This window comes from Populus trichocarpa, chromosome 19 (assembly GCF_000002775.5).
Source record: "Populus trichocarpa isolate Nisqually-1 chromosome 19, P.trichocarpa_v4.1, whole genome shotgun sequence".
Classification (NCBI taxonomy): domain Eukaryota; kingdom Viridiplantae; phylum Streptophyta; class Magnoliopsida; order Malpighiales; family Salicaceae; genus Populus; species Populus trichocarpa.
In genome coordinates, this window is record NC_037303.2 from 10,663,333 (window position 1) to 10,735,421 (window position 72,089).

At 34.7% G+C, this 72,089-nt stretch overlaps 3 protein-coding genes across 5 annotated transcripts; all 3 read right to left on the reverse strand.

The window, feature by feature from the left end:
* Window positions 1-11,012: 11,012 nt before the first annotated feature.
* On the reverse strand, window positions 11,013-12,960 carry LOC18108396 (exopolygalacturonase). The gene is made up of 4 exons (XM_006371304.3): window positions 12,788-12,960; window positions 12,326-12,634; window positions 11,698-12,213; window positions 11,013-11,366 (listed from the first exon to the last, which is right to left on the reverse strand). The coding sequence occupies exons 1-4, from the start codon at window positions 12,917-12,919 to the stop codon at window positions 11,142-11,144; spliced, it is 1,182 nt and encodes a 393-aa protein (XP_006371366.3). The 5' UTR covers window positions 12,920-12,960; the 3' UTR covers window positions 11,013-11,141.
* Window positions 12,961-28,610: 15,650 nt separating this feature from the next.
* On the reverse strand, window positions 28,611-39,468 carry LOC127903907 (exopolygalacturonase-like). Of its 3 annotated transcripts, none has more exons than XM_052449601.1 (4): window positions 39,278-39,468; window positions 29,924-30,232; window positions 29,296-29,811; window positions 28,611-28,964 (listed from the first exon to the last, which is right to left on the reverse strand). In XM_052449601.1, exons 1-4 carry the CDS (start codon window positions 39,407-39,409, stop codon window positions 28,740-28,742), a joined length of 1,182 nt encoding a protein of 393 aa, XP_052305561.1. In that variant the 5' UTR covers window positions 39,410-39,468; the 3' UTR covers window positions 28,611-28,739. The 3 variants fall into 3 exon arrangements, with proteins under 3 accessions (XP_052305561.1, XP_052305560.1, XP_052305559.1); XM_052449600.1 differs by lacking the exon at window positions 39,278-39,468 and adding an exon at window positions 30,386-30,576; XM_052449599.1 differs by lacking the exons at window positions 28,611-28,964; window positions 29,296-29,811; window positions 29,924-30,232 and adding exons at window positions 37,503-37,856; window positions 38,188-38,703; window positions 38,816-39,124.
* Window positions 39,469-46,376: 6,908 nt separating this feature from the next.
* Window positions 46,377-48,364, reverse strand: LOC18108397 (exopolygalacturonase). The gene is made up of 4 exons (XM_006371305.3): window positions 48,174-48,364; window positions 47,712-48,020; window positions 47,084-47,599; window positions 46,377-46,752 (listed from the first exon to the last, which is right to left on the reverse strand). Exons 1-4 carry the CDS (start codon window positions 48,303-48,305, stop codon window positions 46,528-46,530), a joined length of 1,182 nt encoding a protein of 393 aa, XP_006371367.2. The 5' UTR covers window positions 48,306-48,364; the 3' UTR covers window positions 46,377-46,527.
* Window positions 48,365-72,089: the final 23,725 nt, after the last annotated feature.

Genomic DNA, 72,089 nt, shown 5'->3' on the forward strand with positions numbered 1-72,089 from the left:
TAGAACTCTTAGAGACCACATGAATCCCACAAGAACAAGTGCACCCTCATGCATAGTTTTTCCTCATGATGCATCTCATTTTAATTTTAAGTCAGGCATTATTCAACTTTTACCATCTTTTCATGGCTTAGATTTAGAAAATCCATACTTGCATTTAAGGGAATTTGAGGAGGTCTGTAACACCTATAATGACTCAAATTGTAGCATGAACACCATTAGGTTAAAGCTTTTTCCTTTTTCATTAAAAGATAAAGCTAAAACATGGTTACAAAATTTGAGACCAGGATCCATTCGTGCTTGGGATGATATGCAACAACAATTTTTAAAGAAGTTTTTTCCATCTCACAGAACGAACTCTTTCAAAAGACAAATCATTACTTTCTCTCAAAAACCAGGAGAAACATTTTATCAATGTTGGGATAGGTATCGAGACTTGCTTAATACTTGCCCCCATCATGGTTTTGAAACATGGAGATTAGTTTCACATTTTTATGAAGGGTTAACTCCTAGAGATAGGCAAATGGTTGAATTGATGTGCAATGGAACTTTTGAAGATAAAGACCCTAATGAAGCAATGGAATACCTAGACTTGCTAGCTGAAAATGCGCAAAATTGGGACACTACAGGAACTTATGAGGCACCAAGTAAAACTCAACCTCATACATCTAGTGGAGGTATGTACAACCTTAGGGAAGATCATGACCTCCAAGCCAAGTTTGCATCTTTAGCTAGAAAAGTTGAGGCACTAGAATTAAAAAAGAGTGGTCAACTAAAATCTGTTCAAGACATTGTGTGTCAAATCTGTGAAACCAATGAACATTCAACCAATGACTGTCCAACTTTGCCCTCTTTTAAAGAATGTCTCCATGAACAAGCCCATGCATTAAACAGTTTCCAAAGGCCCAACCATAACCCATATTCGCAAACATACAACTCTGGTTGGAGAAATCACCCAAATTTCAATTGGAAGAGTGATAACAATAATGCACAAACTTCACAGCCACCGTTTCAAGCACACCATAATTTCCAAAATTCTCATGGATATGCACCTCCTTATGCTCCACCTCCTAGAAGAAATCTTGAGGAAACATTGCATGCATTCATGGAAAAGCAAGAGACAATCAACACTCAACTTGCTCAAAGCATGACAGATTTTAAAGATACTCTTGCAAAATTGACATCTGCTCTCAGTTTCCAAGAGAAAGGTAAGTTTCCATCTCAACCACAACAAAATCCCAAGGGGCAATACAATGCGAATGCAAGTAGTTCGGGAAGCCAACACATGGATCACGTAAAATCAGTCATCACTCTTCGCAGTGGTAAGGTTATTGAAAAACCCATTCTTGAACCTTGTGAGAATGATGATGAGTCAATCTTTGAAGGTAAGGAAGGGGTTGAATCTGATCATTGCAAAGAAAAGACTGATTCTCCGCCAGCACTTCCATTTCCTCATGCCATGACCAAACAAAGGAAAGTTAATCACAACTCTGAAATCTTTGAAACTTTCAAACAGGTAAGGATCAATATACCTTTGTTGGATGCTATTAAACAAGTTCCTTCTTATGCTAAATTTTTGAAAGATCTGTGCACTGTGAAGAGAAAATTGAATGTGAAAAAGAAAGCCTTTTTAGCCGAACAAGTAAGTGCCATTCTTCAGAACAATAATGCATTGAAATATAAAGACCCTGGTTGTCCTACAATTTCTTGCTTTATTGGAGAACATAAAATTGAAAGAGCTTTACTTGATCTTGGAGCTAGTGTGAATTTACTTCCATATTCAGTTTTTCAAAGTCTCAATCTAGGTGAGTTAAAACCAACTTCTGTAACTCTTTTACTTGCCGATAGATCTGTAAAAGTGCCTAGAGGAATAGTTGAAGATGTGTTAGTACAAGTCGATAAGTTCATTTATCCTGTGGATTTTATTGTCTTGGACACACAACCTGTTGAAGCATGTAATTCATTTCCTGTTATTTTAGGACGTCCGTTTCTTGCAACTTCTAATGCATTGATTAATTGTAGGAATGGACTGATGAAGCTATCTTTTGGAAACATGACATTGGAGATGAATATTTTCAACATTTGCAAACAACCTGGAGATGATAATGATTTACAGGAAGTGGACTTTACTGAAAAATTAGTTCATGATCAATTTCAAACCACTTCTAGTGAAATTGAGATTGATGAATCTGATGATTTGCAAATGGTTTATTTTCAGGAAGAATCAAAGGCAAATAGTTGGAGACCGAAAATTGAGGAATTGCCACCACGATCAATTGAATCCATACCTTCAAGTGTTCAACCACCAAAACCGGATTTGAAGCCGTTACCATTCAATCTCAAATACTCATTTTTGGGAGAAAATGAAACTTTTCCGGTAATAATCTCTTCCAAACTTAATGCACATCAAGAAGGTAAGTTATTACAAACTCTGAAAATGCACAAAAATGCATTAGGATGGACCATAGCTGACATAAAAGGAATTAGTCCTTTGATTTGCACACACAGGATCTATTTGGAGGAAAATGCTAAACCCTCTAGAGAAATGCAACGAAGGCTTAATCCTAATATGAAAGAAGTAGTGAAAAATGAAGTCATTAAGCTTCTAGATAATGGAATCATTTATCCTATTTCTGATAGCAAATGGGTAAGTCCTACCCAAGTTGTACCCAAGAAGTCTGGAGTCACTGTGATAACAAACGAGAAAAATGAGTTAATTCCAACTAGGACTATTACTGGTTGGCGCATGTGCATTGACTATAGGAAACTTAATTCAATGACTAGAAAAGATCATTTTCCTTTACCTTTCATGGATCAAATCCTAGAAAGAGTTGCAGGTCATGAATTTTATTGTTTCCTAGATGGCTATTCAGGTTATAACCAAATTGAAATTGCATTGGAAGATCAAGAGAAAACTACTTTCACATGTCCATTTGGTACTTTTGCATATCGAAGGATGCCTTTTGGATTATGTAATGCACCAGCCACGTTTCAAAGATGCATGCTCAGTATATTTAGTGATATGGTTGAACGTTTTCTTGAAATTTTTATGGATGATTTTTCTGTTTTTGGCGATTCATTTGATGATTGTTTGACTAACTTAGAAAAGGTTTTGAGCAGGTGTGAAGAGAAGAATCTTGTACTGAATTGGGAAAAATGTCACTTTATGGTAACAAACGGCATTGTACTTGGTCACATTGTTTCATCAAAAGGAATTGAGGTTGACAAATCTAAAATCGAGTTAATTGCTAACTTGCCAACACCAAAATCTATTAAAGATGTTAGATCATTCTTAGGACATGTTGGTTTTTATAGAAGGTTCATCAAAGATTTTAGTGTAATATCTAAGCCCTTGAGTAACCTTCTAACAAAGGATAATATTTTTGAATGGACTGAACATTGTGAAGAAGCCTTTGTTAAACTTAAAAACCTGCTTACTTCTGCTCCTGTCATTCAACCTCCTGATTGGTCATTACCTTTTGAAATAATGTGTGATGCTAGTGATTATGCCGTGGGTGCTGTCTTGGGACAAAGAAAAGATAAGAAACCCTATGTGATTTACTATGCAAGTAAAACTTTGAATAGTGCTCAAATGAATTACACCACCACTGAAAAAGAATTACTTGCAGTAGTATTTGCATGTGAAAAATTCAGGTCCTATCTTGTTGGCTCACCTGTTGTTGTTTTTAGTGATCATGCAGCATTGAAATATCTTCTTTCTAAGAAAGATTCTAAGGCTAGATTGGTTCGGTGGATTTTGTTACTTCAAGAATTTGATATCACAATCAAAGACAAGAAAGGCACCGAAAATGTTGTTGCAGATCACTTGTCAAGATTGACAACAGAATCGAGATCTGACATCACACCAATCGATGACTACTTTCCTGACGAATCTTTATTTTCTATCTCTACAACGCCTTGGTATGCTAATATTGTTAATTTTCTTGTTTCAGGACAATTGCCGGCTCATTGGAGTACCCAAGACAAAAGAAAGTTCTTGAACGAAGTAAAGAACTTTTATTGGGATGACCCTTATTTATTCAAATATTGTCCTGATCAAATATTTCGAAGATGCATTCCTGACAATGAGGTAAGTAGTGTCATTAAATTTTTTCATTCTGAAGCATGTGGGGGTCATTTCTCATCAAGAAAGACCACTGCAAAAATCTTACAAAATGGATTTTACTGGCCCACCATGTTCAAGGATTCACATGCATTCTGCAAGACTTGTGAAAACTGTCAAAAGTTGGGATCTATTTCAAAACGTCACATGATGCCTTTAAATCCTATTCTTGTCATTGAGATCTTTGATTGTTGGGGTATAGATTTCATGGGTCCATTTCCTCCATCATTTGGTTTCTTGTACATATTAGTCGCAGTAGATTATGTTTCAAAATGGATAGAGGCAATTCCAAGTCGAAACAATGACCATAAAACAGTGATAAAGTTCTTGAAAGAAAATATTTTGAGTCGATTTGGAATCCCTCGAGCCATGATAAGTGATGGTGGAACACATTTCTGCAACAAGCCATTTGAGTCTTTAATGAAGAAATATGGAATCACACACAAAGTTGCCACCCCTTATCATCCTCAGACAAGTGGACAAGTAGAGCTTGCTAATAGGGAGATCAAACAGATCTTAGAGAAAACAGTGAACCCTAATAGGAAAGACTGGTCTTTAAGACTTAATGATGCACTTTGGGCTTATCGAACTGCTTATAAAACATCATTAGGTATGTCACCTTATAGACTAGTCTATGGAAAACCTTGTCACTTGCCTGTGGAACTGGAACATAAAGCTTATTGGGCTATCAAAGCTTTCAATTCAAACCTTGATGATGCTAGTCAGCTGCGTAAGTTACAAATAAATGAGCTTGAGGAAATAAGAAATGATGCTTATGAGAATTCAAAAATTCATAAAGCAAGAATCAAAGAATTTCATGACAGGAGAATCTTGAGAAAAACATTTGATGTTAGTCAAAAAGTTTTGCTTTATAATTCTCGACTCCATTTATTTCCTGGAAAGCTAAGATCAAGATGGAGCAGTCCTTTTATTGTGAAACATGTGTATCCATATGGGGCCTGTGATATCGAGAATCCAAAGAATGGCAATGTTTTCAAGGTAAATGGACATCGTTTGAAAGTTTACTTTGATAATTTTTCAGTTGAAAATGACTCTATTGATTTGAGTGATCCTGTATATAAAGATTGATTCATTTTCTCACATTGTTTTGTGTTTCGTTTTGCTAGTCTCTTTCACCCCGGTCAAATGGCGGATAACGGTACTCCGTGACTTCAGTCGGTTCTTTCAGTTTCCCATAATAACTGATATTTGTATATATTTGTGCAATACTTTGCTTTTTCTCCCTTCTTTGAATCTCTTCTCCAATTCTCATTTGAAAATGGACACCACTCTTGAAAAATTGAAAAAGTACTTTCCCGTTCTGCCTCAGAATGCGATTACAAAAATTTACCGTGCTAGGTGTGCAAGATTGAGGTTGTTAATGAATCATGGAATTCCTGAAGATATCCGTTGGTTGATTGAAGCAAAGGTCCGATTATCAGGTGAGTCCTCCAATTCTTTCATCTCACACATGCCTGGAACAGGTAAAAGCACTTTTGCAAAGAAACGTCGTGCAAAACGACTGAAAGTCTGTCACAGATGTGCCAGATGGACTTGTAATGCAACATGTCGTTCTTTAGGAATGGTATCTATAAACCGTGAAGATAAAATACAATTCATTAAGGATGGCCTGAGTAAGGGGTCTTTAGATAATCTTCTATTGACCCTTGAGACGCATCCTAGTGGAGATGTGCATCGTGCAATTCATGATTTATGGCCCTATTTTCATAAAGAACATGATCGACTTAGTCTTGGGAATCTGACTAAAAAAGACCCTGTTTGCCAGTTTTTAAGAAAACTGGATGGGAAGCCTATCCTCGACCCATAGAGGGCGTTTAAGCCGTTCTTGGACGTAAAACCAAGGGAAGATGTGAGCCACAATCACAACTACCTGTACATACACATGCTTTTTCAAAATAAATAAATAAATAGAGAGAGAGAGAGAGAGAGAGTGTGTGAGACTCCAGCTGGCCTACATCTAGGTGATATGATTGCATTTTCAAATCTCATCTATAAAATCTTCTCTTCCTTCCCATCATTTCTACTCAACCCTTACATTAGACAAATATAGAAGTGTGTAGAAATGGCAGGTCCCTCAAGTTATCACTTAAAAAATATTTGTGTTTTCGGTGGATCCAGCCCTGGGAAGGAAATAGCATTTTTAGAAGCAGCAAATCATCTTAGTCAGGTCCTAGCTGAGAGAAAGATTCATTTAGTGTATGGGGGAGGCAGCCTTGGGTTAATGGGGGGTGTGTCAATAGCTGCATTTTTAGGAGGTAGTCAAGTTTTGGGGGTCGTCCCCAAAGCTTTAGCAAAAGGGAACTTCATTGGGAAAACAATTGGAGAGGAATTACAGGTCTCCACAATGTTTGATCGAATGAATACAATGTTTAACCATGCTGATGCCTTCATTGCCTTACCAGGTGGTCTGGGCACATTGGAAGAGATCTTTCATATTTCCTCTTGGGCCCAACTGCACATTCACCATAAACCTATAGGTTTGCTCAATGTTAATGGTTTTTATGATAATTTGTTGTCTTTTCTTGATCAAGCTGTGGAACAGGAATTTCTAACATCTTCGGCACGACAAATCATAATCTCTGCTACTACTGCTGAACAATTGATCGACAAACTACAATCTTTCACCCCTGTAATTGATCCTTCCATGAGTCGCATAAATTGGTCAACTACAGAAAGCTGTAAAAAGCTTAGATTGGATTTGAGCCTTCGTTTGTGAATCCTTGTGTCTTTTGATTTTATTTCTAGCATAGTATTTTGTTATGTTATTTCTTATATTTGTTTAAGTGTGTTTCAGGTTTGTCAGTGTTCGTTGTTTCAGGTGATGTCTTCTATACTCTATCTTTCTACCTTATGACATTGAGGACAATGTCTCGTTTTGGTTGGGGGGAGAGGGTAGTAGTAGTTGACATTAAAAAAAAAAAAAAAAAAAAAAAAAAAAAACTAACCAACTAACTACTTTTGTTTGTAAAACCATTTGACAAAACTGTTATTACTAGGATGGCAGAGTAAGGAGGAATTTTAGTGACTCTTGAGACGCATCTTAGTAAACATTTTCCAATGGTTATTTGCAATATTCATAACAAGGCCTATTAGAATACTTCTTGAAATATTCAGGTTTACAAACTCTCGTATTGTTATCACTTGATTCTGCTCATATACTCATTTAACAAGTATTCTTAAACCTTCATTTTCACACACACACTTTAACATATGATTGTGGGTTGCACATTGGATTATTACATTATTAATGTTCTTTTGTTAAAGGTAACAACTAAGGGATAGGGATAGTCTATAATTTGCAAAAAAAAACAAAAAAAACAAAAAAAAAACAAAAAAAAAAGAAAAGAAAAAAAAAAGAAAAGAAAATGATGATAATAAAAACGTAGATAAGTTTGATTTCGTAGCCTCCCTAACCTAAGCAATTAAGCCCGAAGGGATGTTTTAACACCTAATACCCTAAAGTCAACTGACTTGGGAGCTATTGGCCCAAAGCTTGTTACATGGGTTAAGGAGAAAAGCTTAAGGGAATCAAACATTGCCCTATCTACATATCAGTATCTGCAACCCGAGTTACTAAGCTCGTAGGGGTGTCTCAACACCTAATGCCCTAAGACCAACTGGTCTGGGAGTCATTAGCCAAAAGCTCGTTACATGGGTTAAAGATGCATTGTGTTTTAAGTATATGTATATATATTGAAAAAAAAAAAAAAAGAAGATAATAATCCCAACCCAAGGAAGTTACCCTTAAACATTAGAACAAAATATTGTTTTCTTCCAATAAAAGCCCCATCATCTATGTTTCCATACATTGAGCACATAAAGAAGGTTTATTAATATTTTGTTAAAGAGGTATTGAGCAGATATATAAATTTAATGAGAGTTTGTTTATCTGGATAGATTAATGGAAGTTGAATGATGAATGCCTTGCTTTGTGGAATTTGCAAATAGTTTTTCTATTTTAACGCTTTGATTACTAGGGACTAGTAATAAGCTGGTTGGGGGGTGTGATTAGTACTTAAAAGTGCATTTTTATCAAGGTTTTATATCATCATTTTGCACTTGAAGTATCAATAAGTCCTTAACTAAAGCATGTTTTATAATAACATATCTAATAATATAAGATACCTTTAATTTATGGTAAATGTTCATCTTAAATGCAGGCCTATCACATAAATGAAAGAATTGATTGATGAGTTGAAGTACTGAAATTGAAAGGACAAAGAGATGGGCAAACTTAAAAAAAGAGATGATTGGTGCAGTCCAAACTTGAACACTGTTCGGTAATCGGGTGATATCTGGAGCTGTAGATCTTGGATTTAGGTCCATTTTATATGTATGGAAAGATAAGACATAGGCCTACAACTTTCATGTGGAGCCCAAGATTTAAAAAGGCCGTTTTCAAGTCCAAATTGCAGCAACAACAAAGACGTCTGAATCTGTCCTGCAGCCCAAACACTGTTTAGTGTTCAGCCCATATCTCGAGTTCTAGAAGTCCAAATGATCTCAAATTTTTACCCTGGAAAGATGAGACAATTCTCTAGAACTTTCATGATTTAAGTTGGTTCAAATTATGACGTCATCAATGACGTTTTTGGCAGACAAGAAGATAAGGATTGTCACCAAGTCAAGATGTGGCCACCCACTCATCAATTAGTCAACAAATCAATAGTTCCGAATTTTGGCCTATAAAAGGAGGCATTTGCCATGTATTTAGGCATCTTGGTGTTCAGATCAAGATCATGCTCTTGCTCTCTCTTTATATTTTGTAATACTTAAGTTTTGCTTATATTAATTTCTTGCTTATGCTTTTCATTTCCTTTCCTTGTTTATTTATGTTTCTTTCTTTCATTATGTGTTGCTAAGTTAATTATGTCAAGGTGAAAAGGGTACACTAATGGTGTAAGAATAAGTATAATATAAACTTAACATGGACCTTAATGTTGGATAATAACACGCTTTATATTTGTTATCTTGTTCACTTTTAATACTTTGCTTGTTAAATGGTTAATCTAGATTTATGTTGTATAACACTTGGTACAACAAATACTTGGCACTTTCATAGCCCATACTGTATGGTATAACCGACACCTGAGCTATGAAAGGAACTTGATTTGTTGTTAACATAAGTTATAATCATGAATGCCTGACAACATTTACAAGTCTTAGCATTATTCGAATAAGATAACTAATGTAATCATGTTAACAATTTATAATCTGATTGGAACCTCCTTTGTATGTGGTTTCCAATTGAATAATAAGAGTTTATACTATACTTGTTTGAAATACCATTAGTAGATCCTCTAACCTTGACATTTGTTGTTATCATTGTTTAATCCTTACGTTAATCTTGCATCTCAAAGTTCTCATCAACTTCTTCTTCTTCTTCATTATTATTATTATTATTATTATTACTATTATTGTTGTTGTTAACTATAATTTATACAATTAACCTCCCTGTGGTTCGACCCCGGTCTTGCCGGGTTATTTATTACTTCGACACTCCTGCACTTGGGAGAAGACATCAATCTTTTGGTCGTGTCAAAAACCTAAAATGAGTTAATATAAAAAATATTATTAGGGATAATAATTCTATATTATTCACTTTAATATAAGAATCTCTAAAAGACCAGATATGGTTCCTAGTAACCATAATTATAGGTTGCGACTCCCTAAACCAACCAAAGAGCATTCTAGAACACCACCCTAAAAGTGTCGCCGTGACATCATGCCCCCACGAGGGTGGAACGACAACAACTTTGACAGATCAATGCAAATACTAAGGAGATGAGAGAAAAAATAGGGAAAGAAGAATTTTTAATTTGAGAAAAGAAATATATGATTTGTTTTTTTACCCTTGTATAAAAATATCTTACTATGTCAAATGAAAAGGTAAATAAGAATATATTACTATGTCAAGGTTATTAGTGTCATACTAGATTGGTAGCCACTGCAACCAAGTCCCTAATGAGGCTTAATTTTTTTCAAATCTTAAAAGTTAGTCCTCAAACCTTTAATTATTGTAAATACATAAATTTAAATTTTTCTCTACATCCTTTTTTGAAAAAAGAAATTGAAGGACCAAAACATAAAATACTAAATGACAAAAAGAAGAAGAAGAAATCACGACAATTAATTCAAAGAAGAGATTTAAGGTTTTTTGTACTTATATGGTAATCATCTACATAAATATTTATTGGCAAAATAAAAAGATCATTAATTAATTTTTAGTATTTAACCTTATTTCAAAAACATTGTATGGATTTTTTGCAATATGATGTTTATATAATTTTTTAAAAATGATAACATTCTTAAAAGAATAAGTTTCATAACTTAATTCAGCAATGATCATTTATTTTTGGAGATATTATATATTTGGCTTGTAAAATTGTTAATTTTTGTTTTCTACTTTAAGTTTTCCCCTTTTGATAAGAGTTTATTTTTCTATTTTTTATAAAATACTTTTAAAATGCATACTATTGTAGTTTTAGTTCTATTTAAACATCTACAAGGATTTATTAATTGAGTGCCTTCAATTTTCAAAGTTCAGAAACGTGTGTAGAGTAACAAATTCAATTAAACAACAATCAATTATTCAAAGTTAAGAAATATTTGTTTCAGGTCATATTTGACAAAGTTAATTAATATTTTTTAAAAAAATCATTAAACAAAAATTTAATTATTCTAATTAAAAAAATAAGAGTACAAGGAAATTTGTACAAAAAAAAGGGCATGGACCATAAGTAATAAATAAAAAAATTAAAGGAAAAATCTTGTAGGGTTGCTATATGATTTATACTCTTTTTGCTTCTTCTTTTTTATACATAAGATTGAAGATTTATTGAAATTAAATTGTAAAAGAAACCAAGCGATCTTGTATTTAAAATTAAAATAATAAAATTTTATTCATCTGTTTAATCAAAATTACAAGATGGACTTCTCCGTCTAAAAACGAGCCTATGAATGACGAAACCAAAAGAATTCCAGATGGAAGTCCCTATCTTCAACATCCGGGTGCGCTCATTGTCCCAGAAATTATGGGCTTAACGTTAGAACACTGGGATTTTGCAGGGCCGTCTGGTCCGCTATATGCAACTTTAATGTCAGCAAGCTCCACCTTCTCACATGGGAAGCCGCTGCTGCAAGCAATCTGCACAACAACCGGAGTTGCGGAAGTTCCCCTTATATTCTTAAAACTAACACCACTGATCTTCACTTTTGATGGAGCCTGCAAAAGAAAAAAAGAAAGAACATTAAGACCCCAATAGACTTTTAGTAATCTCCATAGCACTAAGGAACATAAAAAAATTAATATGCTTGTGTAGGCGTTCTTCAGAATTGCATTATGGATCTAGCATGATGCAACCAATTATGGAATGCAGTGCACAACATGTTTGCTTCACAGTCAATACTATGAATTGCGTTGAAACATTTTTTTTCATAAGATGTAAAAAAGAATTTGATAAATTGTGGAGTGTTTGAGCCACGAATTGGATAAAATATTGTCAAAGTAATTTAGTACTGTGAAAATATCCTTATGGTAACAGAAAAAGCAATACCTTTAGACTGCATTGGTTCCATGGGCAATACACTTGATCTATGATGACAGGGTTTTGGACATTGTTCATGACAATATCCTCAAAATGCATGTTAGATGCGACACCACCGTATAAAGCTGGCCAAGATTTTATTCTAACGCCATTTGTAGTATCTGAGATGGTGCAATTCTTGACAAATATTCCAGAAACAGGTTTCTCATTGGGGTATTTCCCTAAACTTCCAACACTGATGCCATGGCCAGGTCCACATGTTACTCCTGTGATATGTAGTTCTTCGGTGCCATCTCCCACGGAGATACAATCATCGCCTGTGCCAATTTTTGAATCGATAATGTAGATCCCAGTAGATTGGCCGACATGGATTCCATCGGTGTTTACACTCTCACCAGGTGCACTCACGGTAAAATGCTGGAAGGTGAGGTTTTTGCACCCCAAGACGTTAACATGAAAGTTCTTGCTATCTAGAGTAGTTATATCTCGGACTAATGCATTGGTGATGAAATCGAACCTTAAATTCTGATACATGTTTGAAGCAAACAAAAAGCAAATGATTAAAGAAACTTTGGTAGTGCCATAACATATAATTAAAAAATAAGGAAATTAGGCTTCATAATGGTGATTAGATTACCATTGGGAGGCTGTCACAATCTTTATCTTTCTGACATGTACTTTTGCTCCACGCAGCCTTTCCCTGCCCATCAAAAGTGCCGCTTCCCGACAATGTAAATTTATCAACGTGTCCGAAATTAACCCAATGCCCTCCTGAGAACTGATTTGGGTCAACCGGTGCCTTCAACATGCCATCAACTTGGAGCTCAATCGCAGCCTTGCAAGGACCTGCTAGAGTCAATTTCCGTAACGAGTATGTCCCACTTGGAATAAGAACTTTGCTGGGGTTTGTTGAAGCACAAGCATCTTTCCAAGCATTGGTTAAAGCCTAAAAATGGAAAGAGAAGGGAAATATTTAGAGAGGATCAGTAGGTCTCAAATTCGGGTGTTATAAGGAAACGTAAATAAGTTCTGACTCGAATACTATATATTCAGCTATTTAAAAATCAAACGCATGCATGCGAGAAAATATACAAGATACCTCTGTGATATCTTTATCGGAACCATATTTAGTCACATCGAAGACACCTTTTGATTGGGCTTTAGCAGTTGATGCTAACAATAAAAACAGTGAGAATGATATTATTGCTGAGGAGACAACTTTCAGGCCCATCTTTTTGTCAGCTATGCTGCTTTCTTTCTTCAATACTCTAGGAAAACGAATGAATTTCTTAATCTTCCATGTCGATCCTTTATACGGCGAGAGGGGAATTCAACACCACTCGTAAATTTATCAAGCAGTTGATGAATTTTATCCATGTTTGTGCAAGGTTGTAGCTTTGCCATTCAATGTCATTACTATTATTAGCTTCTCTTGCAATATAGCATATCAAAATGTTCTAAGAAAAATCTATATATATCGAGCCTAATTTCATGCAAAGATTTGTTTAATTCAATAAAAATTCTTCAATTTTTGAATATTAGCTTTCCATTATTGGCATATATACAATTAGAGTAAGCAATACATACCTAATATGAGTCAAACCCTATTGAGATTTCTAGGATTTAGTTTCTCCAAAACCTTCTTGTTATTGTTTTTATTACAATCATTTTCCGGAGAGAAGTGATTGAGAATAATGGATATTCTGGAGATCCTATTGTATGGACATATATATATCAATCACCCTGTCCATAGAAGCCTGAATTTGATGGAAAGATTTGTTCAGTTTAATAAAAATTCCTTTATTTTTGAAGATTTTGTTATTGAAGATGCTGTTTCCATTTTATTTTATTTTTGCCCTTGATATAGTATATAATAAAACTTTAAATAACATCAGACTTTCTAAATTATCTCTCTAATCTATTAAAAAGACATTGACAAGATTCTAAATATGCACACAGAAAAACACTTGCTAAAAGAACAACAAAGTTCAATTATTTTTCAACTCAATGCGCAAAGATGAAATTGAAAAAAAAAACTAGAGTCAACTCTAGTTAGCATGTCAAACATACAACCACAATTATGAGACTGAGATAACTCAGTAAAAAACAAATCAAAAGAATATCATGAAGCCTGATTCCCAACAAATCCCATGCAAAATGGTAGAAAAAAGCAATTAAAAAATAACACAAAAAAAAAACATGCAGACCCAGTTAAGCTCAGCAAAACCCGCTACCTAGATCAAGCAAATGGAATAACCCAATTATAATATCAACTTAATCTTGAAAAATAAAATTAAAAAATGATTGAATTAAAAAAAAGACTTGAGGCAATCTCATGGCTTAGACAATGAAATTAGGTTAACCTGGTAGAAAGAAAATAGAAGAAAAAACAAAGCCTAACTTCTTTTTTTATAAAAAAATCAATTGTCGAATGATGAAATTGAAAAAAAAAAATCAATGAAAAAACATCAACCGTAAAAAAAAATCGATATCAACTCAAGTTAACTTTTCAAACCCTTGACCCGTCAAATCAAAATCACCGTATCGGGAAAAACACAAAACTCAATTCAAAACTAACCACTTGGTGAATAATGAAAATGAAAATAAAAATTAATTTAACAAAAGGATCCAAAACCAAAAAAAATAACAATCACAAGAATAATGTTTAAATTTGAAAAAATTAATGAGACAACAACTTAAAATTTTGGATTGAAGGGTGAAATAAAAAACAAATTACAAAACAACTCAGAAGAAAAAATAGCAAACAAAAGAATGAAAAACATATTTGAAATGACAATAAAATGAGAAGAAAATTGTTGCTACCCAATGTTTTGCCCCCTTTTTTAAAATTTAAAATAAAAAATCTACTTTCAACGCATAGTTTTTAACGCACTCTTTGAGTCGAAGTTGATGTTGCTTTTTTTTTCAAAAGTCAAAAACACAAAATAAATATAAAAAATAGAAAAAATGCATTTATATTTTAGTGATCTAATTGTAATTGTGGAAATGAGAGAATTGATTTTCAAATTGGAAACCCTCTCACCAAGCAACCTAAATTTTAATCAAATGGTCCACAATCGATTTTCTTAATCCAAGGGTCCATATTTCCTTGCTTTGCCTCTCATTTGATTTAAATCTCTACCACTGGATTTCAAGAATTAATATCTACTACTCATTTTATATCAATCTCACATCAAGGACAACTACAATTAAACAAGCAACTAGGCATATAAATTTCTTCCAATTAGACATACAAAATTCAGTTATTCCTTAACATGTTCTTCCAAACACATATAAAAAGTTCTAACAAAACTCAATAACAATGCTATCAACATCTATAGTTTTGCATTTTTATGATCATAGTCATACACGTATTATATCACATAAACATTATCGCATTTACATTAATTTTTCGATGTATACTTCCTTTGCATGAGAAGTCAAATACATTCACAGTAATATTCAACTTTAGGTTCAATAATTCTCCTTAAATTTCCCAAATTTCAACAACATAAATGCTTAAGTCAATATACGTAACATAATACATAATGAAACTCCTTTAAAATCATTTTCTTTATAAATATATACGTTAATCTATCACAATATCACTTAACTACATACAATTCTACTTCATGCAATGTAACCACTCATTGGTCGACCATTGCGCCTTTAAGGATCCCATGGTTTTCTTCAGCATTTCTTCCTAAATTAATACCCAACTCAACTTAATCTAACCCAATTGATCAACTTATAGTCAATTTACATTTCCCCAAAATTTCACTCTGAACCCAAGCATCAATCTCATGATATCAACCTCAATTGTTATCTTTTCACATGAAATTGCTAGGTCAGGTGTAGAAGTCTTAACCAAAGATACACTACCAGAAAACTAGAGAAAACCAACGGAATTACCGACGGAAAGATTTCGTCGGTAATAATTACCGACGGACATAATTCCGTCTCAAAATCTGTCGGTATATACCGACCATTTCGTCGACGGGGTATACAGTTTGTCTGGAAATATGCAACGGCTTGGTGAAGTCAAGCGATTTTACCGACGGAATTACCGAGGGATTCAAACTGAGATAGCCGTACAGTGACGTGGCACTTTCACCGACGAAAGCACCGATGGAATCACCGACGGAATGAATCCGTCGGTGATTCCATCGGAAAAAACCATTATATACCCACCCATCTGCCAACACTCTCTTCCTCTGTTTCTCCTTCTTCTTCTTTCCCATCCCACCTCTCCCCTCCCAAACTACAGCCAACCTCCCTCCCATCCCAACTCTCCACTATTCTCAACACGAGCACTCAAGTTAATTTCTTATATCTTGTACGTGGTCACAATATCCGTTTCTTGTAGATTTTATCATTTTTTTGTAAGTAAATCTATCATTTTTAGTTTTAATATTTAATTGTGAATTTTATTGTTGTAGTATATGTATTTTGTTAACGTTTGTACTTGTTTAATTGTTATTTTTCAAAGAAACTTGTAGTATGAATGTATAATTTTTTAGTTGTTATAGTTTGTTTTAGATTTTGTCAAATTATATTTGTTTGTAAATTGTTGAAATTTTGTTTGAATTACACCGAATTAAATGTATCATTGTGATGAAATAAATAATTAATAGTTTGTTTAACGAGTCTTGTTTAATTGTTATCAATTCTATTTCAAAGTTGTGATTTCTGTAAATTTATATATGTATAAATTTGTATGTATGAACGTTGATAGTTGATAATTGATAATGAATATTTAACATAAGTGTTGTTTTAGTTTGTTGGATAATGTCGGGGAAAACAAATATTTTTATTATGTTTTATAGAGGTTCAATAGAAGTCATGGATGATCGTTCATGGATGTATCGGGACTCACCCCAAGGATTGCGGAGGATGGATTATTGTAACGGTGTCCAGGGTTTTATTAATTTCGCAACATCTATTTCGAGGAATTTTACTGATGGCGGTATTAGGTGTCCATGCAGGAAGTGTAAAAATTTAAAGTTTCTACATCAAGATGTTGTAACGATGCATCTTCTAACCAAAGGGTTCATGGAAGATTACCTGTGTTGGTATGCTCACGGAGAACTATTTGTTCCTGATGAGAGCATGGAAGAACAGGTGGTTGGGTCAACTTCTAGTGCTAGCAACATGCATGAAGTTGGAAATGAGAACAATAATCCTTACAGGAATATGGTTATGGATGCAATGAGAATGAGTGAAGGTAATGTCAGGGAATGTCCAATCGTAGAAGAAGAACCTAATGCAGATGCAGCAAGGTTTTTTGATCTGTTGAGAGATTCTGACGAACCATTATGGGATGACTGCACGAACCACAGTAAATTATCAGTCGTAGCATAGGTGTTCACCATCAAGTCAGATCACGGGTTGAGTGAGGTTGATTATGCAAGATTATTAAATGGGCGAGAAGCATTTTACCTGAAGGGAACAGGCTGAAAAAGAACTTCTATGCTGCCAAGTCCATGATGAAACCCCTCAGTTTAGGATACCAGAAAATTGATATATGCCCTAACTTCTGCATGTTATACTACCTTGAAAATGCTGAGATGACCGAGTGCATGACATGCGGGCATTCCCGTTACAAACCCAGAACTGGTAGAGGGAAGACTCCCATGACATATAAAAAACTTAGATACTTCCCAATCACACCTAGACTGCAGAGGTTATTCATGTCACCAAGGACTGCTGAGCACATGACATGGCACCAATCACACCATGAGGTTGATTGAGTGATGGTTCATCCTTCTGATGGTGAAGCCTGGAAACACTTTAACAGTATGCATCCTCACTTTTCAGCTGAATCAAGGAACGTGCGTCTTGGGTTGTGTACAGACAGATTCAACCTATTCGGGTCATTTGCTGCTCCTTATTCTTGTTGGCCGGTCATACTGACAGTTTATAACTTGCCACCGGGGATGTGTATGAGGCCGGAGTTCATGTTTTTATCTATGATCATACCAGGTCCGAGCAGTCCGGGGCAGAATATAGATGTTTGTCTTCGTCCGTTGATTGATGAGTTGACGCAGTTGTGGTCCTCTAGAGCTTTGACTTATGACATCTCGAGAAAACAAAATTTTGTTATGAGAGCGGCTTTGATGTGGACTATCAATGATTTCCCAGCTTATGGAATGGTTTCTGGTTGGAGCACGCATGGAAAGCTAGCATGTCCATACTGTATGGAGAACAACAAGGCATTCACGCTAACAAACGGGGGTAAAGCTTCTTTTTTTTACTGTCACCGTCGTTTCTTGCCACATAACCACAGGTACAGAAAGAACAGAAAGGATTTCTTTGTTGGCAGAGTTGAAAATGATGTTGCACCCTCGCGTCTTTCCAGTGAAGAATTATTTGATGTTGTGTCAGAGTACGGTGAAATTGTGTTTGGTCTCCAATCAGGTAAGCAGAAGTTTCCTGGTTTTGGTTTGACCCATAATTGGGTGAAGCGAAGTATGTTTTGGGAGCTTCCTTATTGGAAGACCAATCTTCTCCGCCATAACCTTGACGTCATGGACATTGAAAAGAACGTGTTTGAGAACATTTTCAACACCGTCATGGATGTGAAGGGGAAGACAAAGGACAACATCAAGGCTAGATTGGATGTAGCGCTGTTCTATAACCGTAAAAATATGGAGTTGGTTTGTGATGGGTCACGGGTCGCAAAACCAAGAGCAAGCTTCGTGCTAGAGAAAAACGCACAACTACTAGTCTACAAATGGCTTAAGAGTCTGTGTTTCCCCGATGAACATGCCTCGAACATATCAAGGCTGGTTAATACGGAGGAATACAGATTATATGGAATGAAGAGTCATGACTGCCATGTGTTTATGCAAACACTCATCCCATTAGCTTTTCGTGATTTGTTGCCAAAGGGGATATGGGATGCACTAACGGAGATTAGTCATTTCTTCAGAGATATATGCTCCAGCAAGTTGAATGTTGATCACATTGAAAGGCTTGAAAAGAATATCGTCGAGACAATATGCAAACTTGAGATGATATTCCCTCCATCATTTTTTGACTCAATGGAGCATCTACCCGTACATTTACCGTTTGAGGTAAAAGTTGGAGGACCGGTCCAGTACAGATGGATGTATCCATTCGAGAGGTTAGATATTACAGTTGCTATGACATTTATAATTAAATGTTTTTATTTTTATTTTAATGTTTTTAATTGATAATTTTGTATTAATATATATATATATATATATATATATATATATATATGCAGGTACTTGTTCAATCTTAAAAAAAAGGTTAAGAACAAGGCGCATGTTGAGGCGTCAATATGTGAGGCGTATATTGTTGAGGAGATCTCAACATTTATCTCATACTATTTCAAACCTCATTTGAGAACGAGGATAAACCGTGTTCCACGGCATGATGATGGTGGTGAAGTGCATTCAAGTGGGAACTTGTCAATATTCTCCAATCCTGGACGACCCACACCTAAAAATGTCGTGAGGGGAAGATATTTGTCTGAAATAGAGTTCAGACAAGCACACAATTATGTCCTATTTAACTGTGATGAGCTGAGACCTTTTATTAAGTAAGTAGATGTTCGACTTAAACTTTGTCAAGAGTGTACTATTTATGTTTTGTGATACCATACACTCATATAATTTGGAACAACCTTGCAGGCAACATCGACGATACTTACTGTCCAATAACTCACAGCTGACCGAATCCCAGATCTTTCAATTACAAGATGAACAATTTACCACATGGTTTAGAACACATGTAAGTCCTATCACAAACTCATTATCTCTTGCAATGTAATTAATTGTAGTCAATGTTACATAAAATCCGTTTATTGATTATTGTTGTATTTAATTTACAAGTTAGATTTATCAAATGGGAGGTAATGCTGCTATTTCACTGTCTTTACTATGTCTGGGCCCTGAAAGAAAAGTCAAGTGCTATAACGGGTATTTTATCAATGGATATGTCTTTCATACTGAAGAATACAGGCATGGAAGAAAGACATACAACATCGGTGTTTGTATTAAGGGATCGACTTCTAATGAGTTTGAAGTTGACTACTACTGTAGATTGGAAGAGGTCATCGAACTGCAATATCATAGCGAGCAAAATAGAGTGTTTTTATTCAAATGCTATTGGTATGACACAACTGATAGAGGAATCAGAGTAGATCCTCACTATGGTCTCGTTGAAATCAACTCAAAAGCTAAACACCGCAACGTAAACAACGTCTTTGTTTTCGCAAAGCAATGCCAACAAGTTTATTACACATACACCCCTTCCTTTAGAAAGGACCGATCAAGAGTTGATTGGTTATCTGTTTTAAAAACAAAACCCAAGGGTCGTGTCGAGGTTGTTCAGGATGAGAACGAAGACACAAGTGTGATAGATGAAGTCTTTCAAGCTAGTGAGTTGGTTGAACCATACCGAGTTGCTCCGTCGATTGACTTAGAAGAAAATTTGAATTTTCATGTTTTCAACGATTGTCTTGTTGATGTTGACGCAGAGGAGTTGAATGTTGTTCTGAGCTCTACTAGTGGAAAAAATAATGTTGTTGAAGAAGATGATAACGAAATTAAAGAGTGCGATGAAGCTGATGATAACAATTCAATAGAGGACGAAGATGAAAATTCCGACTAACTAAACATGTTATAAAGCCTTATTTTATAATGTAATAATTTGAAACATGAAATATTTATTCTTCTTTAATGGTCAGCCCTTGTTATTGTGCTGTGTGTGCTGTAAGATTGCAATTCAAGATTTTATGGCAGGGTTACATAAAAAAAATAAGAAAAATTTACGGTTTCACCGACGGGTATACCGACGGACTATAACCCGTCGGTATTTCACAGAGAGTTGCAAAAAAATTACGGGATTGTGCCACAATCACCGACGGGTATACCGACGGACAATAACCCGTCGGTATTTCATAGAGAGTTGCAAAAAAATTACGGGATTGTGCCACAATCACCGACGGGTATACCGACAGATTTACGCACATCCCGAAGCGCATGCATGTCTGACACGTGTCCGTCTGCACAAATACCAACGGCTTTACCGACGTAAAATACCAACGGAATCACCGACGGATTTACGCACATCCCGAAGCGCACGCATGTCTGACACGTGTCCGTCTGCACAAATACCGACGGATCGAAAAGTCTGGCGGGATTTTTGAACTTTTTTTGGTGCGCATTTCAATTAATTTCCGACGGTATTACCGATGAAATTTAATGCCACCGACAACAATTAATTTCCGTCGGTAATACCGTCGGAAAAATTGCTATATATAACCCCCCCATCCCCCCACTTGGTTCATTTTCTTCTCTGCTTCCGTTTCTCTTCTTCTCCATTTCTCTTCTCCTCTCGGTTTATATTTAGCTTTTAGAAGGGATTTTATTGTTTTGGTGGTAGTTTTAAAAGGTATGTATTCTTTTTTCTTTATCTTTGTATTTTTTTTATTTTAATTATGATTATTTTTTTTGGTGTTCTTTGTTTTGTGTATTGTTTGTAGATAAAATCTTAAATTCAACACACTATTAAGGTAAGCATTTTTTATTCCCAAATTTATTTTGAATTGATATAGTGTTTTTTAGTTTTGTGTATTGTTTGTTTTGTGTTTATGTTGTTTTGTGTAGTGTTTTTTAGTTTTTTAATTTTATTTATTAATTTTATGATATTATTGTTTGTATTGCTATAATTGTTATTGTTGAATTTATGTTAAAAATGTTAATTTATATATATAGAATTACATTTAATTAGTTTATCTTAATTTAGGATATTATTGTTTGTATTGCTATAATTGTTATTGTTGAATTTATGTTAAAAATGTTAATTTATATATATAGAATTACATTTAATTAGTTTATCTTAATTTAGGATATTATTGTTTACATGTCATTGTTATTGCTTATTGTTATATTTTTATATTTATGCGTACACGTTAATTTCTATTTTGAGGTCCATTAGGGTCGATCGTGTTAGGAATGATATTGATTTAGTTACCTTTTGCTTTTGACCATGTAATTATTTATAAATTAAGAGTCTTGTCTCCTAAAACATGAAATGTAATATTAATCCGTAAATTTGAATGTATGACTTTAATCTAATGTTTGTAACTTTAAGTACCAATTTAACAATGAATGTTCATAGTTGAAATTGATTCTTTTACTTGAATATCATTATATGATGTTATTGAATAAAATGTTGTGTTGATGATAATGAGTTGAGTTGAGATCCAGGATGATTGGATCGGGATGTGAAATAAAATTGGAAGTGTGATATGATTTTGTCGATAACTTGGGACCCCCCAGTATAGGGGAGACTCTGTCGAATTTTTTTTAAAATAATCGAAGTTAATTATGTAATTATTCTTATAAATTTATATAAATGCGTAGAATGAAATCTACAGCACGTCATCAGAAGATGGTTGCAGCTAGTTCTTCTAGCAGCGAGGAGGACGTATCCTTAGGTGCTGATCACGGAGAGGAATCTACGCCAACTTGTGATGCTGCCTCTTCTAGCGCGGTTTCATAACACAGAAGCGGTGTGCCTTCACAGCAGGGTCAATTCAACCGCAAGTACCAGGCACAATGGAAGGATGACCTCTCAATGTAAGTTTGTTTAGGTTTTAGTTTTTTTTTATATACTTATAACATAATTTATGAACAACTAATTAATATTACTACTTTTATTTAATTTCAGGTTCACAAACATTGAGGCTGTAAGGACTATAACATTGGTGTTTAAATCGTCGATGGAGATTCCATTGTTTCAATGGAGCCAGGTTTCCAGACATCCTGAGTGGAAACCTAATATCGATGCATGGTTTAAGCGATTTCAGGTCGGTGTTAATTTTTAATTTCCAGCTTATTTTTAATAAATGATTTTTATAATTTTATATCTTGTACTATTTTTATTTTATATGAATTATTTATATATACAGAACAAATTTGAGTGGGATAGGGCGGACAACAATGTTGTGAAGAGGGTATGGGAGAATCACGCGGCAACTAGGTAACATCGAAAATAATATTTATTTTTGTTTTATAATTTTATGTTTTAAATTCTAATTTGTTACTATGGAAGTAGGTTGCGTGATTTTTGGTATGACACCCAAAAAAAATCAAAAAAACATGCGAGGGATAACGGTCTTGAAGGATGGAATGAGGTGGCGGTTTGGCAGGAATTCAAACTGCCATTCATCTCGGGGGAAATATGGACGACATATATTGAGCACATGACCTCAGAGCGGTTCTCACGGCGCTCACAGTCCAGCGCCGACAACCGGAACCAGCAAATTCATGGTTCGGTGACCACGCACACTGGCGGATCCGTCCCATTTAGCGCACATGCAAAGCGGATGGTAAGATTAATTTTAATGAAATATATCGTTAATTAATTTGTCGTTCCTTATAATATATTTAACTTTCAACCTATTTTTTCCTTACAGGCTGCGTCTCTTGGACGTGAACCGAGTCCAATGGAGCTGTTTGTAGAGACGCATGTGCGGAGTCAAGACCGCCAAAAGGGGGTGCAGCAGTTCGTGGACAACCGTGCTCAGCACTTCGTGGTATGTTCGTTCATTCATTTTATTTTGTAAGTTATTATTTTCTTGAATTGCATCTTGAATTGCATTTGATGATTTTTTTACCAATGGAATTTTCAGGAGACCTATAATAGCCGATTGAGGGAGAGATATGGGGACAATCCGTCGACCCATCCAGATTTCGATCCAGATTTGTGGATGGAGGCGGGATCGTCTGGTGGACCCGATAAAAATCGGGTCTACGGGCTCTCCAACACTACGGCTGAAAACTTGCGTTCGGCTCGTAGTGTCTCAACTGTTGGAAACTCTCCATCAGTATCGAACACCTAGTCTGAGGAGTTCATTGCGTTGAAACAACAATATCAACAATTCTCGACGAATTATGATGAGCTCCGTCAAATAGTCATGGAGATGAGATCAAAGATGGGTGACGATACTTCTGCAGCTTCTTTTTGGCCGTATGGTCCCGGGAACAACTAGCCTCCTCCTCCTCCTCCTCCTCCAGCTCCGCTGCTATTCTAGTTTAATTTTGTTTTTTAAACACATTAAATTTGTAATGAATATTATTTAACATTACTTTTATATTTTTAATGTTTAATCCAATTTTATTTGTTTATTAAGGTTTTTTACTATTAATAAATTATTTTTTTATATATTTTAAATACATACCGACGGCTTTACCGACGGATAATTTCTGTCGGTATTTCACAGAGAGTTGCCAAACAATTACCAGCCATGCTATAATTACCGACGGAATCAATCCGTCGGTGATTCAATACAGACGGATTTACCGACGGATAATATCCATCGGTATTTCACAGAGGGTTGGCAAACAATTACCAGCCATGCCATAATTACCGACGGATATGCCGTCGGTAATTACCGTTGAAATTGCAGATGGATTTATTTCGTCGGTAATGTTCCCGCGGGAAAAATTTTTTTTGGCGCGCGCGTATCCGTCTGTAAGACCGTCGGTGGGTGTTTTTTTTTATTTGCGACAGACTTAGCAACGGAAATGGGAGTTACCGACGACTGGTATACCGACGGATGTATTCCGTCGGTAATGATTTCACCGATGGATTTCATTCCTGTCACCGACGGAATTAGTCCGTCGGTAAAACTGTTTAATGATGTAGTGATAATTGAGTCTTCGAACCCTAACTTTTCAAAATCTTCCATATTTTCCCCTTTTTTCCTCTTTTCTCTTAACATTCTCTCTCTAACTCAATCTTTTCTCTCTTTGGTTTTTTTCAATTCCAAGAGTTGATGTGTTTTTATCTCTGAAAACACTCTCTAGCCTTTAGAGGTGCAAGAATAGAAGAAAAACGAAAAGTGGTCTCCTTTCCCAAAACAACACCCCGTCAGTTTTATAAAGCCAATAATCAAAACGGTTTGACTATTTTGAGAAATGGTCCGACAGGTTAAGCAAATAGGTCTAGCTGTTTCTCAAAATGAATGGACCATTTTAGCTCCTGGAAAATTTGACATTTTGGCCAAAAACCCTTTCTTTTTCCATCTTCTTAACACTTTTTTCCCAATTTATTCTTTTCATTTTTTTTCATACCATTAAAGTATAATTCCAATGATTTTATTTTTATTTTTTATTTTTATTTTTATTTTATTTATCCCGGGGTTTACACAAAGAATTTCGTTCTGGTTAAAGAGAATTGTCATATTGAGATTTTAGGTTAACTGAGCTATAAACAAAGATTTCCGTTCTAGTTAAAGGGGATCGACAAATTGAGATCTTAGGTTAGTCTAATAGAAGACAAAGATTTTAGGTTCTGGTTAAAGGGAATCACCGAATTAGGATTTCAAGTTAATCGATCTGTGAAACCAAAGTTCTAGTTAAAAGAAATCACTAAGATGCAAGATTTCAAGTCAACTGAGCTGAGAGCAAAAGTTGTTGAGGAGGCATTTGTTGACCAAAATAGTTGAATTATAGTTCTGGTTGAAAATGATTGTTGGGAAGATAGAGTTTTAGGTCAACTGAACTAAAACTTTGAGAAGATTAAGTTTTGAAGAACAATCTTTCTGTATTTACAAACTTACAATGAAAAGCACTTGATAAGTTTTTACTCTGTAAGAATTATAAAGAGACGGCATTTGTTACTATTAAATTTTGATCCACTTTTCAAAATGTTCCGGGGAAAAAAAAAAACCCAGAAAATATGTTGACATAATTGCATCATTTTCAACGTCTTTCCAAATAATTTTAAATAAAAAATATACTATCCATGCATTTAGTTTTTAACGCGCTTATTGTATCAATATTAATGTTGCTCTTTTTTAAAAAAAAGTCAAAACACAAAGACAAATCAACAAAGAAAAAAGAAAAAAAATGCATTTATATTTTAGTGATCTAATTATAATTTTGGAATGGAGAAGACAAATTTTAAATTTGAAAACCCTCTCACCAGCAACCCAACTTTTAATCAAATGGTCCACAATCAATTTTCTTAGTCCAATGACAGTCGTTGATTCTTCCACCACCAGAATTGCCTCCTTGACCTCTCTACTATCAATATCATCACCATAAGCCTCCACCTCGAGTACCACCAGCAACTCTCTATAAAACCAAAACCAAAACCAATGGCAGCTAGCACCATGTCCACTAAGTGAAACAAGTCCATGTTCCAGTCATTTATGAAAGCTTTTTCACTATCGCTTTAGCTTTCCACCCGACATCACTCACTCTCTCTCTCTCTCTCTCTCTCTCTCTCTTAAAACCCATCTCCACTAACGCTGGGTGCCACACAATCCAATTTCGATCTGACCCCAATATGACAACCTGATCATATCCACGATTAGAACACAATACCAACAACCTACCCCTTTCTTGGAAATGGCAGGTGAAGGTGAAAACTAGTATAAAAGGAAATCATTTGGGAACTAAAGAAAAGAAAATAAAATGAACTGCCTTGTGTGATTTTGTTTTTTTGTACGTAATGGTGACACTCACCGCCAACACAAGGATAAGAAGAGTAAAAAACGTTCTAGAACCAACTTTTTTCTCTCTTCACGGGCGACAACACGTGGGTTCACGCACCACCATTCGCGTGGAGAGTGAGACCAACGCGTTGCCATTGTTCCTCGACTCCCGAAAGCTTCCTAGCACTGTTCTTGGGTTCCCAACAGATTCTCCAGATTAATTTGTGAATTTTGGGAGGCCTGTTTTGTAGATTCTAAATGTTTAATGTGTGTGTGTGTTTGAATTATTTTTAATTTTGGTGATTTGTAAAAATATAATTGTAGGATGTGTGAGTAAAAACTATAATAAAAATGAAGGATATGCGTGTGTTTCATTTGCTTTCTATTACCTTTTTATTTTGTGTTAAATAGACAAAACAAAAGAGAAAAAAGATGAAAAGATATATATTTTTTTATTTTCCTTAACCAAATGTTTTAATTGAATATGGTAAAAAAAATCCTTAAAATTATTTGAGCAATTTTTTTAAAAAATGTGAAATATTTTTGCATTTAAAAAAAAGAATATATTGCACGGATTTTTGTAAAATGCCAAAAGATTTTGGCCTGTATTTTAAAAACTATTAATAATTTATTTTTCGCAAGAAGAATATATTATTCACTTGTAATATAAGGATAAAAAACCTAAAAGGAGTTAATATAAAAATATTATAAGGGATAATAATTTTATTTTACTTACTTTAATATAAGAATCTCTAAAAGAATAGATAGGGTCCCTAGTAACCACGAGGAGGGCACGCCAACAACTTATAGAGATCAACGCAAATCCTGAGGAGATGAGAGACAAAATAGGAAAAGAAGAATAAAATATCACCGAGGAATGCAGTGTTTAGCCATCGGAGGAAGCTGCACGCACCACCAGAGCGCTGTGACTTGCTTCACTTATTGCATGTGCATTGCACGCACCAACCAATCTTTACATGAACATTAACTTTACTCCTCTGTATTTGATTTAGCGTAAAATCTGGTTCTTCAACCCCTAATTACTTCAAATTAGTAGAATTTAGTTTTATTCTGACAAACCAAGCACCAAAAATTTTCTTGGATATTACGAGGTCTCTATATCTAGGCAATCAAAATAAACGATTAAGCCAATTCCTAAAAATACCAAATCTAAAGAATAAAATTAAAAACAATCTTATCACTCTTTAAAGCCTTGACGATAACATGCTTTGTTTTTTACTATTGGATGCAAATTCTCATATTCAATTTTTTTATGTAATAAGATTGAAAATTATGGAAGGATTTTTAATTTGAGAAAAGATCGAAATACGTGATTTGTTTTTTTACCCTTGTATAAAATTATCTTACAATGCCAAATGAAAAGGTAAATAAAAATATAGTACTATGTCAAGGTTTTTGGTGTCATACTAGATTGGTAGCCCTACAACCAAGTCCTTAATAGGGCTTGAATTTTTCCAAATCTTAAAAGTGAGTCCTCAAACCTTTAATTGTTGTAAATCAATAAATTTAAATTTTTCTCAACATCCTTTTTTATAAGTAAACAAAACAATGCACCAAGCCCAAACCTATAGTATTGCAATGTCAAATAACCAATTTTTCTTTTGAAAAAAGAAATTGAAGGACCAAAACATAAAATACTAAATGACAAAAAAAAAGAAGAAGAAATCACCACTATTAATTCAAAGAAGAGATTTAAGGTTTTTTGTACTTGTAATATGGTAATCATTGCATAAATATTTATTGGCTAAATAAAAAGATCATTAATTAATTTTTAGTATTTAACCTTATTTCAAAAACATTGTATGGATTTTTTGCAATATAACGTTTATATAATTTTTAAAAAATGATAACATTCTTAAAAGAATAAGTTTCATGACTTAATTCAGCAATGATCATTTATTTTTGGAGATATTATATATTTGGCTTGTGAAATTGTTAATTTTTGTATTCTACTTTAAGTTTTCCACTTCTGATATGAATTTATTTTTCTATTTTTTATAAAATACTTTTAAAATGCATACTATTGTAGTTTTAGTTCTTCTATTAAAACATCTACAAGGATTTATTAATTGAGTGCCTTCAATTTTCAAAGTTCAGAAACGTGTGTAGAGTAACAAATTCAATTAAACAACAATCAATTATTCAAAGTTAAGTAATATTCGTTTCACGTCATATTTGACAATGTTAATTAATATTTTTTAAAAAAATCATTAAACAAAAATTTAATTATTCTAATTAAAAAAAATAAGAGTAGAAGGAAATTTGTACAAAAAAAAGGGCATGTACCATAAGTAATAAACAAAAAAAAATAAAGGAAAAATCTTGTAGGGTTGCTATATGATTTATACTCTTTTTGCTTCTTCTTTTTATACGTAAGATTGAAGATTTATTGAAATTAAATTGTAAAAGAAACCAAGCGATCTTGTATTTAAAATTAAAATAATAAAATTTTATTCATCTGTTTAATCAAAATTACAAGATGGACTTCTCCATCTAAAAACGAGCCTATGAATGACGAAACCAAAAGAATTTCAGATGGAAGTCCCTATCTTCAACATCCGGGTGCGCTCATTATCCCAGAAATTATGGGCTTAACGTTAGAACATTGGGATTTTGAAGGGCCGTCTGGTCCGCTATATGCAAGTTTAATGTCAGCAAGCTCCACCTTCTCACATGGGAAGCCACTGCTGCAAGCAATCTGCACAACAACCGGAGTTGCGGAAGTTCCCCTTATATTCTTAAAACTAACACCACTGATCTTCACTTTTGATGGAGCCTGCAAAAGAAAAAAAGAAAGAACATTAAGACCCCAATAGACTTTTAGCAATCTCCCTAGCACTAAGGAACATAAAAAAATTAATATGCTTGTGTAGGCGTTCTTCAGAATTGCATTATGGATCTAGCATGATGCAACCAATTATGGAATGCAGTGCACAACATGTTTGCTTCACAGTCAATACTATGAATTGCGTTGAAACATTTTTTTTCATAAGATGAAAAAAAGAATTTGATAAATTGTGGAGTGTTTGAGCCACGAATTGGGTAAAATATTGTCACAGTAATTTAGTACTGTGAAAATATCCTTATGGTAACAGAAAAAGCAATACCTTTAGACTGCATTGGTTCCATGGGCAATACACTTGATCTATGATGACAGGGTTTTGGACATTGTTCATGACAATATCCTCAAAATGCATGTTAGATGCGACACCACCGTATAAAGCTGGCCAAGATTTTATTCTAACGCCATTTGTAGTATCTGAGAGGGTGCAATTCTTGACAAATATTCCAGAAACAGGTTTCTCATTGGGGTATTTCCCTAAACTTCCAACACTGATGCCATGGCCAGGTCCACATGTTACTCCTGTGATATGTAGTTCTTCGGTGCCATCTCCCACGGAGATACAATCATCGCCTGTGCCAATTTTTGAATCGATAATGTAGATCCCAGTAGATTGGCCGACATGGATTCCATCGGTGTTTACACTCTCACCAGGTGCACTCACGGTAAAATGCTGGAAGGTGAGGTTTTTGCACCCCAAGACGTTAACATGAAAGTTCTTGCTATCTCGAGTAGTTATATCTCGGACTAATGCATTGGTGATGAAATCGAACCTTAAATTCTGATCCATGTTAGAAGCAAACAAAAAGCAAATGATTAAAGAAACTTTGGTAGTGCCATAACATATAATTAAAAAATAAGGAAATTAGGCTTCATAATGGTGATTAGATTACCATTGGGAGGCTGTCACAATCTTTATCTTTCTGACATGTACTTTTGCTCCACGCAGCCTTTCCCTGCCCATCAAAAGTGCCGCTTCCCGACAATGTAAATTTATCAACGTGTCCGAAATTAACCCAATGCCCTCCTGAGAACTGATTTGGGTCAACCGGTGCCTTCAACATGCCATCAACTTGGAGCTCAATCGCAGCCTTGCAAGGACCTGCTAGAGTCAATTTCCGTAACGAGTATGTCCCACTTGGAATAAGAACTTTGCTGGGGTTTGTTGAAGCACAAGCATCTTTCCAAGCATTGGTTAAAGCCTAAAAATGGAAAGAGAAGGGAAATATTTAGAGAGGATCAGTAGGTCTCAAATTCGGGTGTTATAAGGAAACGTAAATAAGTTCTGACTCGAATACTATATATTCAGCTATTTAAAAATCAAACGCATGCATGCGAGAAAATATACAAGATACCTCTGTGATATCTTTATCGGAACCATATTTAGTCACATCGAAGACACCTTTTGATTGGGCTTTAGCAGTTGATGCTAACAATAAAAACAGTGAGAATGATATTATTGCTGAGGAGACAACTTTCAGGCCCATCTTTTTGTCAGCTATGTTGCTTTCTTTCTTCAATACTCTAGGAAAACGAATGAATTTCTTAATCTTCCATGTCGATCCTTTATACGGCGAGAGGGGAATTCAACACCACTCGTAAATTTATCAAGCAGTTGATGAATTTTGTCCATGTTTGTGCAAGGTTGTAGCTTTGCCATTCAATGTCATTGCTATTATTAGCTTCTCTTGCAATATAGCATATCAAAATGTTCTAAGAAAAATCTATATATATCGAGCCTAATTTCATGCAAAGATTTGTTTAATTCAATAAAAATTCTTCAATTTTTGAATACTAGCTTTCCATTATTGGCATATATACAATTAGAGTAAGCAATACATACCTAATATGAGTCAAACCCTATTGAGATTTCTAGGATTTAGTTTCTCCAAAACCTTCTTGTTATTGTTTTTATTACAATCATTTTCCGGAGAGAAGTGATTGAGAATAATGGATATTCTGGAGATCCTATATATTGTATGGACATATATATATCAATCACCCTGTCTATAGAAGCCTGAATTTAATGGAAAGATTTGTTTAGTTTAATAAAAAATTCCTTTATTTTTGAAGATTTTGTTATTGAAGATGATGTTTCCATTTTTTTTTTTTTGCCCTTGATATAGTATATAATAAAACTTTAAATAACATCAGACTTTCTAAATTATCTCTGTAATCTATTAAAAAAACATTGACAAGATTCTAAATATGCACACAGAAAAACACTTGATAAAAAAACAACAAAGTTCAATTATATTTCAACTCAATGCGCAAAGATGAAATTGAAAAAAAAAACTAGAGTCAACTCTAGTTAGCACGTCAAAATATACAACCACAATTATGAGACTGAGATAACTCAGTAAAAAACAAATCAAAAGAATATCATGAAGCCTGATTCCCAACAAATCCCATGCAAAATGGTAGAAAAAAGCAATTAAAAAATAAGACCAAAAAAAACATGGAGACCCAGTTAAGCTCAACAAAACCCACTACCTAGATCAAGCAAATGGAATAACCCAATTATAATATCAACTTAATCTTGAAAAATAAAACTAAAAAATGATTGAATTAAAAAAAAGACTTGAGGCAATCTCATAGCTTAGACAATGAAATTCGGTTAACCTGGTAGAAAGAAAATAGAAAAAAAAACAAAGCCTAACTTCTTTTTTTATAGAAAAATCAATTGTCGAATGATGAAATTGAAAAAGAAAATCAATGAAAAAACATCTACCCTTAAAAAAATAATCGATATCAACTCAAGTTAATTTTTCAAACCCTTGACCCGTCAAATCAAAATTACCATATCGGGAAAAACTCAAAACTCAATTCAAAACTAACCACTTGGTGAAGAATGAAAATGGAAAAAAAAAAATTAATTTTACAAAATAACCTAAAAAATAGCAATCCAAAGAATGAGGACCAAATTTAAAATATAAAAAAATATTGAGTGGAGAACTAACAGTTTTGGATTGAATGATGAAATTAAAAAAACAAATCAATTTAACAAAAGGATCCAAAAAAAAATTAACAATCACAAGAATAATGATTAAATTTGAAAAAATTAATGAGAAAACAACTTAAAATTTTGGATTGAAGGGTGAAATTAAAAAAAAATTACAAAACAACTTAGAAGAAAAAATAGCAAACAAAAGAATGAAAAACATATTTGAAATGACAATAAAATGAGAAGAAAATTGTTGCTACCTAATGTTTTACCCCAGTTTTCAAAATTTAAAATAAAAAATCTACTTTCAACGCGTAGTTTTTAACGCACTCATTGAGTCGATGTTAATGTTGCATTTTTTTTCAAAAGTCAAAAACACAAAATAAATAGAAAAAATAGAAAAAATGCATTTATATTTTAGTGATCTAATTGTAATTGTGGAAAGGAGAGAATTGATTTTCAAATTGGAAACCCTCTCACCAAGCAACCCAAATTTTAATCAAATGGTCCCCAATCGATTTTCTTAATCCAAGGGTCCATATTTCCTTGCTTTGCCTCTCATTTGATTTAAATCTCTACCACTGGATTTCAAGAATTAATATCTACTACTCATTTTATATAAATCTCACATCAAGAACAACTACAATTAAACAAGCAACTAGGCATATAAATTTCTTCCAATTAGACATACAAAATTCAGTTATTTCTTAACATGTTCTTCCAAACATATATAAAAAGTTCTAACAAAACTCAATAACAATGCTATCAACATCTATAGTTTTGCATTTTTATGATCATAGTCATACATGTATTATATCACATAAACATTATTGCATTTACATTAATTTTTCGATGTATACTTCCTTTGCATGAGACGTCAAATACATTCACAGTAAGATTCAACTTTAGGTTCAATAATTCTCCTTAAATTTCCCAAATTTCAACAACATAAATGCTTAAGTCAATATACGTAACCTAATACATAACGAAACTCCTTTAAAATCATTTTCTTTATAAATATATACGTTAATCTATCACAATATCACTTAACTACATACAATTCTACTTCATGCAATGTAACCACTCATTGGGCGACCATTGAGGCTTTAAGGATCCCATGGTTTTCTTCAGCATTTCTTCCTAAATTAATACCTAACTCCTAACCCAATTGATCAACTTATAGACAATTTACATTTCCCTAAAATTTCACTCTAAACCCAAGCATCAATCTCATGATGTCAACCTCAATTGTTATCTTTTCACATGAAATTGCTAGGTCAGGTGTAGAAGTCCTAACCGAAGATAATTGAGTCTTCGAACCCTAACTTTTCAAAATCTTCCATATTTTCCTCTTTTTTCCTCTTTTCTCTTAACATTCTCTCTCTAACTCAATCTTTTCTCTCATTGGTTTTTTTCAATTCCAAGAGTGGATGTGTTTTTATCTCTGAAAACACTCTCTAGCCTTTAAAAGTGCAAGAATAAAAGAAAAAAAAAAAGTGGTCTCCTTTCCCAAAACAACACCCCGTCAGTTTTATAAAGCCAATAATCAAAACGGTTTGACTATTTTGAGAAATGGTCCGACAGGTTCAGCAAATAGGTCTAGTTGTTTCTCAAAATGATTGGACCATTTTAGCTCCTGGAAAATTTGACATTTTGGCCAAAAACCCTTTCTTTTTCCATCTTCTTAACACTTTTTTCCCAATTTATTCTTTTCATTTTTTTTCATACCATTAAAGTATAATTCCAATGATTTTATTTTTATTTTTTATTTTTATTTTTATTTTATTTATCCCGGGGTTTACACAAAGAATTTCGTTCTGGTTAAAGAGAATTGTCATATTGAGATTTTAGGTTAACTGAGCTATAAACAAAGATTTCCGTTCTAGTTAAAGGGGATCGACAAATTGAGATCTTAGGTTAGTCTAATAGAAGACAAAGATTTTAGGTTCTGGTTAAAGGGAATCACCGAATTAGGATTTCAAGTTAATCGATCTGTGAAACCAAAGTTCTAGTTAAAAGAAATCACTAAGATGCAAGATTTCAAGTCAACTGAGCTGAGAGCAAAAGTTGTTGAGGAGGCATTTGTTGACCAAAATAGTTGAATTATAGTTCTGGTTGAAAATGATTGTTGGGAAGATAGAGTTTTAGGTCAACTGAACTAAAACTTTGAGAAGATTAAGTTTTGAAGAACAATCTTTCTGTATTTACAAACTTACAATGAAAAGCACTTGATAAGTTTTTACTCTGTAAGAATTATAAAGAGACGGCATTTGTTACTATTAAATTTTGATCCACTTTTCAAAATGTTCCGGGGAAAAAAAAAAACCCAGAAAATATGTTGACATAATTGCATCATTTTCAACGTCTTTCCAAATAATTTTAAATAAAAAATATACTATCCATGCATTTAGTTTTTAACGCGCTTATTGTATCAATATTAATGTTGCTCTTTTTAAAAAAAAGTCAAAACACAAAGACAAATCAACAAAGAAAAAAGAAAAAAATGCATTTATATTTTAGTGATCTAATTATAATTTTGGAATGGAGAAGACAAATTTTAAATTTGAAAACCCTCTCACCAGCAACCCAACTTTTAATCAAATGGTCCACAATCAATTTTCTTAGTCCAATGACAGTCGTTGATTCTTCCACCACCAGAATTGCCTCCTTGACCTCTCTACTATCAATATCATCACCATAAGCCTCCACCTCGAGTACCACCAGCAACTCTCTATAAAACCAAAACCAAAACCAATGGCAGCTAGCACCATGTCCACTAAGTGAAACAAGTCCATGTTCCAGTCATTTATGAAAGCTTTTTCACTATCGCTTTAGCTTTCCACCCGACATCACTCACTCTCTCTCTCTCTCTCTCTCTTAAAACCCATCTCCACTAACGCTGGGTGCCACACAATCCAATTTCGATCTGACCCCAATATGACAACCTGATCATATCCACGATTAGAACACAATACCAACAACCTACCCGTTTCTTGGAAATGGCAGGTGAAGGTGAAAACTAGTATAAAAGGAAATCATTTGGGAACTAAAGAAAAGAAAATAAAATGAACTGCCTTGTGTGATTTTGTTCTTTTGTACGTAATGGTGACACTCACCGCCAACACAAGGATAAGAAGAGTAAAAAACGTTCTAGAACCAACTTTTTTCTCTCTTCACGGGCGACAACACGTGGGTTCACGCACCACCATTCGCGTGGAGAGTGAGACCAACGCGTTGCCATTGTTCCTCGACTCCCGAAAGCTTCCTAGCACTGTTCTTGGGTTCCCAACAGATTCTCCAGATTAATTTGTGAATTTTGGGAGGCCTGTTTTGTAGATTCTAAATGTTTAATGTGTGTGTGTGTTTGAATTATTTTTAATTTTGGTGATTTGTAAAAATATAATTGTAGGATGTGTGAGTAAAAACTATAATAAAAATGAAGGATATGCGTGTGTTTCATTTGCTTTCTATTACCTTTTTATTTTGTGTTAAATAGACAAAACAAAAGAGAAAAAAGATGAAAAGATATATATTTTTTTATTTTCCTTAACCAAATGTTTTAATTGAATATGGTAAAAAAAATCCTTAAAATTATTTGAGCAATTTTTTTAAAAAATGTGAAATATTTTTGCATTTAAAAAAAAGAATATATTGCACGGATTTTTGTAAAATGCCAAAAGATTTTGGCCTGTATTTTAAAAACTATTAATAATTTATTTTTCGCAAGAAGAATATATTATTCACTTGTAATATAAGGATAAAAAACCTAAAAGGAGTTAATATAAAAATATTATAAGGGATAATAATTTTATTTTACTTACTTTAATATAAGAATCTCTAAAAGAATAGATAGGGTCCCTAGTAACCACGAGGAGGGCACGCCAACAACTTATAGAGATCAACGCAAATCCTGAGGAGATGAGAGACAAAATAGGAAAAGAAGAATAAAATATCACCGAGGAATGCAGTGTTTAGCCATCGGAGGAAGCTGCACGCACCACCAGAGCGCTGCGACTTGCTTCACTTATTGCATGTGCATTGCACGCACCAACCAATCTTTACATGAACATTAACTTTACTCCTCTGTATTTGATTTAGCGTAAAATCTGGTTCTTCAACCCCTAATTACTTCAAATTAGTAGAATTTAGTTTTATTCTGACAAACCAAGCACCAAAAATTTTCTTGGATATTACGAGGTCTCTATATCTAGGCAATCAAAATAAACGATTAAGCCAATTCCTAAAAATACCAAATCTAAAGAATAAAATTAAAAACAATCTTATCACTCTTTAAAGCCTTGACGATAACATGCTTTGTTTTTTACTATTGGATGCAAATTCTCATATTCAATTTTTTTATGTAATAAGATTGAAAATTATGGAAGGATTTTTAATTTGAGAAAAGATCGAAATATGTGATTTGTTTTTTTACCCTTGTATAAAATTATCTTACAATGCCAAATGAAAAGGTAAATAAAAATATAGTACTATGTCAAGGTTTTTGGTGTCATACTAGATTGGTAGCCCTACAACCAAGTCCTTAATAGGGCTTGAATTTTTCCAAATCTTAAAAGTGAGTCCTCAAACCTTTAATTGTTGTAAATCAATAAATTTAAATTTTTCTCAACATCCTTTTTTATAAGTAAACAAAACAATGCACCAAGCCCAAACCTATAGTATTGCAATGTCAAATAACCAATTTTTCTTTTGAAAAAAGAAATTGAAGGACCAAAACATAAAATACTAAATGACAAAAAAAAAGAAGAAGAAATCACCACTATTAATTCAAAGAAGAGATTTAAGGTTTTTTGTACTTGTAATATGGTAATCATTGCATAAATATTTATTGGCTAAATAAAAAGATCATTAATTAATTTTTAGTATTTAACCTTATTTCAAAAACATTGTATGGATTTTTTGCAATATAACGTTTATATAATTTTTAAAAAATGATAACATTCTTAAAAGAATAAGTTTCATAACTTAATTCAGCAATGATCATTTATTTTTGGAGATATTATATATTTGGCTTGTGAAATTGTTAATTTTTGTATTCTACTTTAAGTTTTCCACTTCTGATATGAATTTATTTTTCTATTTTTTATAAAATACTTTTAAAATGCATACTATTGTAGTTTTAGTTCTTCTATTAAAACATCTACAAGGATTTATTAATTGAGTGCCTTCAATTTTCAAAGTTCAGAAACGTGTGTAGAGTAACAAATTCAATTAAACAACAATCAATTATTCAAAGTTAAGTAATATTCGTTTCACGTCATATTTGACAATGTTAATTAATATTTTTTTAAAAAATCATTAAACAAAAATTTAATTATTCTAATTAAAAAAAATAAGAGTAGAAGGAAATTTGTACAAAAAAAAGGGCATGGACCATAAGTAATAAACAAAAAAAAATAAAGGAAAAATCTTGTAGGGTTGCTATATGATTTATACTCTTTTTGCTTCTTCTTTTTATACGTAAGATTGAAGATTTATTGAAATTAAATTGTAAAAGAAACCAAGCGATCTTGTATTTAAAATTAAAATAATAAAATTTTATTCATCTGTTTAATCAAAATTACAAGATGGACTTCTCCATCTAAAAACGAGCCTATGAATGACGAAACCAAAAGAATTTCAGATGGAAGTCCCTATCTTCAACATCCGGGTGCGCTCATTATCCCAGAAATTATGGGCTTAACGTTAGAACATTGGGATTTTGAAGGGCCGTCTGGTCCGCTATATGCAAGTTTAATGTCAGCAAGCTCCACCTTCTCACATGGGAAGCCACTGCTGCAAGCAATCTGCACAACAACCGGAGTTGCGGAAGTTCCCCTTATATTCTTAAAACTAACACCACTGATCTTCACTTTTGATGGAGCCTGCAAAAGAAAAAAAGAAAGAACATTAAGACCCCAATAGACTTTTAGCAATCTCCCTAGCACTAAGGAACATAAAAAAATTAATATGCTTGTGTAGGCGTTCTTCAGAATTGCATTATGGATCTAGCATGATGCAACCAATTATGGAATGCAGTGCACAACATGTTTGCTTCACAGTCAATACTATGAATTGCGTTGAAACATTTTTTTTCATAAGATGAAAAAAAGAATTTGATAAATTGTGGAGTGTTTGAGCCACGAATTGGGTAAAATATTGTCACAGTAATTTAGTACTGTGAAAATATCCTTATGGTAACAGAAAAAGCAATACCTTTAGACTGCATTGGTTCCATGGGCAATACACTTGATCTATGATGACAGGGTTTTGGACATTGTTCATGACAATATCCTCAAAATGCATGTTAGATGCGACACCACCGTATAAAGCTGGCCAAGATTTTATTCTAACGCCATTTGTAGTATCTGAGAGGGTGCAATTCTTGACAAATATTCCAGAAACAGGTTTCTCATTGGGGTATTTCCCTAAACTTCCAACACTGATGCCATGGCCAGGTCCACATGTTACTCCTGTGATATGTAGTTCTTCGGTGCCATCTCCCACGGAGATACAATCATCGCCTGTGCCAATTTTTGAATCGATAATGTAGATCCCAGTAGATTGGCCGACATGGATTCCATCGGTGTTTACACTCTCACCAGGTGCACTCACGGTAAAATGCTGGAAGGTGAGGTTTTTGCACCCCAAGACGTTAACATGAAAGTTCTTGCTATCTCGAGTAGTTATATCTCGGACTAATGCATTGGTGATGAAATCGAACCTTAAATTCTGATCCATGTTAGAAGCAAACAAAAAGCAAATGATTAAAGAAACTTTGGTAGTGCCATAACATATAATTAAAAAATAAGGAAATTAGGCTTCATAATGGTGATTAGATTACCATTGGGAGGCTGTCACAATCTTTATCTTTCTGACATGTACTTTTGCTCCACGCAGCCTTTCCCTGCCCATCAAAAGTGCCGCTTCCCGACAATGTAAATTTATCAACGTGTCCGAAATTAACCCAATGCCCTCCTGAGAACTGATTTGGGTCAACCGGTGCCTTCAACATGCCATCAACTTGGAGCTCAATCGCAGCCTTGCAAGGACCTGCTAGAGTCAATTTCCGTAACGAGTATGTCCCACTTGGAATAAGAACTTTGCTGGGGTTTGTTGAAGCACAAGCATCTTTCCAAGCATTGGTTAAAGCCTAAAAATGGAAAGAGAAGGGAAATATTTAGAGAGGATCAGTAGGTCTCAAATTCGGGTGTTATAAGGAAACGTAAATAAGTTCTGACTCGAATACTATATATTCAGCTATTTAAAAATCAAACGCATGCATGCGAGAAAATATACAAGATACCTCTGTGATATCTTTATCGGAACCATATTTAGTCACATCGAAGACACCTTTTGATTGGGCTTTAGCAGTTGATGCTAACAATAAAAACAGTGAGAATGATATTATTGCTGAGGAGACAACTTTCAGGCCCATCTTTTTGTCAGCTATGTTGCTTTCTTTCTTCAATACTCTAGGAAAACGAATGAATTTCTTAATCTTCCATGTCGATCCTTTATACGGCGAGAGGGGAATTCAACACCACTCGTAAATTTATCAAGCAGTTGATGAATTTTGTCCATGTTTGTGCAAGGTTGTAGCTTTGCCATTCAATGTCATTCCTATTATTAGCTTCTCTTGCAATATAGCATATCAAAATGTTCTAAGAAAAATCTATATATATCGAGCTTAATTTCATGCAAAGATTTGTTTAATTCAATAAAAATTCTTCAATTTTTGAATACTAGCTTTCCATTATTGGCATATATACAATTAGAGTAAGCAATACGTACCTAATATGAGTCAAACCCTATTGAGATTTCTAGGATTTAGTTTCTCCAAAACCTTCTTGTTATTGTTTTTATTACAATCATTTTCCGGAGAGAAGTGATTGAGAATAATGGATATTCTGGAGATCCTATATATTGTATGGACATATATATATCAATCACCCTGTCTATAGAAGCCTGAATTTAATGGAAAGATTTGTTTAGTTTAATAAAAAATTCCTTTATTTTTGAAGATTTTGTTATTGAAGATGCTGTTTCCATTTATTTATTTTTTTTGCCCTTGATATAGTATATAATAAAACTTTAAATAACATCAGACTTTCTAAATTATCTCTGTAATCTATTAAAAAAACATTGACAAGATTCTAAATATGCACACAGAAAAACACTTGATAAAAAAACAACAAAGTTCAATTATATTTCAACTCAATGCGCAAAGATGAAATTGAAAAAAAAAACTAGAGTCAACTCTAGTTAGCACGTCAAAATATACAACCACAATTATGAGACTGAGATAACTCAGTAAAAAACAAATCAAAAGAATATCATGAAGCCTGATTCCCAACAAATCCCATGCAAAATGGTAGAAAAAAGCAATTAAAAAATAAGACCAAAAAAAACATGGAGACCCAGTTAAGCTCAACAAAACCCACTACCTAGATCAAGCAAATGGAATAACCCAATTATAATATCAACTTAATCTTGAAAAATAAAACTAAAAAATGATTGAATTAAAAAAAAGACTTGAGGCAATCTCATAGCTTAGACAATGAAATTCGGTTAACCTGGTAGAAAGAAAATAGAAAAAAAAACAAAGCCTAACTTCTTTTTTTATAGAAAAATCAATTGTCGAATGATGAAATTGAAAAAGAAAATCAATGAAAAAACATCTACCCTTAAAAAAATAATCGATATCAACTCAAGTTAATTTTTCAAACCCTTGACCCGTCAAATCAAAATTACCATATCGGGAAAAACTCAAAACTCAATTCAAAACTAACCACTTGGTGAAGAATGAAAATGGAAAAAAAAAATTAATTTTACAAAATAACCTAAAAAATAGCAATCCAAAGAATGAGGACCAAATTTAAAATATAAAAAAATATTGAGTGGAGAACTAACAGTTTTGGATTGAATGATGAAATTAAAAAAACAAATCAATTTAACAAAAGGATCCAAAAAAAAATTAACAATCACAAGAATAATGATTAAATTTGAAAAAATTAATGAGAAAACAACTTAAAATTTTGGATTGAAGGGTGAAATTAAAAAAAAATTACAAAACAACTCAGAAGAAAAAATAGCAAACAAAAGAATGAAAAACATATTTGAAATGACAATAAAATGAGAAGAAAATTGTTGCTACCTAATGTTTTACCCCAGTTTTCAAAATTTAAAATAAAAAATCTACTTTCAACGCGTAGTTTTTAACGCACTCATTGAGTCGATGTTAATGTTGCATTTTTTTTCAAAAGTCAAAAACACAAAATAAATAGAAAAAATAGAAAAAATGCATTTATATTTTAGTGATCTAATTGTAATTGTGGAAAGGAGAGAATTGATTTTCAAATTGGAAACCCTCTCACCAAGCAACCCAAATTTTAATCAAATGGTCCCCAATCGATTTTCTTAATCCAAGGGTCCATATTTCCTTGCTTTGCCTCTCATTTGATTTAAATCTCTACCACTGGATTTCAAGAATTAATATCTACTACTCATTTTATATAAATCTCACATCAAGAACAACTACAATTAAACAAGCAACTAGGCATATAAATTTCTTCCAATTAGACATACAAAATTCAGTTATTTCTTAACATGTTCTTCCAAACATATATAAAAAGTTCTAACAAAACTCAATAACAATGCTATCAACATCTATAGTTTTGCATTTTTATGATCATAGTCATACATGTATTATATCACATAAACATTATTGCATTTACATTAATTTTTCGATGTATACTTCCTTTGCATGAGACGTCAAATACATTCACAGTAAGATTCAACTTTAGGTTCAATAATTCTCCTTAAATTTCCCAAATTTCAACAACATAAATGCTTAAGTCAATATACGTAACCTAATACATAACGAAACTCCTTTAAAATCATTTTCTTTATAAATATATACGTTAATCTATCACAATATCACTTAACTACATACAATTCTACTTCATGCAATGTAACCACTCATTGGGCGACCATTGAGGCTTTAAGGATCCCATGGTTTTCTTCAGCATTTCTTCCTAAATTAATACCTAACTCCTAACCCAATTGATCAACTTATAGACAATTTACATTTCCCTAAAATTTCACTCTAAACCCAAGCATCAATCTCATGATGTCAACCTCAATTGTTATCTTTTCACATGAAATTGCTAGGTCAGGTGTAGAAGTCCTAACCGAAGATAATTGAGTCTTCGAACCCTAACTTTTCAAAATCTTCCATATTTTCCTCTTTTTTCCTCTTTTCTCTTAACATTCTCTCTCTAACTCAATCTTTTCTCTCATTGGTTTTTTTCAATTCCAAGAGTGGATGTGTTTTTATCTCTGAAAACACTCTCTAGCCTTTAAAAGTGCAAGAATAAAAGAAAAAAAAAAGTGGTCTCCTTTCCCAAAACAACACCCCGTCAGTTTTATAAAGCCAATAATCAAAACGGTTTGACTATTTTGAGAAATGGTCCGACAGGTTCAGCAAATAGGTCTAGTTGTTTCTCAAAATGATTGGACCATTTTAGCTCCTGGAAAATTTGACATTTTGGCCAAAAACCCTTTCTTTTTCCATCTTCTTAACACTTTTTTCCCAATTTATTCTTTTCATTTTTTTTCATACCATTAAAGTATAATTCCAATGATTTTATTTTTATTTTTTATTTTTATTTTTATTTTATTTATCCCGGGGTTTACACAAAGAATTTCGTTCTGGTTAAAGAGAATTGTCATATTGAGATTTTAGGTTAACTGAGCTATAAACAAAGATTTCCGTTCTAGTTAAAGGGGATCGACAAATTGAGATCTTAGGTTAGTCTAATAGAAGACAAAGATTTTAGGTTCTGGTTAAAGGGAATCACCGAATTAGGATTTCAAGTTAATCGATCTGTGAAACCAAAGTTCTAGTTAAAAGAAATCACTAAGATGCAAGATTTCAAGTCAACTGAGCTGAGAGCAAAAGTTGTTGAGGAGGCATTTGTTGACCAAAATAGTTGAATTATAGTTCTGGTTGAAAATGATTGTTGGGAAGATAGAGTTTTAGGTCAACTGAACTAAAACTTTGAGAAGATTAAGTTTTGAAGAACAATCTTTCTGTATTTACAAACTTACAATGAAAAGCACTTGATAAGTTTTTACTCTGTAAGAATTATAAAGAGACGGCATTTGTTACTATTAAATTTTGATCCACTTTTCAAAATGTTCCGGGGAAAAAAAAAAAACCCAGAAAATATGTTGACATAATTGCATCATTTTCAACGTCTTTCCAAATAATTTTAAATAAAAAATATACTATCCATGCATTTAGTTTTTAACGCGCTTATTGTATCAATATTAATGTTGCTCTTTTTAAAAAAAAGTCAAAACACAAAGACAAATCAACAAAGAAAAAAGAAAAAAATGCATTTATATTTTAGTGATCTAATTATAATTTTGGAATGGAGAAGACAAATTTTAAATTTGAAAACCCTCTCACCAGCAACCCAACTTTTAATCAAATGGTCCACAATCAATTTTCTTAGTCCAATGACAGTCGTTGATTCTTCCACCACCAGAATTGCCTCCTTGACCTCTCTACTATCAATATCATCACCATAAGCCTCCACCTCGAGTACCACCAGCAACTCTCTATAAAACCAAAACCAAAACCAATGGCAGCTAGCACCATGTCCACTAAGTGAAACAAGTCCATGTTCCAGTCATTTATGAAAGCTTTTTCACTATCGCTTTAGCTTTCCACCCGACATCACTCACTCTCTCTCTCTCTCTCTCTCTCTTAAAACCCATCTCCACTAACGCTGGGTGCCACACAATCCAATTTCGATCTGACCCCAATATGACAACCTGATCATATCCACGATTAGAACACAATACCAACAACCTACCCCTTTCTTGGAAATGGCAGGTGAAGGTGAAAACTAGTATAAAAGGAAATCATTTGGGAACTAAAGAAAAGAAAATAAAATGAACTGCCTTGTGTGATTTTGTTCTTTTGTACGTAATGGTGACACTCACCGCCAACACAAGGATAAGAAGAGTAAAAAACGTTCTAGAACCAACTTTTTTCTCTCTTCACGGGCGACAACACGTGGGTTCACGCACCACCATTCGCGTGGAGAGTGAGACCAACGCGTTGCCATTGTTCCTCGACTCCCGAAAGCTTCCTAGCACTGTTCTTGGGTTCCCAACAGATTCTCCAGATTAATTTGTGAATTTTGGGAGGCCTGTTTTGTAGATTCTAAATGTTTAATGTGTGTGTGTGTTTGAATTATTTTTAATTTTGGTGATTTGTAAAAATATAATTGTAGGATGTGTGAGTAAAAACTATAATAAAAATGAAGGATATGCGTGTGTTTCATTTGCTTTCTATTACCTTTTTATTTTGTGTTAAATAGACAAAACAAAAGAGAAAAAAGATGAAAAGATATATATTTTTTTATTTTCCTTAACCAAATGTTTTAATTGAATATGGTAAAAAAAATCCTTAAAATTATTTGAGCAATTTTTTTAAAAAATGTGAAATATTTTTGCATTTAAAAAAAAGAATATATTGCACGGATTTTTGTAAAATGCCAAAAGATTTTGGCCTGTATTTTAAAAACTATTAATAATTTATTTTTCGCAAGAAGAATATATTATTCACTTGTAATATAAGGATAAAAAACCTAAAAGGAGTTAATATAAAAATATTATAAGGGATAATAATTTTATTTTACTTACTTTAATATAAGAATCTCTAAAAGAATAGATAGGGTCCCTAGTAACCACGAGGAGGGCACGCCAACAACTTATAGAGATCAACGCAAATCCTGAGGAGATGAGAGACAAAATAGGAAAAGAAGAATAAAATATCACCGAGGAATGCAGTGTTTAGCCATCGGAGGAAGCTGCACGCACCACCAGAGCGCTGCGACTTGCTTCACTTATTGCATGTGCATTGCACGCACCAACCAATCTTTACATGAACATTAACTTTACTCCTCTGTATTTGATTTAGCGTAAAATCTGGTTCTTCAACCCCTAATTACTTCAAATTAGTAGAATTTAGTTTTATTCTGACAAACCAAGCACCAAAAATTTTCTTGGATATTACGAGGTCTCTATATCTAGGCAATCAAAATAAACGATTAAGCCAATTCCTAAAAATACCAAATCTAAAGAATAAAATTAAAAACAATCTTATCACTCTTTAAAGCCTTGACGATAACATGCTTTGTTTTTTACTATTGGATGCAAATTCTCATATTCAATTTTTTTATGTAATAAGATTGAAAATTATGGAAGGATTTTTAATTTGAGAAAAGATCGAAATACGTGATTTGTTTTTTTACCCTTGTATAAAATTATCTTACAATGCCAAATGAAAAGGTAAATAAAAATATAGTACTATGTCAAGGTTTTTGGTGTCATACTAGATTGGTAGCCCTACAACCAAGTCCTTAATAGGGCTTGAATTTTTCCAAATCTTAAAAGTGAGTCCTCAAACCTTTAATTGTTGTAAATCAATAAATTTAAATTTTTCTCAACATCCTTTTTTATAAGTAAACAAAACAATGCACCAAGCCCAAACCTATAGTATTGCAATGTCAAATAACCAATTTTTCTTTTGAAAAAAGAAATTGAAGGACCAAAACATAAAATACTAAATGACAAAAAAAAAGAAGAAGAAATCACCACTATTAATTCAAAGAAGAGATTTAAGGTTTTTTGTACTTGTAATATGGTAATCATTGCATAAATATTTATTGGCTAAATAAAAAGATCATTAATTAATTTTTAGTATTTAACCTTATTTCAAAAACATTGTATGGATTTTTTGCAATATAACGTTTATATAATTTTTAAAAAATGATAACATTCTTAAAAGAATAAGTTTCATGACTTAATTCATCAATGATCATTTATTTTTGGAGATATTATATATTTGGCTTGTGAAATTGTTAATTTTTGTATTCTACTTTAAGTTTTCCACTTCTGATATGAATTTATTTTTCTATTTTTTATAAAATACTTTTAAAATGCATGCTATTGTAGTTTTAGTTCTTCTATTAAAACATCTACAAGGATTTATTAATTGAGTGCCTTCAATTTTCAAAGTTCAGAAACGTGTGTAGAGTAACAAATTCAATTAAACAACAATCAATTATTCAAAGTTAAGTAATATTCGTTTCACGTCATATTTGACAATGTTAATTAATATTTTTTTAAAAAATCATTAAACAAAAATTTAATTATTCTAATTAAAAAAAATAAGAGTAGAAGGAAATTTGTACAAAAAAAAGGGCATGGACCATAAGTAATAAACAAAAAAAAATAAAGGAAAAATCTTGTAGGGTTGCTATATGATTTATACTCTTTTTGCTTCTTCTTTTTATACGTAAGATTGAAGATTTATTGAAATTAAATTGTAAAAGAAACCAAGCGATCTTGTATTTAAAATTAAAATAATAAAATTTTATTCATCTGTTTAATCAAAATTACAAGATGGACTTCTCCATCTAAAAACGAGCCTATGAATGACGAAACCAAAAGAATTTCAGATGGAAGTCCCTATCTTCAACATCCGGGTGCGCTCATTATCCCAGAAATTATGGGCTTAACGTTAGAACATTGGGATTTTGAAGGGCCGTCTGGTCCGCTATATGCAAGTTTAATGTCAGCAAGCTCCACCTTCTCACATGGGAAGCCACTGCTGCAAGCAATCTGCACAACAACCGGAGTTGCGGAAGTTCCCCTTATATTCTTAAAACTAACACCACTGATCTTCACTTTTGATGGAGCCTGCAAAAGAAAAAAAGAAAGAACATTAAGACCCCAATAGACTTTTAGCAATCTCCCTAGCACTAAGGAACATAAAAAAATTAATATGCTTGTGTAGGCGTTCTTCAGAATTGCATTATGGATCTAGCATGATGCAACCAATTATGGAATGCAGTGCACAACATGTTTGCTTCACAGTCAATACTATGAATTGCGTTGAAACATTTTTTTTCATAAGATGAAAAAAAGAATTTGATAAATTGTGGAGTGTTTGAGCCACGAATTGGGTAAAATATTGTCACAGTAATTTAGTACTGTGAAAATATCCTTATGGTAACAGAAAAAGCAATACCTTTAGACTGCATTGGTTCCATGGGCAATACACTTGATCTATGATGACAGGGTTTTGGACATTGTTCATGACAATATCCTCAAAATGCATGTTAGATGCGACACCACCGTATAAAGCTGGCCAAGATTTTATTCTAACGCCATTTGTAGTATCTGAGAGGGTGCAATTCTTGACAAATATTCCAGAAACAGGTTTCTCATTGGGGTATTTCCCTAAACTTCCAACACTGATGCCATGGCCAGGTCCACATGTTACTCCTGTGATATGTAGTTCTTCGGTGCCATCTCCCACGGAGATACAATCATCGCCTGTGCCAATTTTTGAATCGATAATGTAGATCCCAGTAGATTGGCCGACATGGATTCCATCGGTGTTTACACTCTCACCAGGTGCACTCACGGTAAAATGCTGGAAGGTGAGGTTTTTGCACCCCAAGACGTTAACATGAAAGTTCTTGCTATCTCGAGTAGTTATATCTCGGACTAATGCATTGGTGATGAAATCGAACCTTAAATTCTGATCCATGTTAGAAGCAAACAAAAAGCAAATGATTAAAGAAACTTTGGTAGTGCCATAACATATAATTAAAAAATAAGGAAATTAGGCTTCATAATGGTGATTAGATTACCATTGGGAGGCTGTCACAATCTTTATCTTTCTGACATGTACTTTTGCTCCACGCAGCCTTTCCCTGCCCATCAAAAGTGCCGCTTCCCGACAATGTAAATTTATCAACGTGTCCGAAATTAACCCAATGCCCTCCTGAGAACTGATTTGGGTCAACCGGTGCCTTCAACATGCCATCAACTTGGAGCTCAATCGCAGCCTTGCAAGGACCTGCTAGAGTCAATTTCCGTAACGAGTATGTCCCACTTGGAATAAGAACTTTGCTGGGGTTTGTTGAAGCACAAGCATCTTTCCAAGCATTGGTTAAAGCCTAAAAATGGAAAGAGAAGGGAAATATTTAGAGAGGATCAGTAGGTCTCAAATTCGGGTGTTTTAAGGAAACGTAAATAAGTTCTGACTCGAATACTATATATTCAGCTATTTAAAAATCAAACGCATGCATGCGAGAAAATATACAAGATACCTCTGTGATATCTTTATCGGAACCATATTTAGTCACATCGAAGACACCTTTTGATTGGGCTTTAGCAGTTGATGCTAACAATAAAAACAGTGAGAATGATATTATTGCTGAGGAGACAACTTTCAGGCCCATCTTTTTGTCAGCTATGTTGCTTTCTTTCTTCAATACTCTAGGAAAACGAATGAATTTCTTAATCTTCCATGTCGATCCTTTATACGGCGAGAGGGGAATTCAACACCACTCGTAAATTTATCAAGCAGTTGATGAATTTTGTCCATGTTTGTGCAAGGTTGTAGCTTTGCCATTCAATGTCATTCCTATTATTAGCTTCTCTTGCAATATAGCATATCAAAATGTTCTAAGAAAAATCTATATATATCGATCACTCTGTCCATAGAAACCTAATTTCATGCAAAGATTTGTTTAATTTAATAAAAATTCTGATATTTTTGAATATTAGGTTTCCATTATGTGCATATATACAATTAGAGTATGCAATACATACCTAATACGAGTCAAACCCTATTGAGATTTCTAGGATTTAGTTTCTCCAAAGCCTTCTTCTTGTTGTTTTTATTATAATCATTTTTCGGAGAGAAGTGATTGAGAATAATGGATATTCTGGAGATCTTATTTTATGTGTGTATGTGTGTTTTTTTTTTTATTGAGATATAGTTTTATTAGGTTCGTTTAGTGTTTGCAATTTGTTTTGGAAAAAAAATGAAAAAAAACTTCTAGTTTCAACACTTATCATTAAAAATTAGTTTAAATTATCATTTAGTTGAAGCACAACTAATTAATGATTAAAGGGCTTACATAATCAGTAGTCATCTCTTCTATTTATATAACTAGGCCAATATATATTAGTTACTGTGTAGTTACAGGATCCGAACCTATGGCCCTTTGTACCCAAAACAGATGCGCTGACCAGACTGCACTACACCTCGTCTCACCCCCCCCCGGAGCATATAAATCCACCCGATCGATGAAGACTTGAACCAGGATGTCCCTCGAAAGGGTTAGCTACGTCCTAAAAGAATTCCCTACAAGCGGGCAACTTACTACCTCTTTGTCTCCTCTGCTTATATAGTGAATGGACTTTGTTTCATCATATAAGACACGGGTCGATGGGCAAGTGAGCTGATCTCGCCTTTGTTGATCCGCTTGAAGAGAGTTATCACGACTCTGCTACATCGCGATCGTTTATTCCCAAGCGATAGAGAATACAAAGCACACAAGGCGCATGATGAACAAGATGTACTAAGCAGGATAAATCCACTCAAGGAAAGTACAATATTTTCTATATTAGAACACATGAGATGACTCCAAAGCTGAGTTTTACTTTATTGAATAATGAGAAATCATTTTGCATACTCACATGAAAGCAAGGTTTACCGATCCTAAGTGCATGCATTTGAAATGAGGAAAGACCATCTTTGATAATCCTTTCACGAGACTAAAATATATCATTTGCAGTCCTCTTTTGAGCCTAGTAATGTTTTTTGGAAATAATATTGGCTAGGATCACAATTCACACTAGGGGCAAGTGCGAGAAAAATCCGCATTGATTAAAAATGCCCGAACAAAGCTGAGGGGCATGAAGAAAAATCCAAAGGATCTAAAAAAATTGAGCTTTCCATAAAAATAACTAATGATGATGCTTAACCAAATGAAGAAAGAAAAAAAACAAAAAAAAGGCCCAAACTCAACATTGGGGGGCACGATAGACCATTTTGGAAATAAATTCAAATGATAAAAGGTCAAGAAACAAGCACTAGTGATCTTAAGTCTTGAAATCCCTTAAATATCTTTTGAGCCTATAAATATCCCATTACAATGAGACCACTTTCAAAACTCTTCAAAAATTTTTCACCTGGGTAGGTCTCCCATTACAGTGAGACCATCTTTCCTAGGTAGATCACCCATTACAATGAGACCACTTTTAAGACTCTTTGATTTTTTTTTCCACCTAGGTAGGTCACCCATTACAATGAGAGCACTCTTTTTTTTTCCTTGTGGGTAGGTCACCCATAACAATGAGACCACTTTTCATATTCTTTCCATTTGGGTAGGTCACCTATTACAACGAGACCACTCTTCATATTTTTTCTACTTGGGTAGGTCACCCATTACAATGAAACAACTCTTCACATCTTCCACCTGGGTAAGTCACCCATAACAATGAAACCACTTTTTACTTTTCATATTTTTTCCACTTGGATAGGTCACCCATTATAATGAGACTACACACATATTTTATTTGGTTCTGGTTAAAGGAGGTCGCCATAAGGGATTTCGGGTTAACCTAACCAAATGGAGATTTTAGCTTTGGTTTAAGGGAATCGCCAGATGGGATTTCAGGTTAATTGAGCTACACACCGACTTTGGTTTTATTTAAATGAGGTCGCCAGATGGGATCTCAAGTTAAGCCAACCACACATAGAATTTAACTTTGGTTAAAAGGAGTCACCAGATGGAATTTTAGGTTGACCAAGCTACACACAGACATAATTTTGGTTATGGTCAAAGGAGATCGCCATATGGGATCTCAGGTTAACCTAATTGCAAACATAAAGATTTCAGCTTTGATTAAAGGGAGTCATCAGAAGGGATTTCAAATTGACCGAGCTAAACACATAATTTTGGTTCTAGTTGAAAGGGATCACCAAATGGGATCTCAGGTTGACTCAATCACACACAAAGATTTCAGCTTTGGTTAAAGGGAGTCGTCATAAGGGATTTCAAGTTGACTGAGCTACACAAAGACTTTGGTTTTGATTAAAGGAGATCGTCATATGGGATTTCAGGTTGACCAAACCACCAACATTATCTTAACATTAGAAGAAAAATGACAAAAACCCTACCATTCGAAAATTCTCAAGAAAAAAAAGAAAGTTCAAACCCTGCCATTAGGAAGAATATTTTTATGTTCTGGTTAAAGGGAATCGTCAGATAGGATTTTCAGGTTAACCCAACCAAAGACAGAATTTAGAGGATCGCCAGATTGGGATCTTAGAATAAACAAGTTGTACACAATTTTAATTTCTGGTTGAAAGGGATTGATGTAAAGACAAAGTTTTAGATCAACCAAGCTTTGAGAAGATTAGTTTCAGAACTTCAGTTTTGTTTATTTTTACAAAACTTACTATGCAAAGCACTCAACTAGTCTTTGCTCCGTAATCATTGTAAAGAGGGGGCAATTGTCATAGCCCATTTTTTGGGTTATTCCCCAAATTCAGTTTTTCTCTTCCAAAAATAAAGAAAAATATTTGGAATAAAAACAAAAATCCAAAAAATAATAATTGTGAGAAGAGGATGTCGGAGCGTCTAGAAAATGGCTAGAAATTGGTTGAGGAGTTTCAAAAATACAAAGATTCAATTTTGACAATATATTTTTGACTGATGAGAGCCCTGTTAACAAAAAAAATTCAATTTGAGGAAGAAAAGTTCAAAATCATATGTTTATAGACTCAATTAAATTTTATTGAAGGTTTAATTGAATTAATGAAGGGTTTGATTGCAAGAAAAAATGATTTCTTAAGTCAATTTAGGCTTTAATTCGAATAAATTAAAGTTCAGGGGTCAAATTATAATTTTTCAGAGTTGATTTAGCGAAATCAGGGGCTTAATTGCATAAATATTGAACTGTGATGGCCAATTAGGGACTTGATTGAAGAAATTCAAAATCAAGGACCAAACTTAAAAACACGCGTAAATAGAGGGGCTGAAATTGACTGAATCAGGGGCTAAATTGAAGAAAACAAAACTTTATTATCAATTGAGGGTCAAAATGCACAAATTCAAAACCAAGGACTAAAGTGAAAAAGGCAGCCAACTTCAAGGCCGATGATTGAATTTGGCAGGGATGCAATTGAATTGATTCTTAAAATCAAAATTACACTTGAGGACTTAATTGAACAAAACACAAATTGAGGACTGATTAATGAAACAACGCATTTTTAGAAAAACAGTGTTGTTTCATCCATTGTTAAAAAAAGAAAAAGAGAATAAGCTATAACGGTGCCATTTTGAACGACACTGTGGGTCTTCTTCTTCCCCTAGACGCACAAAAGTAGGAGAAAAAGAAGTTTGTTCCCCTTCATTTGTCTCTCTCCCTCCCTCTCCCGAAAAGCCAAAAACTAACAAGACTCACACTCGTGGCCTACCACCAGATGAAAAAACAAAGGGGACAAGCCCTGCGGGCGGTTGCACAATGGCTGTCGGCCAACCTACCCCTGTGTCATGACTGGACAGGGGTAATAGCCCTCTCTCCCCTTTTTTCTTCTTATAAATACCAGGGGGGAGAAAGGAGCTAAAGTAGGGATGAAGATGACATTTTAGAGAGTTTTGAGAGGTAAAACATAGGGGGGAGAAGAAAAAAACATAGGGACATTATAGAGAAAAGAGAACGAGACTGAAACAGAAGAGAAATGAAAAGGAAGAAAAACAGGGGAGAACAGAGGAAGGGAGGAATAAGAAAGAAAGAGAAAGAAAAAAAAAACAGAGTAGGAAGCAGACAGAGAAAAACAGAGAGACTAAAAAGAGGGAGCGAACGAGGGAGAGGAAGAAAAACAACGAAGAGCAAACGAAAACAGACGAGGGGGGAGAAAAACAGAGACTAGTGTCTCTACACAGAGAAGAAGAAGAATCGTTCCTCGCCGCAAACCATTACCTGCCGCCACAATACTGCCATCGTGAATGACTGCACCACCAACGCCACCACTAGGTCAGCCTCTCTCTCTACTTCCTTCCTCCTCCTCCTCCTCCTCGAAGTTCTTCTTTTTCTTCATTGTCACTACCTCCACTGTTCTATAAGTGAACAATGGAGAGTATCTCCATTGTTTACTGGGTCGGACAACACTGGCCCAAATTAAAATAGTTGGCTCGGGTCCGGTCCAGTCCAAAAAAAATTCCAAAAATCCTTTTAAAAAAATGTAATTTTCCCGCGTATTTTTCTATCAATCTTGCTTAATATTGATTTGTATTTTTATATCGTAAAGATACAAAACCGGTATTAAAATACCCGGTTTTTGTTGAAACATTGCAAAAAATTATAAAACAAAAAAATGTCTTGTTTTCATGCATACGACCAAGTCTCTCAAAGATAAAAAAAAAATAAAATCATATCATATTTTCATACAACAAAAATTCAAAAAATATATGTTTTAGCTTGCATTTTGGCTTTAATAACCAATTTATTAAAGCCATAAGAACTAGACCAATATTTCAAAAATACCCAAAAAATATTTGTATGTAAAATGTATTTCCAATATTAAAAAGGTAGTTTTTTTTATTGACGTTAGAATGGTTAGGTTTTACCCGATGAGATAAGAATCTCTTTAGTGAGGAGAACTTTTCTTTAACCTTAGACAGACCAACAACTAGAAAACACAGCCATACCTTAGCTTTTATCAGACAATCAAACAATGCAGCTTACCTTAGGTAGGGTGTATTTGGAGTGCTAATACCTTCCTTTGACGCAACCAATCCCCGTACCCAATTTTTGAGACCAGTTAGGGTTCCTAGTGACCAAAATACTTGGTGGTGACTCTCATTCCCTTTTTTCACTGATAAAAGACAAGAATTCCTTGTCTTCCCATATTTGCCAAATATATACGAGAGCAAACGATCGTTGCGACACCGCACACGTGCGACAAGACTTGTGAAGGTGACAAACATGAGTTGGCAGGGCAGGGCAAGGTCGACAAACCCTGTTGACTGTTACATATAAATAACCTCATGAAGTGAGCCATTTAGAAAGGCATTATGGACTTCAAGTTGCCAAATCTGCCAATGGTTAGATACATCAATGGTGAGGACTAGCCGAACAGTGGTTGGTTTAACAACAGGACTGAAGGTTTCTGAGTAGTCGATACTTTCTTGTTGAGTGAATCCTCGTGCAACCAAGCATGTTTTGTAGCATTCAACAGTACCATCAACTCGGCATTTGATTTTATAAACTCAATGGCAACCAACAACATTCATATACGGCTCAAACGTAACCAAAGACCAAGTACCATTGGCATGTAAAACTGTAATTTTAGATCGCATAGCAGAATTCCAGCACATAAAACAATTAGCTTCTTTGAAAGTCAAAGGTTCTTAATCAGAAGGACATATTACTCGTGAGTTGGGATGCAATGAAGAGGCATAAATCGAGCTTAAGTTGACAAACTTGTGCTGTCGGGGATGCAGCACCATGGGGTGCTATCGGGAAACCACTAGACCAAGAGAGGCAGGAGACCTGATGGACGTGTGCTGTTGTGGCAGAGAGTAGCTGGAAAGATCAATACAAAGATCTAAACCTGGTAGTGACTGAGCAAGGACCCGTGAAGGAAAGACAAGTCCTAAAGATGAAGCTAGGGGCACAACAAAAGGAGGAGAATTAGATGTTGTGATGTCGGGAGTAGCAGACCCTGAACCTACAAAATGATCAATAGGCATAGTTATAATTGGTGATAAGGGGGGACCGAGGGTTGTGTGGGGAGGTTTGTGTGTCGGATGGGTGTTGCGATGGAAAGTATATTAAGGACGGAAGGTGTGAGATAGGGGTCGGCTGTGGGTTAGAGATGGTTATGCTAGAAACATGACTAGACTCAAGAAATGGAAAGGATTGTTCATGAAAGCGGGCATGATAGGAGATATAAATACGATCAGAAAACAAATCAAGACAATGATATCCTAGATGACATGAAAACCTAGAAACACACAAGGAGTAGAATGATAGTCTAACTTATGAGCATTATATGGTCGAAGAAACAGAAAGCAGAGACATCCGAAAGTACGTAGGAAACTATAATCAGGTGGCTGATGAAAAGAACATTGAAATGGAGATTTGTTTTGTAAGACCGATGTTAGCATACAATTAATAAGATAAACATATATTTTAAATGCACAATTCTAGAATTTTAGAGGTGCCTTGCAGTGATCAAGTAATGTGAGACCAATTTCAACAATATGACGGTGACGACGCTTAACAGTACCATTTTGTTCATGTGTATATGGACATTTTATGCAATGATGAATACCAATAGTTTTGAAGAAGGAATTTAATTTACAATATTCACCACCCCAGTCAGTTTGAACCGATTTTATTTTGCGAGAGAACTGTCGTACAACCAAGACATGAAATTGATGAAACACATCAGATTTACACTAAGAGGATAAAACCAAATAAATTTTGTGTGTGCATCCACAAAGAACACAAAATAATAGAAACCATTAGAAGATCAAATAGGGGCAGGGCCCCAAACATCACTAAAAATTAGGTCAAGAGAAGCAGATGTTTTATGACTTGTAGGTCCTAATGACAGACGCTATGATTTTTCTAATAGACATGGTGGACACTGAAAATTTAAAGGACGAGATGTAAAAGTGACTTTTTGTTTGACGCTAAGAAACTTAGAACTCGGGAGCTTGGGTGACCAAGTCGACAATGCCAAACATCAGCGGAAGTTGATAAACTAGCAGACAAAAAAGCTCAGGGCATAAACATGGCAGAAGACTCTAAAAAGATGTAAATATCATCTTTACTCTGACCGAAAAGTAGAACTTCCTTGGTTATGAGATCCTTAACATAGAAAATAGAAGAGTGAAATTAAAAAAAAAACACAGTTTTCACGGCAGAATTGTTGAATAGATAAGTCTTCTTTTAATTTTTGTAAAATGCAAGACATTAGATAACTTAAAAATTCATTTAGGGGTACGTAAGATATTATGGGCTGTATTAGATATGACAAGTCCCTTACCATCACCAACATGCAATTGATCATTGATGTAACTATATTCTTTGATAGTTTCACCCACATCTACCTAATGTTTTGTCCATGTTTTATATATAAAATGCCTTGATATTCTTTATTTTATGTTTTGAAGGCACTTTTGGATGAAAGATGCAAAAATGAGTAAATTGGAGGTAATTGGCAGATTTGACGTTCAGTCGATGTTTTGTGCAAAGCGTGAGTTCTAGCTATCAAAATGAAGTGATTCCAGTGGCACTAAAAAGCTAACATCCATACCTTTCTAGAAATGTAATGCAAGAAAAATAAAAAGAGAAAGACCATGGAAATCACATCCTACAAAGTCAAATCTCGCTTTCTGCCAATGTTGACCTTTGGCCATTCAAAATTTAATATCTGGAGCTACAGAACTCCAATTGATGCAAACTCAATGTTTTTAGATTCCTAATTCAAAGACCTATCCACGCTCCAAATGTCAGCCAAAAAGGATGTCATATGAGGTAGATAAGAGTTTTCAAAGATGACAACTGAATTCTGCCAGTAAACAGGTTTCATGAAGAAATGAGTCCAAATTACATTCCGAAGCATCTAAACCGACATCCAAATTTTATATTAGCAATTTAGCTCCTCTAAGTCAGAGCTTGAAGATTTCATGCAAGGTTATTTCTCCTTTTTAGGGAAAATAGTTATTGAAGTACTTAAATGTAAACTGTCAACTTAAGGGAGGACTATTTTGTAAAATAGAGACTAGGGTTTCTTAGCATATAAAAAGAAAGAGAGAAGGGGTTGGCAGCCATCAAAAAAGAGGGAGAACAGAAGGAGGCAGCAGCCAGCAGAGAATAAACACAAATTCTCTCCTCTACAAACCCAAAAATCATGCTCTTTTCAATCTTTAGAAGTAGTTGTTCAATAGTTATGCAAGGCTAAGCTCTTTTCTTGGTTGCAAGGACGCAAAAACCTTCGAATTTCAAGAACCGTGAGATTTATTCTTCCTTTTATTTTCAGTTTATGTTATGAATGAGTATGATTGTTTTTCTATGCATATTTCCTATGATTGTTGTTGATGATTGCTAGAGCGGACTCTAAGTTATTGTTGTGAACAATCTATTGCTAAGTTTAATATCAAAACCGGAGTTGTGATATATGAACTTGTGAACAACTAAGCTTGATAATTGTGGTGGAACTACGTTATTGAACTTAGGGAGAACATTTGAACAAAGTGACACAAGCTGCGGACAGCTTGTATGTTAATCTTGATGAAATTATCTAGTTCTTAAAGCTGTCATTAAATTGAATCATTAGTACGGGCACTTTGATTGTTTATTGGTTAGGATTAGTTATATGGCGGATCCGTTAATTAATCAACGTTAAGAAAAGATAAAATTTCAGAACATAAACTGCAATTTTCGTTTCAAGGATCAGTTCTAATTTCCGTTGGTGGATGTGTGCTTGCGACCAAGGTTTGTTTTCTTGATTAATTTCGGTTTCAATTAATTTTGTTTGCTAGTTTAATTTCTTCCATAGTTTAGATCATCACAAATCAAAACCCCCCAATTGCATAACATATAGCATAAAAATCTGAACTAAATCTTCCTCGTGGGATCGACCCCTTGCTTGCTCTATATTATCTTGTGTGTTGTGTTTGAAGCTAGGGTAATTAATTTGTGCGACCGCGACATCGCAACAATCATTATCAAGATAGGGGTTTGCATGTGTCATACCAACAATATCTAGAGTAACATATTGATTCGTGTCGGTGTCAAGAAACCAAGTGATAAAATTTGCTATTGAAACGTCACTAAATGAGAGGTTAACCGAGGCTTGATTACCATGGGGCACAAGCTGAGAGCATTGCTGTCCGGAGTTCCCAAATATGTTACAAAGCTGACACTTAATCTGTCGTTGCCACTGACCAACATTACTTGTTTTGTTCTGCTGCTAATAAAGTTGATTCTGCTATCAATTTCCATGTTGTGGCTACTGGAAACCACTGTTGTTACCTCTGAAATTCTAACCACAATACTGATTTCAGGAAGGGCATATATTCCTCCACCCATTATGTTTTCCCCTATCCCATTACGAAGAAGACTCGCTGTTATTAAACACTAAAAAAGCACGTTGAGCAGTGAAGACAGAGGGGGGTTGCACAGGTGTTGGCAGCAACGATCAGCTGTGGTAAGAGGGTGAAGGGAGCTCCTATGTAAAAATTCATGAGTAGATAAGTGATTATGAAGCTCAGAATATGGCAGAGGATCAGATTTCATTGATAAACTTGTAACTAAATCACGAAATTCACCGTGAAGGCCCCAAAACATGTATAGATTGAAATCCGTGAGGAAGATGGGGCGGCCTGCTGCAACGAGTTCATCAAATAACCCCTTAGCCTTCTAAAGATAGGTGGTGACGGTATCATCACTTTGATGAAGGTCTTAAAGACAGTCATGCAATTACATGATTCAAGAGTTCAATGGAGACGCAAGGGCACGTTCTAACGTGCTCCATACACTGGCAGAGGTTGGATAATCCACCACAAGGTAGAGGACATCTATGGACAGAGAAGAGAGGAGAGTGTTGATGATGAGTTGGTCTTGCTATTTCCATGTCAAAAAAGCTTGTGAAAAACTAGAACTTAATTGGTAGAAACATCACTATTCAAAGAAGAACATATCGTCAAGACATCGACAAAAGAAAAAACAAATTGACCAATCAGATATGGCTTCATTTGCATGCGCCAAAATAGATAATTGGTGTTGGTCATCTTGAGATTGATGACTTGTTGTGTGTTGGAAAGAGGAATAATGGTTGGTGGTGCGGTAGAAAAAAAATGAAGCAGTTAGAGCTGCATTATGTGCAGAGACAGGCACACTAGCCGAAGCAGGGGCCATAAGGGAGGAGGAGGTAGGGGAGGTCAAGCTGACATTGATGCAAGTTATAGCAACAGTAGAGGAATCCATTGGTGAAGTTGGAGAAGACTGATAGGTGCGTCTGGAATGAATCTGCAATAGAATTATTTGCACCCCAAATACGCCCTACCTAAGGTAAGCTGCATTATTTTATTGTTTGATATATGCTAAGGTTTCATTGTATTTCTAATTGTTGGTCTGTCTATTGTTCAAGAAAAGCCCTCCTCAATAAGGAGGTTCTTATCTTATCGGGTAAAACCTAATCATCCTAACGTCAACAAAAGAACCACCTTTTTAATATCGGAAATATGTTTTACGTATAAATTCATAATCCCTGATATTAAACGAAAACAAAATAATTGTTTAGATTGTTTTGAAATATTGGTCAAGTTCTCGTGACTTTAATAAACTGGTTATTAAAGTCAAAATGCATGCTAAAACATATATATTTTTTGAAGTTTTCTTTGTTGTATGAAAATACAATATGATTTTTTTTTTACTTGGTTGTATGTATCATAACCCAATTCTGGGTTCTTCCCCAAAAAAATCATATTTTTTTCAAAATAAAAATCAAAAAATAAAATAAAAGCTGGCAATGTGGAGAAAGCAGATCAAGGAGGACTACAAAAATAGGGAAAAATCAAGCTGCAATTTTTAGAGGAAATTCAATGCCTAATTGTACCCCATTATGCCAAAAAATGGAGAAAAAATGCAAATTCAAGGTCAAATTAAATGATTTTGTATAAAAATTAAGTCAAATAACATAATTAAATTTTTAATAGGCCAATTTGATTTAATCATGGGCCAAATTGAATTTTAATTATGTTTAAGAATTAATTTGGGTCCAATTGAAGGATTTAATTAAGTGCAAGGACTTAATTATACTTTAAATGGGTCAAATTAATTTTATTTGGGGCTTAATTGGTGAAAAATTAAGTTTGGGAGCCTAATTTGAACTTAATTGAGAAGATTAGAATTTTAAGAGACCAAATTTAATTTTTACCAAGTTAATTGATTGAAATTAGGGGCCAAATTGCAATAAAATTGAAGTTTTAGGGTCAATTAGGGGTTAAATTGACAAACTTCACAGGCAAGGACCATTCTGCAACAGGCGGCCAACTATGGGGGTTCAATTGACAAAATCAGGAACAAAATCGTAAGAATATTAAAGTTTTATTGTAAGAATTAATTTGGGTTCATCTTCTTCTTTAAATCTCTAAAATAACTGATCAGGTTACCTACTTTGCAGATGCATTTAATATACCTAACGTCCACAATATTTTTCAAAAATTGCACGAAACTGATCACCAGACATCCCCAAATAGGCCAACTCAGGCAGCCTGCAGTTGCAGAATTGACAATTTGATAGTGCACCATGCCTACTTTGAGCCAACGGTTGGGATCCTTCCCCTCTGAATCAAGGGCTGAAATTTTACCTCGGTGCAGAAAAGATTATCCTCTTCCATCGCTTATAAATAGAGGTCGATTTCATGGCCTGAGGGAGGAGAAAATTGGGTCCAAATTAAGCCAAAAAACCAGCCTTCCTCCCTCTCCCCGCTGCAGATTTTCTTCTTCTGTTTCTTCTTCTTTCTTCCTCCGCCACATGAAACCAGCACCTTTACCATTTCTTCCTCCAGCTCCGCCTTGAGCAACCAGCACCACCAAGCTTTGCCAAGACCACCGGCCAGCCACCACTGCGTCTGTAATAAGCCACCGTGAACATCTTTCTCTCCTCTGCAAGACGTTCCTTCTTCCTTCTCTCTCCACCATGTCTTCAGCCCCTGAAGACCCCGCAGACACCTTTCTACTCCACCAACAGACGGCGGTGCAGCCTCCCTGCGAACCCAAATCCACACCAGTGGAAGAATAGCCACCACGACCGCCGGTCCCTCTCCCCCTGTAGATTTTCTTCTCCTTCTTTCATCCTGCTCTGCCACCCGCCACAAGCTCCACCGCTGCAACCACTGGCAGCACACCGTCATCCTCGGCCAGACCACCGCCGCGCCAGATTGTCCGCCCTCTCTCCCCTTCCCCTTCTTCTTCTTCTTCGCCGTCTCTGTTCACTGAGTGAACAATGGGCGTGAATTAGAATTCACGTCTACTGTTCATGCAGTGGACCTCTATTTACACTGTAAAATACAACTCCGGTATTAAAATACCTGGTTTTCTCTGAAATATTTTTAAAAAAATTCAAAACATTTTCATAAAAGAAAAAACATATTTTGTTGCATACGGCCAAATCCTAAAATTTTTCCAAGCATATTTTTCATAAAAACAAAAACAAAAATTGCATCGTTTTAATGTTTTTTTTAAATAATCCAAAAATGAATATCATAACTAGTTTATGATCATCCACTAGAGTTTGGCCAAAATATCAAAAATATTTTTCCAATCTTTTTTTAGGATCCAGATGTAGACTTTAATATTTATGGGGTGTAAAATTACATGATAAAGTACACCCTCAAGTATTAAAGATACAAGGTGTAAAAATGCAATGCTAAAATTCAGACTTTAGAATGGTTAGGATTTAACCCGATAAGGTAGAGACTCTCTCATGAAGAGAGATCTGCCTTGAGCCTTAGAAAAGACCAATGAATAGAAACACGACTTAGAAAAAACAATCAAACAACAATGTAGCTTACCTTAGGTAGGGTGCACTGGGGGTGATGCGTCTTCCCTTTGCACAACCAGTCCCTTACCCAGACTCTCGCAGACCATAGGTTCCTAGTGACCATAATACTAGGTGGCGACTCCTAAACATTAATCATAATTTTATGATTAAATCCAAAAACTCTTCCTAACACACAACACCTCACAACAGGAGGCACGACAGAAAGCATTTGTCATCGCCAGACGACGTCGCGGCGCTCGCGCCCCCGCGACAGTATGCATAAGAAACAAACCTATTTTTTTGTTTTTGATTTTTTTTGCAATGTTTTGACAAATCTAGGTATTTTAATACCAGATTCGTATCTTTATAGTATAAAAATACAAACTGATATTAATCAAAATGGATAGAAAAACACGAGAAAATCACAAATTTTCAAAAATATTTTTTGATTTTTTATTTTTTAATTTTTTTTTACTGGACCAGACCCTGAATAAAATTAAGCTAGGACCGACCCAAATAAAATACCATCTATCTTATATTGGGTTGGACTCAGCACAGCCGCGTGGACTAGGTTGATGATCCAACCCTGACTGGTTACTGTGCTCATGCACAGTAACCAGGTAATTATTTTCTTGCACGTTCTGCATGCAAGAAGAAAACCCAGAAACAGAGGTGAGGGGGAGAGAATTACCTGGCGGTGTTGCTGTTTTCGCGGTGGACGGCGGCTGTTCCAGGCGGCAATCTCTCTTTTTCTCCCATCTGTTTCGCTATGCTGTTTTTTTCTTTGTTTTTCGTTCTCTCTATCAATAAAGTTTCTTCCCTCTCTGTAGTGGCCGTGTGGCATCCATCTTGTTCACAGTGGATCACAGTGGCGGGGGAGAGGAACGGCGTTAGCTGCTGCGGTTTGTTTTCCTTCTTTTTCCCCGTGTGTGTTGCCTCTATCAACAATGTCCTCCTCTTTCTACCGTGGCTGTGCTGCTGATACTTCATGGTGTTGGTGGCGATCAGGGAACCGGGGGGAGCTGCTTAGCCGGTGGTTTTTCTTCCCTTCTTAGTGTTGTCCTCTGTTTCGGTTTCTCTCCTCTCTCCAACAAAATCCCCCTCTGTTTTCCTCTTGTATCTCAAACCTTACTCTTTCTCTCTGTTTTTCTTCCACTCCCCTCTCTCGTTCTCTCTCGTTCCTTTTCTCTATTTCTTTTAACTCTCAAAATCTCCTTGTTTTTCATTCTCTCTTCCCCCCCTGTTTTCTATTCTTCCCTCCTTCCTCTCTATTGTCATCCCTTTCTCTCCTATGTCTCTCAAACAAATATTATTCCCTTGTTTCAGTTCGTTCCTCCTTTCTCTCTGTTCTCCCTCTTCTTCTTTTTTCTTCCCTCTCTGTTCTGTTCGGTATTCCCCCCTTTGTTTTCAAACAATTCTTCATCCTCTCTCACATTCTGTTGTTTCTCTTGCAATCTGTCCCCCACGTCTTTTTTATTATTATTTTTTTGTCCTCCCATCCTTCTTCTCCCTTCTCTGTATTTATAGCCAAGCAGAGAGAGAGTCCCCCCTGCCTTCTTCCCTCCTTCCTCTCTATTGTCTTCCCTTCTTCTCCCCTATCTCCGTGTTCGTAGGGGAGAAGACCATGCACAGTGTCGTTTAAAACAGCATCGTGTCTTGCACTCTTTTTTTTTAAAACAGTGATTGAAACACATTTGCGGAATAACCCAAAAATGGGTTATGACAGCTGCTCCCCTCTTTACAATGCTTACGGAGCAAAGACTTTGCTTAGTAAGCTTGTAAAGAAAACAAAAGGAAAGAAAATGATTTGATTATCTTGGGCAACCTGCCCCTTTTGAAGAAAATTGGTCTACTTTCGAGGGCGACCTATCCTTTTTAAAGAAAAATGGTCTATTGTCACAGGTGACTTGCCCACACATACTCATACTAGTCTATTTTCAAGGGTGACCTGCCCACACACACTCACGCTGGTCTATTTTCACGGGCGACCTGCCCACACATGCTCACAATGGTCTCTCTTTAGGGGCGGCCAACCCACACACTTACACTTATTTTGGTCTATTTTCAGGGGCGACCAGCCCACACACACTTACCCTGGTCTATTTTCACTAGCGACCTGCCCACACACACTCACACTAGTCTATTTTCAGGGGCGACCAGCCTACACGCATTTACCCTAGTCTATTTTCACGGGCGACCTGCCCAAGTGGAAAAAAGGAAGAGTGGTCTCATTGTAATGGGTGACCTACCCAGGTGGAAGAGTGGTCTCGTTGTAATGGGTGACCTGCCCAGGTAAAAAAAAACATGGAGAATGGTCTCATTGTAATGGGTGACCTACCTAATTAGAAAAAGGAAAGAGTGATCTCATTGTAATGGGTGACCTATCTAGGTGAAAGAATGGTCTCATTGTAATGGGTGACCTACCCAGGTAAAAGAAACATGGAGAATTGGTCTCATTGTAATGGGTAACCTACCCAAGAAAAAAAAGGGAAGAGTAGTCTCATTGTAATGGATGACCTACCTAGGTGGAAGAATGGCCTCATTGTAATGGGTGACCTACCCAGGTAAAAAAAACATGGAGAATGGTCTCGTTGTAATGGGTGACCTACCTAGAAAAAAAGATGGTCTCATTGTAATGGGTGACCAACCCAAGTGGAAAAAAGGAAAGAATGGTATTGTTGTAATGGGTGACCTACCCAGGTGAAAGAATGGTCTCATTGTAAAAGGTGACCTACCCAGGTAAAAAAAAACATGAAGAATTGGTCGCATTGTAATGGGTGACCTACCTAGAAAAAAAGATGGTCTCATTGTAATGCAACCATATTATTCGATAGTTTCACCCACATTTAACTAATGTTTTGCCTATGTTATATCTACAAAATACCTTGAAATTCTTTGTTTTATGTTTTGAAGGTACTTTTGGATGAAAGATGCAAACAGGAGTAAATTGGAGGTAACTGGCAGATTTGACGTTCAGTCGATGTTTTGTGCAGAGCATGAGTTCTAGAGGTCGAAATAAAGTGATTCTAGTGGAACTAAAAAGCTAACATCCATACCTTTCTGTACATCTAAGGAAAGAAAATAAAATAAGGAAGATCATGGAAATCGCAGCTTTCAAAGTCAAATCTCGCAATCTGCCAATGTTGACCTTCGGCCATTCCTACTTGAATATCTGAAGCTACAGAAGTCCAATTCATGCAAAATCAATTTTTTGGGATTCCTGACTAATAGTACTATAAAAGCTCAAAAGTTCAGCAAAAAATGATGTCGTATGAGAGAGATATGATTTTTCAAAGATGACAGCTAAATTCTGCCAGCAAACAGGTTTCGTGAAGGAACATGTCCAAATTACGTTTCGAAGCATCTAAACTGGCGTCCAAGTTTTTATTTCAGCAATTTAGCTCTCTAAGTCAAAGCTTGAAGATTTAATGCGAGGATATTTCTCCTTTGAGGAAAATAGTTATTGAAGTACTTAAATGTAAACTGTCAACTTAAAAGAGGACTATTTTGTAAAATAGGGACTAGGGTTTCTTAGTTTATAAAAAGAAAAAGAGAAGGGAAAGAGGCCAGAAAGGAGGCAGCAGCCAGAAGTGAAGAAACACAAACTCTCCTCTCTACAAACCAGAAATAATGCTTTCTTCTATCTTTAAGAGTAGTTGTTCCATAGATATGCAAGGCTAATCTCGTTTTCTTGGTTGCAAGGACACAACAAACCTTCGGATTTCAAGAACCGTGAGATTTATTCTTCCTTTTATTTTTAGTTTATATTATGAATAAGTATGATTGTTTTCCTATGCATATTTTCTATGATTGTTGTTGATAATTGCTAGAGCGGACTCTAAGTTATTATTGTGAACAATCTATTGCTAAGTTTGATATCAAAACCGGAGTTGTGATATATGAACTTGTGAAGCAACTAAGCTTGATAATTATGGCAGAACTACGTTATTAAACTTAGGGAGAACACTCAAACAAAGGAAACACAAGCTGCGGACAGCTTAGTTGTCAAGAGATCAATCAATTTATCTAGTTCTTAGGGCTGCCATTGAACTAAATCATTAATGGGGACATTGTGATTGTTTGTTGGTTAGGGTTAGTTATACGGCGGATTCGTTAATTAACCAACGTTAAGAAAAGATAAAAATTCAGAATATAAATTGAAGTTTCGTTTCAAGGATCGGTTCTAATTTCCGTTGGTGGATGTATGCTTGCGACCAAGGTTTGTTTTCTTGATTAATTTCGGTTTCAATTGATTTTGTTTGCTAGTTTAATTTCTTCCATAGTTTAGATCATCACAAATCAAAACCCCCCAATTGCATAACGTATAACATAAAAATTTGAAATAAATCTTCCTCGTGGGATCGATCCCTTTCTTGCTCTATACTATCTTGTGTGTTGTGTTTTAAGTTAGGGTAATTAATTTGTGCGACCGCGACATGCAACAAATTTTGGTGTCGTTGCCGGGGAGGTAATTTTAGTTGATTCTTGTGCTTGTACTGTTATTTTTATTTGCTGTGATTAAAAAAAAAAGAAAAACAGAATTTTTGCTTGCGGCGGTACTGTTCACTTACGGCAGCGGTACTGTTCAAAACAGATTTTTTGGTGGAATTAGGTATCGGCCTTTTGTTTTCTAAAAGGAAACGGCATTCTAAACAGGACTAGTGGTAACCACTACCCCACCCTATCGAGGCCAAATTCCGCTCTTTTCTAGGGTTTTTAGGCAGTTTTAGTTTCTACCGTAGGATTTTCGTACAATTTGCATTGTTTTCGATCCAATAACCCGTTCTACTAACCAAAGTCAAGTGCAGTTGGATCTCGAAATAGAAAAAACTTTACGCATGTTATGAAAGGAAGCTCGCCTTAACACCATGGCTGTTGCACGACAACAAACACTCAAGGAGCTTGCTGCTCCTAACGTGGAAAATCAGCCATTGTGCATAAACATCGACAATAATGTACACTTTGAGCTCAAATCTGGTTTTTTACATTTGCTACCAACATTTAATGGTCTTGCAGGAGAAGATCCTCATACTCATATCAAGGAGTTCTATATGGTTTGTGTTGGCATGAAACCGAACAGAGTTGATGAAGAATAGGTTAAGTTGAAAGCTTTCCCTTTCTCTTTAAAAGGGGCAACAAAGACATGGTTTTTCTCTATTCTCTCAAGTTCCATTGGAACTTGGAATGCCATGAAGAAGATTTTCCTTGAAAAATATTTCCCAGCATCTCGAGTTGCCAACGTAAGGAAAGAAATATGTGGAGAGACACTTTCCGAGTATTGGGAAAGATTTGAGCAACTATGCATTCAATGCCCTCACCATCAGATACCCGATCAACTACTTATTCAATATTTCTATGAAGGACTGATGCCTACTGACCGTAATATCATTGATGCGGCAAGTGGAGGGGCATTGGTAGATAAGACACCCGAGGCTGCACGCCAATTGATCTCAAACATGGCAGCCAACTCGAAACAATTTGGCACGCGTGGAGACTTCACAAACAAACGAGTAAATGAGGTAAGTATTTCTAACCTTGAAAATAAAGTTAATGATCTTACTTCTCTTGTGCATTCTTTGGCTTGTGGAAATGTACAGCAGGTGAAAGTTTGTAGCATATGTTCCTTACAAGGACATACCTCAAATATGTGCCCAACAATGCAAGAAGATTACATTGAATAGGTTCATGCAGTTGATGGAGGATTCAACGGACAGTCCCAGCGTAAATATGATCCCTTTTCCAACACATACAATCCTGGATGGAGAGATCATCCAAACTTATGTTATGGGAACCCACCTCAACAAGGCAATCAAGGCCGACAGTTCCATCCCCATGGATTTTAGCCCCAACAGAATTATCAAGCAAGACAACCCCCTCCATTCACAAACTCCAATGTTATGGGGTCGTCATCCAGTGATGATCTTCGTGAGATGATGAAAACTTTAGCTTCTAACACTGTGACCTTGCAACAAAATCTCATGTCTTTTCAACAGGAAACAAGGTCAAGTATTCACAACTTGGAGAAGCAAATGGGGCAAGTAGCTTCAAGTGTGGGGAAATTGGAAGCACAAATGAATGGAAAATTGCCCTCCCAAGCATTGAATCGAATAGAGAATGTTAGTGCGATCATGCTGCGAAGTGGGAAAAAACTTGAAGAGAAAAGGTCGAAACAAATTGAGATGGAGAAAGAAGAAGAGATAGAAATCAAATTGAGTACAAAGAAGGAACATCCTTCTCCTCCACAAATGGAAACATCGACCAACACTCCAAAGGTAACTCCTCACTCAATGAATTCCAGTTTTAAAACAATTCCACCATTTCCTCTGAGTTCTTCTAGGTCAAAGAAAGAGGACAAAGAAAAAGAGATTTTAGAGGTTTTCAAGAAAGTAGAACTCAACATTCCTTTGCTTGATGCTATCAAGTAAATTCCTAAGTATGCCAAATTTTTAAAGGAATTGTGTATTACCAAGAGAGATTTCAAACTGAAAGGTCATGAAATGGTAAGTATGGGTGAAGTTGTATCTGCTGTTGTTAAAAAGAATATGCCTTTGAAGCAAAAAGACCCAGGTGCGTTTACTATCCCATGTGTTATTGGTAATGCTAGTTTCAAAAGGGCCTTGTGCGATTTAGGTGCATCCATTAGTTTTATGCCTAAATATGTTTATGATTCTTTTAGTCTTGAGCCTTTGAATAAAACTAGTATTGTAATACAACTTGCGGATCGTAGTTTTGTTTACCCACTTGGTGTGATAGAAGATGTCCTAGTCAAGATTAATAGTTTGGTCATTCCATGCGACTTTTATATTCTTGATATGGAACATAATTCTTGTGATTCATCAAACAGCACTCCTATATTGTTTGGGAGACCATTCTTGAAAACTGCCAATACAAAAATTGATTATGGTATGGATACTTTGTCTATGGAGGTAGGAGATGAAAAAATTGAATTTAATTTTCATGATGCAATGACATATCCTTATAGCAATGTTTATTTTATCACATGTTATGACCAAGTTAATAAGTGTGTGCAGCAAGTTTGTGATTTTGATAGTGAGGATGGATTAAGCGTAGCTTTGTGCTATGGCTATGATGTTACCGAGATAGAAAAGATGGAGAGGCACATATGTGTTCCCTAAAACATACATGAATCAGCATTGGCTTTGCAAACTGTTCCCAATGATGCAGGAGTCATTCACCCCATCATGGACAGTGAATGGGTGGCACCTATCCTTTTGGTGCCCAAAAAGATTGAAATTGCGTTGGAAGAAATACAAAATGATGCTTATGAGAATGCAAGGATTTACAAAGAAAAGATCAAAAGTCTTCATGACCGAATGATTACAAGAAAAGAGTTTAATGTTGAAGACAAAGGTCTTCTTTATCATTCGCGTTTGAAACTTTTTCCTGGAAAGTTGCACTCTCGTTGGATTGGACCCTTTGTTGTTTCTAATGTTTTTTCTTATGGTGCAGTTGAAATTACAAGTTTAGAAACCAACACAGTACTCAAGGTCAATGGGCATCGCTTGAAACCTTTCTATGAAGGTTGGATGGTAGAACTCATCGCTTCTGCGGAGTTATCTGAACCAATCTATGAAGAATGGGCATGCAACACGTCAAGCCAATGACATAAAACAAAAGCGCTTACTGGGAGGCAACCCAGCACAAAAAAAAAAAAAAAAAAAAACAGATTTGCTTTCTTTTTCCCTAATCTTTTTTTTTTCGCAATTGACTTGGTAAAAATTAAATTTGATCTTTTATAATTCCAATCTTCTTAATTATGCCTAAATTGAGCTCTAAACTTAATATTTTAGCAATTAAGCCCCTAATAAAATCAATTTGACCTATTTAAAGTATAATTAAGTCCTTGCACCTAATTAAATCCTTCAATTGGACCTAAATTAATTCGTAAACATAATGAAACTTTAAATTGGCCCATGATTAAATCAAATTGGCCTATTAAAAATCCAATTATATCCTTAGGCTTAATATTTATGCAGATTCATCCAATAATCATGTAACTTGGCCTTGAATTTTCATTATCTCTCTAGTTTTGGGTAAAATATGGTACAATTAGGCCCTCAATTCTATCAAAAATTACAGTTTGATTTTTTCTATATTTGAAATCCTCCCAGCTTGCTTTTTCTAAAATACCAGTCTTCTTGCTATTTATTTTTATTGACGCCATAGATCCGCCATAATTATTTAACAGTCGCTTTACAAGTTTAAATATCACAACTCTGGTTTTGATAGCAAATTTACCAATATATTGATTAGAATAATAACTTGAAGTCCGCTCTAATAATCAAACTAAACAATCATAGGAAATAAGCATAGAAAAACATTCATACTCATCATATAAATTGAAAAGAAAAGATAAAATAAATTTCATAGTTTTTGAAATCTGAACGTTTTGTATTCTTTCAACAAAGAAAAATAATTTAGCCTTACATGTCTATTAAAAAACTAAGAAAGAAAAAGGATGAAAATATAATTTCAGGTATAGGAGAAAAGGGTGAGAGTTTCTTCCTTCTTTATGGCCACCTTATTTTTCTTTCTCTTTTTCTTTTTATTTGATAGGAAAACCCTAATCTACACATCCCTCCAATCCGTTTGAATCCTCCAAAAAAATAGTAGTCCTTTCTAAAATAGACAATCTACATTTAAGTAGTACAATAACTACATTTCTAAAAAAGAAGGAAAACTAGTCTTGTATAAAATCTTTGAACTTAGACTTTGGACTTAAAGAAGTTAAATTGCCTAAATAAAGACCTTTTCCATATGAAAAAATAATTATCATGTCGGTTTGGATGCTTGGAAAGTATGTTAGACTTGTTTATTCACAAAACCTGTCTACTAGAAGAATTTATGGGTTATCTTAGAAAACTCATATCTCTCTCATATGAGTTCTTTTTCTACTAACATTTGGGAGGTTGATAGGTATTTCATTCAAGAGTCCAACAAAATTGAGTTGCATTAAATGTACTTCTTTAATACAAGATATTTAAGTCAGAATGGCCAAAGATCAAAACTGGCAGAATGTGAGACTTGTCTTTGAAGGTTGAGATTTCCATGCTCTTTCTTCTTCTTCTTCTTCTTCCATGCCATATATGTATAGCAAGGTATGAATGTTAGCTTTCTAATGACATTGCAATCACTTTATTTTGACCTCTACAACTCAAGTTTTGTATAAAACATTGATTAGAGGTCAGATTTACCAATATTCAACACAAGTTGGAACATAGTCTGAATTTTATCTCCGATTAACTTCTTTTTAAATCTTACATCAAAAGGTGATTTCAAAACATAAAACAAAGATTATTAAGGTATTTTATAGATAAAACATGGGCAAAATACTAGGTAAATGCGAGTAAAACTATTGAATAATATGATTGCATCAGATGATCAAAATCAAATAAAGAAAATAAAGAGAAAAGGCCCAAGCACTGTTTGATAGAATTTGAAAATTTTATCCCCAAGCTTTATATTTTTGTTTGTTTTTACAAACTTACAACGCAAAACACTTGATAAGAATTGTAAAGTGGGGGCATCTGTTGCCATCAAAATTTGACATATTTTTCAAAGAGTTTAGAAAAAAACAAAAAATAGCAAAAGACAGTGAAAAACCCAAAAAATATTTTCTTGACATGATTACATCACTTTCAGTGTCTTTCCATACAATTTAAAATAAAATATATATTTTCAACGGGTTTTTAATGTGCTCATTGAGTCGATATTCATGTTGTCTTTGTTTCAAAAGTGAAAACATAAAAATAAAAAAATATATATATTTATATTTTAGTGATTTAATTGTATTCGTAAAAAGAAAAAGAACAATTTTAAAATTAAAAACCCTCTCCCCAAGCAACTTCACTTCACTTTTTCTAATAACTCATTTCAACCCAAATTATCATCGGCAACCCCCATTTCAACCAAACCAAATCTACCAGCCTTCATGGTATGTTTTTCTTCTACCACAAACACAACACCATTTTCTCTCCTCATCAATGACAGTCGTTGATTCTTGTACCAACAGAATAGCCTCTTTCACCTCTCCACTATCAATATCAACACCAGGAGCCTTCACCTGCAATACCACCAGCAACCCTCTACAAAACCAAAACCAACGGAAGTTAGCAGTACCATGGCCACTTAGTGAATGATTAAAACCAAGGGAGGGAGTGCCAGGTATTTGAGCTTGCAGGTTTCTGGAGGGAAAGACAATGAGCTACTATCGGTTTAATTACTAGGTTGTTGAGGGCTGGTGGCTATCGGCTATTATTAGTGTGGGTTCAGTTCGTGGTAGCTGTTGATGGTGCTCGTGTGACGTGGTGGAAACCGAAAGGAAGAAGAAGCTATTGTGCCTTGACCGCCATAGGAATGGAGAGCAAATGGCGTTTACTGTGGGTGAGTCACGGCTTGAATTGGATGGCTAGATTAGTTGTTTTTTTTATGTTTCTGGGTAGTAGAGAAGAAACATGGGCACCGCATGTGGGGGTTGATGATGGCAGCGTTGCTGCTGGCTGAGAGAAAAAACGGGGTGAACAGAGGGAAAGCTTCTCACGATGATGATGATGAGGGGGAATGAATTTTATATGAAAAATTCTCATGATTTTAATAAATTAATTATTAAATTTAAAATACATGTAAAAATATATTTTTAGAA

Bases quoted from the DNA above. Each gene is read 5' to 3' on its own strand.
- LOC18108396 (XM_006371304.3), bottom strand. From the start codon at position 12,919: ATGGGCCTGAAAGTTGTCTCCTCAGCAATAATATCATTCTCACTGTTT. The intron at 12,214-12,325 runs GTAATCTAATCA...AACATGTATCAG, and splicing joins ATTGTGACAGCCTCCCAATG to AATTTAAGGTTCGATTTCAT. The intron at 11,367-11,697 runs GTATTGCTTTTT...TTTCTTTTGCAG, and splicing joins GGAACCAATGCAGTCTAAAG to GCTCCATCAAAAGTGAAGAT.
- LOC127903907 (XM_052449601.1), bottom strand. From the start codon at position 39,409: ATGGGCCTGAAAGTTGTCTCCTCAGCAATAATATCATTCTCACTGTTT. The intron at 29,812-29,923 runs GTAATCTAATCA...AACATGGATCAG, and splicing joins ATTGTGACAGCCTCCCAATG to AATTTAAGGTTCGATTTCAT. The intron at 28,965-29,295 runs GTATTGCTTTTT...TTTCTTTTGCAG, and splicing joins GGAACCAATGCAGTCTAAAG to GCTCCATCAAAAGTGAAGAT.
- LOC18108397 (XM_006371305.3), bottom strand. From the start codon at position 48,305: ATGGGCCTGAAAGTTGTCTCCTCAGCAATAATATCATTCTCACTGTTT. The intron at 47,600-47,711 runs GTAATCTAATCA...AACATGGATCAG, and splicing joins ATTGTGACAGCCTCCCAATG to AATTTAAGGTTCGATTTCAT. The intron at 46,753-47,083 runs GTATTGCTTTTT...TTTCTTTTGCAG, and splicing joins GGAACCAATGCAGTCTAAAG to GCTCCATCAAAAGTGAAGAT.